This window comes from Zonotrichia leucophrys, chromosome 3 (assembly GCF_028769735.1).
Source record: "Zonotrichia leucophrys gambelii isolate GWCS_2022_RI chromosome 3, RI_Zleu_2.0, whole genome shotgun sequence".
Lineage (NCBI taxonomy): Eukaryota > Metazoa > Chordata > Aves > Passeriformes > Passerellidae > Zonotrichia > Zonotrichia leucophrys.
In genome coordinates, this window is record NC_088172.1 from 94,297,359 (window position 1) to 94,367,919 (window position 70,561).

Below are 70,561 nucleotides of genomic sequence, written 5' to 3' on the forward strand. Positions count from 1 at the left end.
TGCTAGGCCACAGATGAAAACAGAAGTGTCTTGGTTAGCAGGAAGTGCCCTCTGCATCCTCCCTGTGCAGCTTGGAAAGCTCAATTCCCATTCCTACTTTATCCCCAGTGGTATCTGTGTACTATAGGTAGGTTTATCTGCTGTCCCAGCATGAAGGGAGCTGACATGACCTAGTGACAGGCCAGGTCAATTATTCACAATCCAGAGGGTATCATTTAGCACAGATGGGGGATGCCCACGGTGCCTTGTGGGAATGCAAATACAGACACATGCTGTCCACCTCAGGTAAGGATAATCTGCTTTGGTCTGCAAATTTTCCTGTGGACATTGGCAAAGCCACCTGACCACCATCTGAGACAGCTGAGCAGTCCTTTGGTACCAAACTCCACAGCTCTCCTTCTTTTGGAAGTTAGGTGTTCAAATGGCTCTGATTCTAAGGCACTTTGTAAACCCTGAGATAAACAGAGGGAGGTAGGAAGCAGGGAGCTCATTTATTAATCCCCTCCCTGCACTTGCACCTTTCTAGAAGCCGTGAAGAGCGTGCTGGCAGGGTGATGGCTCTGGGCCAGGTCTGGCTGCCTGATGAGGAGGTGGCAGCCAGCTGCAGGATCCCCATCTGCGACCTTCAGGGCCCAGCAAGAGCCTCAAGGCTGCAGCTCCTTCCTGCTATCTCTGCTGACATGACAGGAAAAAAAGTCAGGAGAAGAATAAGGACACTTTTGGTATGCACTGGCCCAGGCAGTTTCAAATGAGCATTGTGCTTTAGGAAAAAATATGGTTTATTATTTAAGTTATTCTGTAAGCAAAGCAACATGGCTTGCCTTTTCCTCACAATGATGGAGGGCATGCAGAACAGCTGAATATGCAACTGCTGTTTAATTCAAGACTTAAGCAGTGTCATTAAACATATTTTCTTGCCGAGAAAAATTACTTCAATAGCAAATTGCATTTGTCTCACTTGTGAAAACACAGCTTATTAAGGGTGTTGCTTCTTCTATTTTGTAGGTGTTAGTCTGGCTATTTAATTAAGGGTCTGACAGTATTTTCATTAAAATATTTTCGTTTTTCAGGATGTGTAAGCCTTAAAAATTAAAGCTTAATGGGTGAGTCTCCTTTTCCCAAGCCAAACAGCACTGTAACGACATAGGTACCTAAAAAATGAAAAACAAAGGAAAATGAAAGGAAAAATAGATTATATTTCTAGGTTCTCAGAAGCCTCAGGGCAACACCGACCGAAGGTGCATAAAGACCTAAGTATATATTCCCCTGCACATATGAAATTAATGAACATTTTTCCAGATTAGTAACTGCTAAATTAGTAGATCTCTGCATTAACATATGAACAGATTGCTGCAAATGTAAGCAATAATTGAGTAGTTGTAGCAGATTGCTGCTGCTTAACTGCAATGCTTAGCTTCAGCTCTCCCCGTTTAGGAGGTAATCACGACTTCAGGGTTTATTAAAGCAAAAACCACACGCGTTTTCAGCCAGCTCTGCTGGGTGCATTCTCACCCCAGGTAAATCCTGGGTGATGCTCCAGGCTGCACCTTGGAGCCCAGACCAGACAGTGGCGGCTTGCCCTGAGTTTTAGGGTCTGCCTTTAGCACGATGTCCCTGTTATGAATAAGAAGCTTGACTAGGCCAATATTCAAGCAGCAATCAATTTATTAATTAATATGGTAAAATATGAGCAATACAGTGCTGGGTACGGTGAGGGAAGTTTTCCCTCCACAACTGCACACTGATAGTTGAGGCTTACAGGTAATTATAGGGGTACGCATAAGCTTTCTCAGCAGCTTCTATTCAAATTGTTTTTACATCACAATTCTATACACTATTGTGATTTAATTTTTCTCAGGATATGTCCCAAAAGGAGTATCCCCAGATGGTGGTGGTCCGGTTTCCAAAAGAAGAAAGACGAATCCCATCTGGTGAAGTTCAGCTCCCCAAATATGGGTCCAGCTTTTAATTGCAAAGACTATAAATCTCATAACAGTGATGTCCAGTCTCCCTTGGTCAAACTATAAATCCTTGAGTTGATGTTCATCTTCCTTTCGCAAGCTGTTTTTCTCTGCTTTATTAAGGTGTGAGATAAGCATATTTCCTTTATATATATTCCTAAGCTATAGTTTCAAGGACACAAGCAATATTCTAAAATTATACTTCAAAAGGTTATCATTGCAGAACTCTTTAAGGATTAACTACAAGCAAAAAGCAACATCCTTAACACTTTAATTCCAATGCTTCTATATCAACTAACGTTAATTGCAAACAAAAGATTGGTTTAAAGGCCTTCTTCCATGCCTTACTTTCCTGTCATTATTAGAATTCACAACTGTCCCATTTCTGGTCTCCACAAATACACACATTGCTTGTATGTACCTAACACGAAACACAGCTTTGTATTTCACATGGCCCAGAGCCGGCGGGGTTTGGGGTGTGTGGGGAACAGAAGCCCTGACGGCCTGCGGGGTTTGGGGTGTGTGTGGGAGGACAGGAGCCGTGAGAGCCGGCGGGTTTTGGGGTGTGTGTGGGGCACAGGAGCCCTGAGGGCCGGCGGGGTTTGGGGTGTGTGGGGCAGAGGAACCCTGAGGGCCGGCGGGGCCGGGGCAGGGCCCGGGCGGGGCCGGCCGCGTCCTCCTGGCAACGGCGCCTTAAAAGCGGGCGGGGGCTGAGGCAGCGGCTGCCGCTGCCATGGCTCACGGCAGCCCCGTGGTGAGTGCCTAGGCTGGGCTCGGTTAGGCTCGGCTCAGTTAGGCTAGGCTAGGCTAGGCTTGCCTTGGCTTGGCTCGGCTCGGCTCAGTTAGGCTAGGCTAGGTTAGGTTAGGTTCGGCTCAGTTAGGCTAGGCTAGGTTAGGTTAGGCTCGGCTCAGCTCAGTTAGGCTAGGCTAGGCTAAGCTAGCGGGATCTGGCCGCTCCTCCTTGCGGGAGACGGGATGAGCATGAACAAGTCGCTTCCCGGCCCCAGCCTGGGTGGGAGCCGCCGCCCGTTTGCTGGCGCGGGCAGCCCAAGGGCGACGTCGAAAGATTTTTCTTTCTTTTTAAACTTTTAAAACCTTTTTATGTTGAAACTGTCCGTTTGTGGGCAAAAGCGTTGTGGCAGGTGTTGGCCCTGGCTAGCTGCGGGATGCGAGGGACACCTGCTGCTGTGGCAGCCCGGCGGTGCCAGAGAGGGCGGCGGAGGCCTCTGTGCCATGGTCTGGCCGCTGCTACCTCTCCCTTCCTGGGACTCCCTCCAAGGACGGGAATCCCAGGAGAGGGAGCCTTGGAGGCTTTGCTGGCATGGGATTTGGATGAGCCCCTCCTGCCACCCCACTGCACACGAGTAGAACCGGAGATGGACAGTTCCCGCTATGGATGGCATGGTTCTGGCGAAGGAATGTAAAGGGATTCAGCTGCAGTACAATAGCGGCTGTGCTGTAACCATTTTTCTCTAATTTGCAAGCATGTGGTGGTTGAATTTTACAGTTGCTGTGTGCCGTTTTTATATAGCACAATAAATATTTGTACTCACTGTAGCTTGGCAATCCTGGGGAGAGGAATAGGCCCGTTGAAAGATTTACATTTAGATTCTCTTCTGGATTAGCAGTGAAGGCAGAGCATTTGACATATGGGCTGATCAGCAGCTTTTAGTGTAGAGATACAAGAGGAAATTTTTTTTCCCCTTCTTCATCTTTCTAGTATCCTGAAAATGTCCTGGGGGACTCCTTGGAGGTTGATAACCCCTGATAAGAAATTGCACATGAGTAAGGTTGTTTTAAAGTAGTTGTGTTAGTTGCATTTTCCAGAAAGTGTAACATGTTACTTCTTAATCTCTTCTTTTCATTGAAAAGAAATTGTCATCTGCACTTTAAAACAACTTCGGATAAGTAAAATATTAATTTGATATTTAAAAAAATATATTATTAATCCAGAATCCTGTAAGGTTTCCTAAAATATCTCCGCTTCATTTTTCACCTTGTGTAGGCTATTCTGGTGGTAATGAGAGTCAAGATTAATAAGCTTTAAATTGATAAAGGCTCATTATCTTACATTTGCATTGGAGTGTAGGAATCTTGAAGCTCATGTGTATGTGCTGTCCAGGTCTTACTGGAGAATTAGGATTTAATCACTGACATCATGGGCAGAAGAAGGAATAAAATGTTCTGTTGGAGTCCTATTGTAATGTAAGATGAATGATCTGTATTGATAAAAGTAGTGTTCAAATTTCCAGTTAGGTTACTGTGCAACATCAGACTTTTTTTTTTTTTTTTTTTTTTTTTTTGTGGAAACAATCTCAGTTACTTTTTGTGAGTTCCTTGCGTCCTGCTTCTGATGGAACTGGCAGGGTTAATTTTTAGTAGTTTGTATTATTGCTTGGCCCTTAGATTAGGAGCAATGATTGCAGTATGATACAAAGGGGTTAGACAAACTTGTTTGAAAATACAGCACAGCAATGGCTTTTGAATGTTTCTAGGATTTTCTTAAGCATTTACCAAATTACTGGTAGCCTAAACAATAATTTGAAGCTCAAATCCAGTACTTTTTTTAGAGTGTTAGATTTAAAAGAATGAGTGGACTTGCTGACCTTTGCATTTGTCATTCAGTTTCTGAAACTGATCTGTTCATGCTGTTCAGTTTGTAACAACAATTTGTGAAGTGAGGTTAGACTTTGTGTTATCTTTTCAGATGATTTAATGCTCATCTTAAGTTGCAAACATTTATTTTTCCCTAATGTAGCCTGAGCTGTACAAGTCCATCATCGAAGATGTAATTGAAGGTGTGCGGGAGCTCTTTGCAGAGGAGGGTGTAGAGGAGCAGGTTCTGAAAGACTTGAAACAGGTTTGTTGGGTCCCCTTGCATTAATAGCAGTTGTGTTTGTGTTGTCTTTTTCTGTCCATTTCTTTGCTCTCCAAAACATGCAAACTTTTGCCCTGGCTTAAGAGTTACAAGCATCCTGCAAGTGGTGTAGGGGCTGCTGGGAGTTGAAATTGGTTAGTTTTTGCTGCCCTATTTGTTGGATACAATCAGTCAATTTACTCTTGGAAAAGCTGGGAATACCTGATTATCTTTTTTGATGCAGTTTGTTTTTAAAGCTGATGTTTGTTGACCTTAATAATCTTTCTGCAGCTTTGGGAAATGAAGGTGACGCAGTCTAGAGCAACAGAAGGCTTCTTCAAACACAGCCACTGCTCTCCACGGTTCAGCCTGCAGCTGCCACACAGCTCTCACAGCCTTTTGCAGACTTCAGCAGGTCAGGTGTTCTTGGACACAGTGCATGCAATTTAAGAATATCTCATTGATTTTTGGAAGACTTGAAATAATCTTGGCTTGTGTATATCCAGCTTGATGTGGAACAGTAATTCTTTGAAAGCAGGATTTGACCAGTAAATGATGAATTGAGCTTTAATAAATGAGTAGGATTCTCTCTACATGCTTTTGATCAGCTGCTCATTTGCAGTGGCAAAACACGCAGAGAGTTTTAGCCTCCTTGTCTGCAGTCCTCCAAGTCTGAAGTGCTTGTAGCACTTCAGTTGCAAATTTACCTGCAGGGTTAAGCTCCTGCTTCCCCTTTTAATGTGTGTCCTGATGTGCAGAGGTTTTATGGCTCGTTTGTGCCATGCAGTTCTGCTGTCAGGTTGGGGCTTAATCTGCTTCTCAATTTGTTAAAATGTAATCCCTTGCTCAAACAGTTGAGAGGGAGCTTTTTAGTTCATCTTTCAGTTAGTTTTTCTAAAAGCAGCATTTCTGTTGCAGAGGAGTACTTGACTTTCACACAGTCTCTGACATCAGGACCTATTCTTGTTAATTAGAGTCCAGCTGAGCACTGTGGTATTGTTGTGGTAGAGTGTGGAACTCAGCTGAGACTTATCCCAAAGTGAGAGGCTGTTAGGACCTTTGCCCATGAAGGACAAACCCCAAATGAGATGATTTAATGAAAATCCATGTTGTACTGTATTTCAAGCTTGGGCAGGCATTCTTTATCAGTGGGGTTCTTCACTTTTTTCTTCTTCCTATCTTGTTTTTGTTTGTTTTTTTGTTTTTTTTTACAGTCTTCCTAGTTGAATGAACCATTTTTGGAGGCAGGTGTTTTATTAGTCCCACGTGACTATAGGGAATATACTTTTGTGTTTGCAGGCTACTGGAGGTTTTATATTTAATGAGCCTTTCCTTCTTACACTTAAGTTTTTAAAGGGCAATACTATGGCCAAGCAGCGTGAGTAAATCTATTTTTTTCTAAAAAGGGGATTTGAATTGCCCCATGGCTAGAGATTTTCAAAGTAGTTAGGGCTACCTAAATTGCTTGCTTCTAAAAGCCCAGGAAAATTTTCCCTTTGCCCTTTTTTCTCCCATGGAATTCAGTATTTGGTGCTGTTGAAAATCTTACCCTACTGTTCCTACTTTTAGCATCATTGGATTTGCTCTGCTGTGAAAAAACTACTTGCATGTTTTCCTCAAGTTGACAAGGCAATACTTGTGCTCACTAATGAGGATGAACTGAAGTTAGATTGCTTTAGTTTCACCCATGTTTGCTGTAAATTATTGAATGATAACTGTATCCAAGAAATTAATGTTTTTTGTAAAGTGACTTTTTAATTTTTTTTACAGCTTCTTATGTCATCCAAGCTGGCAGAGGCTTTCAGCATTTCACAGCAGCAAAACTGGTATGTGGCTGTAGGGATGTTTTACTTCAATTTTGATTATGTTGGACTCCTAACTTTTTAAAATTGTTTTCCAGTTATTAATAGGCTTCAGGAGGGAGAGTTGTAACACTGCTGCTTCTGTTGGAGCAGTGAAAAAGGATGGGCTGTAGCAGCTGGTTCTGCAAGAAGTAAAGGCAGAAATGTTGGAAAGACACAGCTGCCTGTATTTAGCCCATAGGATGAAAGTGTAGTGGAAATGGCACAGCTACATAGACTTTTAAAAGAAAAAATTTATTACTGGTTGTTAAAATAGTGCGTGGCTGGGAAATACTACCACTAGGGAAGCTGGGAGCAGCCTTATCTGTGAGGTGTGGAAATCATCCAGAAGGAAAATGAGTGTTTTTATAGTTGACAAGTTTGGAACTCTGGGCATAGCAAATTTCTTTGGGGAGCAGCCACTGATTGCCAGAGCTTGATGAACTTAGTGAGTGCCTCCTGAGCCTCAAGCTAAGTAGCTTGTCAAGTTGAAATATAATATTGGGATGATGTTTGTGCAGTATGTGCATTTCCTGATTGAAAAGTTGGATTTCCTCAGAAGAGCTAGATTGAAAGGGAGGTGTATATCCAACTCTTTGCTCCCCAGGAGGAAAAGAGAGTATGAAGTGACTTCATAGGCCTAGGCAAAAAACCTGTGCTGTGTGGAGTAATGCATAAACTCTGTCATTGCAGAATACTCTTCATGGGTACTTGAGGGGTTTATGGAAAAAGTTGCTGTAACAAAATGGGAGTGTGATAGCTGGAAAGCAGGAAACACCTGGGGCAAGCTGTTGCTCTGGCAGTGCAGAATACTCTTCATCTGTCTAAATCTCAGCTTTCCAGTGAAGATGCCCTCCCTCCTGTTTCCCATGGATACTCCAGGAGTGGCACTCAGGGCCCTGTCCTGCCTAAGCCCAGATCTTGTGTTGCAGGGCCCCCCACGAGTGGGTGTGACTCTTGCTCTCCCTTCGTGTGTGGCTTACCCTTTGCAGATGCCAGCTGGGGTGATGCTGCAGCCAGCACCAGGTAAGGGTAACAGGGGCATGTCAAACCTGGCAGGGCCCTGGGGGTGTTGAAGGACAGTGCCAGGGACAGTAGATGGAACAGATGAGAAGTTAAAGTGTAAGGTAGAGGCAGTTACCCTCCTCTTTGTACTTTGTTTTTGTAGGGGCTGTGTGGGGAAGTAACTGCAATGATTAGTTGGTGTGTCAGTTTTATAACTCTTAACAAGTGCTTTCCTTTGTTAGCCCAGATACAGGTATCTCCTTCTCCCTGTCTCTCTGGGACAATCTTCTGTGCTTTCAAAAAGCTAAAAGCACTGTGGTGCTTCAGAGACAAAATTGATTTCTTATTCAAATAAAATTCAATTATCCATTAACCTTTTTGATCCTGTTCTTTTGGTGATAACACTGCTTGTACGAAAACTGCTTGAACTGTTTTGGAAAGCTTAGTTCAGTCATTGACTCTTCTCTCAAACAGCCATTCTTTGATGAAAACTGACATCTCTAGTTATCTGTTTCAGGCATAATTCCTGATGTCATGAGACCTGTAGACTGGTACCAGTAACTCTGTCTGTGTGAACATGTGTGTATGGGGAAAAGTAAAATTAAATTTGGAACTTGTCTTCTAAACTTGGCATCTCGATTCTGACCCTGATAGTAATAACTTTAGGCATTCAGTGTTTGGAGTGGTTTTCTTAAGAAAAGATACATAAATTAGGGGTTGGTTGGTGTTTTTAAAAAACTAAAATTAGTTTTAGGTATTAGATATTCTCTCTAAAAAAATTTAAGGTGTTTAGAGAGAATACCTAAATGTCCTTAAAGGCATGAACTTGCCCTGTAGCTATGGACTAGTTTACTGTTTCATCTTATATTCCTTAGTTTCTGAAATGACATGGAAAAGTTAAAACCCAGGGTGTTTATTTATTTATTGATTTATTTAAAATCCAGTATGTAGTTAAATTATTGAACTTACTGACACAGGTACTGCGTAGGCCAGACCCAAAAAGAGGTGTTAAACATGATGGACTGGCTGGAAGCCATGATTCAGAAAGCTTCTGAATGCCTGATTCTCCAGGGCTGGAATTGTGCTTGAGGAAAGTTTTGCTTTGCAAATGTCCTTTGTCTCATAGTTTGTCCTGGTGTTTGCTCTTGTTTTTAGTGGGGGCATGTCAGTGGCCTGGATGAGCCTGTGGTTTCACCTGCTGAAGCAGTTTTGGACTCTTCTCTCTGCAGGGCAGCTTTACAAGGTGAATGTGCCTGTTGTGGTCACACAGGCCTCGGGAGATGGAAGCCTTCTCCACTACCCTGTGCAGCAGATGTTTCATCCCCTTGGGCAAGCTTCAGTTCTGCAGGCCAGCCTGGCCAGTGTCACACAGCTGAGTGCATCTGCTGCCCATGCAGCTGGGGAAACACTGCAGCCCCAGGAGGCTGCTCTCCAACAGGCTGTGCTGTTTAAACCCAGCTATGTGGAAAAACAACACCTGGAGAACTCTGCTCCCTTGGTCCAGCAGCCTTCTGTGAGTCTGCAGGAATATGAAATTAATGCAGTGTTGAATCAGTGCAGTGAATCCACAGAAAAATTCCAGAATGACAGCCTTCACACAGCTGTGTTTACTCCAGAATGCTCTGAAGGACTTTTTATTGATGAATCCTTGGCAAGCAGCTCGAGCAGCGTCCTGCTGGATGTGGAGGGGCAGCTGGACATGGAGCACCCGGAGCTGCTGCAGCAGCAGGTGTCTGATGATATCATTGACCTGATTATTGCAGGGGAAAGTTTGGATGGAAATGCATTTCTGAAGGATCAGGGCAGCATGGCTTCCTCTCACAAGGTAAGGCTTTTGTTTCTCTGCTAATGAAAATACTTCTGGTAGAGGGGGTTGTTTGAACACATTTCTAAGTGACATCTAGCTCCTCTAAATGAGAAGAACAAAAGTTATTTTGATTTTATGATTTAATCTTAAGCTTGTTTAGAATAGCAATAGCTGACTGCTTGTTTTTACATTAGGAATTTGTCAAAACTACTGCTAAAATACGGTGATTGATGAGAATATCAATTTAAAAATACATTCTATCTATGCATTACATTTTTCAGTATTAGACTTATTGATTACTTTTGGGGTTTTTTTTTGTGACTAAGCAGACATGAAAGACTCCTTGAGAACCTTCATATCATTCTGGCATGATCTGCATATGGATACTGGTCAATTGTGAGCAAAGTGCTTTTGCAGGATCAGCTGGGATTAATTTTATCTTGTAATGTGTGAAGAGCATTAAAGATGTATTGAGAATGCATTCAGGATGAAAAGTCACATTTGATAAGTGAAAATCTCCTTGAAGAAAATGTATTTCCTTGGGGAAAAAGTCCTGGATAAACTAGAACTCAGCTAGAGCTGTGTGGGAAACTTGAGTGATTTTAATTAACAAGCCTCTTTCCTGACCTCATCTAATTTTAGTGCCTGAAATGATTTGCAGATGTTTGAAGTTCAGGCTGGCTTGGTGACTTTGAGTTGTAGTGCTCATATGTGATTGAGACAAATTTATTAAATGCAAATTTAATGACAGTAATGCCAAATGTCTGTAAATAGGAAGTGTAATGTTGCTTGTCTGAACTCTGATGGCAGCATGATGAAGGCTGTCTGTAGTGAGAATGGGAGGTCAAAACAAAGTGTTCCTTTCCTGAACTAGAGTGTGTATGTGGATGGGAATTAAGTGCTACAGTAAAGATTTAATGAGAAACTGAAGATGGCTGAAACCTTAAAGCCCTTTTATGCTCCTGTGAATGCTCTGTTTAGGAATTTTGTCACTTTTATGAACAGCAACTTGAAGTACTGAAATATTTACTGTCGCTCCCAGCTTTTTATATCTTATTTAAACAAAGCATTTTGAATGAGTTCAGGGAGAGGGATCAGATCCTCTTGACTTTTATTTCAGAAATGAAAAATGCTATTTTTGGGGGTGGAGGAGTAGGTTCCTTTTTTGGTTTTTTTGGGAAGGTTATTTTTTGCAAAAAATTTTTTTTTCTAAGTGTCCACTTGATTGCTGTTTTTTGAGTACAAGGGTGTCACAAACATCTTTTGTGAAAAATCCTTTCTTTAGGATTTTTCCCTCTTTTACGAAGCTGAAGCCCCAGAAAGAGAATGTAAACAATGGTTATCTGCTGCTGTAGAATGCAACAAGTGCACCTGTGATTGGCCCATGTTCCATGTTTACAATTGAGAGCCAATCAAAGATAAGCTCTCTCTGAAACAGAATCAAGGAGAGCTCCTTTATTAATTCATTCTTTTTTCTATTCTTAGCTTAGCAGCTTCTAAACTTCTCTCTCTATTCCTTTTAGTATAGTCTTAATGTAACTTATATCATAAAATAATAAATCCAACCTTCTAATCATAAAGTCAAGATTCTCATCTCTCCACCCCTGAAAAACCCTTGCAAACCCTGTAACACAAGGGTGTTTAGAGAAAAGGGTAAGAAATTTTTTTCTGCGTTGCTGAGGAATATTTCACCTGGGTTCCATTTAAGTTAGATGCAACGTGATGTTTACAAATGTACTCAGGTTTTACAAGCAGTAGGACCTGAAACTCCCATATTAGTGCCATTATTATGGCTTGTTGATACAAAGCTCTCAGGCTTTGTGCTGAACACGGGGGTGTTGATTCACAAGCTGTCCCTGTTCTCTTTCCCTGCTGTCCCACGGAACCCGCGGAGCAGGCGGAGTCCGATTTACCGCTGGGGAAAGATCTCTGCAGTGACATTGAAGGCATAAGTCAGCTCGATGGCACCGGGGACGTTTCTTCCAAGGAACAAATGCCACATCCCAAAGATAAAGAAGAGAACGAGTTCATTGGCTTTATTGATTCAGAGGATCTGAGAGTTCTGGATGATGAGGAAGACTATGATGAAGAATGTGACAGCTCTTCAAACATAGAGTCCAGCGGCAGTGATGGGGACAATGAAGACCTCCAGATAGACATAGTTGAGGAGGTAATTTACTTTTAAGCCTTTAGAAGCACATAACAGTATTAGATCTCTCAACTGTTGAATTGTTGGACCTAGAACAGTTCCTGGTTAGTTCGATGCAGGGCATGCACAGTGAAGTTACAAACCTCTGGAGATTGGAGGTACTGCAGAGAAATTACTTGAAAGCTCATTACGAGAAGTATGGGAAAATGAAAGAATTATTGGAAAGTCATTTGTTTATTGGATGAATTAAAATGCTTAGCTATCAGAATTAAAGTTGTATTGTAGACCCCTGGCCTCAGTGGAATGGGGCTTTTGACTTAAGTAAGATATTATTTAAAGGATTAGATTTAAATAAGATCAGAATACAAATCTAAGTTTCCTTTCTTTCTGAAGGACCACAGGGAATTAGAGAACAATGTGATACAAGAACTTTGTTCTCTTTTAATCCCCTGTGTTTCTTTTAATGCCCTGTTAAAGCCCTAGGTTTTCCTTTTTCTTTAAAGATATGCAATTTTGTATCCTATGGGTTTGTTCACAAGAGCATCAATTTGTAGCATTTGGACTTTACATAAATACAACTTGATCAGTATTTCAGTTACTGGAATCTGCTTTATCACTTAGCAGTTTTGCTTTTTTGACCAGTGTTTTTGTTTAGGGTGTTTTGGGTTTTGAGAATGCAAATGTGTAAAATGAGGTTTGGTGCTTGTAAATGAGGTTGGTGCAATGTGGACTTCACAGCCTCCAGGTCTTGATTTTTGCAATGGTAACTTTATTGTTCTGAGAATGTTTAATTCCAAGTATGTTCAATGCTATTCTGAAAGAGTGTATAAACCAGAATTTTAATCTCTAGGACCCCTTGAACTCTGGTGATGATGTCAGTGAGCAGGACATTGCAGACTTGTTTGACACCGACAATGTGATCGTTTGTCAGTATGAAAAGGTACAGTAACACACTTTTATCTTTGTTCTTTAATCATCCTAAATAATACCTGCACAAATCCATCTCTGCTCTCCTGTCAGTGCCTTTTGAAGGGACTCTAATGCTGTAATGGAGTGTTTAAATGATGTGTTTAGCTGACAATAGTCTGAAGGCTTTCCTACTGTTTTCTGAAAAGAGGATAATCATAATGGGCTATTAAAGGAAAAGGGAACAACAAGTCTGGCAAAATGATGATTTGTAAAGATGCAAAAGCTTGTTTATTTCCTTAACTTTTAAGTAAGATCAACATCTCCGTGGATGTATGTAGGCATATTCAGCTGTGAATTAAGGCTTTTTATAAAGGATAACAGAAAGAGAGGTGTATGTACTTTCTTTTCTTTTTTTTTCATACTTGTCTTTGTAGTGCTCACTGAGAGATTTTCCTACCAGAATTTTGTTGTGTCTGAGAAACAAAGTAGCTGTTAAGTGCCTTATTGTCCACCTTCGTTTTAATGTTTAAAATTCAACCTTACTTTGAGCTCCTGAAGATCAAATCAAATCCTTTTAGCTATTGTATGGTTTTGGATGCTTACATGTCAGTAATTTAAAAGAGAAAAAAAGGGCATGTTTTAAAGCAGATATGGAAAAATGTGTCTGTAGTTTAAGAGTGTGCCTTGACTTTTTTTAAAACATTATTTCAGAAGTACCTAGAGACAACTTTTTGTGTCTAACTACGCCTGTCTTAATGTCTGTGGTTTAGGAAATGGAGAGGTGCTAAGAAAATTGTCTTCGTAAAACTGTGACAGATTGACCTTTCCTGAGACCAGTTATTTTGGGAAGTTACAGGGATATGTGTAGAAAATGCCTCTGAAATGAAGCTGTTGGTGTCTGTATTGTAGTGAAAGGTACACAAAGTTTTGCAGCCTCAGAACTCAGACATTACAGTTGCCATAGGTAGTGCATACTGTTATCCAGAGCAAGTTTTGTCTGAAATAAGCTGAAAAAGTGCCTGAAAATCTAAAAGAAACTACTAGGAAGGTCAGCACTGGGCATGCCTTACAGGAAATTTAATATCAGATGTTATTAGAAATTGAGAGTTACAGAAGCTGGGAGAAGATGTTGTAGCTTTCCCCTTTGCAATACAGATTTAATGAAATATGTAGGCCCAGAAGAAAGTAGATAAAACCCGCTATGTCTTAAGTTTCCTTGTTACCTTTAAAACAAAGTTGTTGATAAAATTGCTGTCCTGTTTCTTTTCTTTCTGGAATTGAAAACTGATGCTGACAATTCAAGGAATTTTCTAGGGATATTTAAAATTCCTTCTTTTAGTATTAAACAAAACTTTATGGAGTTTGGATCTCTTTGCAGGCATTTAAAAAGAAACAGAATATGCAAATTCTTTCTTACTTTTTTTAAAAATTTAAATAGCAATATTTGCTTTTAAGACAAGTTTTGATGTTTTTTGCCTTTTCCCAACACCTCTGTGCCTGCAACATGACATTTCTATGTGGAAAAGAAAACATTGCATTTTAGTTAAGCTACACTAGTTTGCAAGGTGTACTGTGTTTTGGGATTGCCCTTGTCTCTTGTCCTGCTGGTGTTGAGCTGTCCTAGGTAACACTTTTTAGGGGGAAGTTGTGGGATAGGAGAGTGGGACAGGATGGGATAAGATTCAGGAGGTTTCTCTCTTGGGGGTGCCTGGGAGTTCTTTATAAACAATTGGAGTATAATGCTTCCATTGAATATTCCATTGAATATTTTGGGTCATAAAGATTTTAAAATAAAAACCAGGTGTGTAAAACAGGATGTGCTTAAGTCTTGGGGTTTTTTTAATGACTGGTCTAATTTATATTTGTGATTTCATTCATTTTGGTTATTTTTCATCAGATACATCGAACTAAGAACAAATGGAAGTTCTACTTAAAAGATGGAGTGATGTCCATTGAGGGTAAAGACCATGTTTTTGCAAAAGCCACTGGAGATGCAGAGTGGTGAAACTTCAGTATGTTCTTGAAGGCTGTGACATTATTTCCTTATAAGCCTTGTGTGAAACAACTGGACTTTCTATTGTTGTGCCATAAAAAAACAACAAATCAAAAGAAAAAAAAAACCACCAAAAAACCCCCCAAAAAACCAAAACAAAAAAACCCAAAAAACCCCTCACCAAACCAAAACAAACAAACAAAACCCCCAAAAAAACCAAAACTGAAAAAACCAAACCCCAAACCAACAAATCTGTGATGAAAAAATATGCAAAATCCATGTTGTTAATTTGTGGTGTTAATCTGTTTAATTTGCAAACTAAACCACTGTACTGTTAGCTACTCAGCTGTCTTTGTTGTTCTTTTCTGATTATTTAATTTTTTCCAATGAGGAAGCATCATTGGAATGAATAGCTTTAAAGTTTGAAGTTTTATATCTGTTTGTAATTCAAGAAGGTAAGGAAATACTTAGTAATTTGTAAAGAACTACTTATTAATTATAATCAAATAAGTTTTAGTTCTGTTATTTTTTCCCCAGTTCTTAAAAGCTGAGGTATGAGTTGAAATATAAAATTACACTGTTGTGTTCTCTTTTCAAAGACTTTTGAGTTGAAAAAAAAGGCAATATCTATGCAAGTCTGTAACCTGTGGCTGTTTCAGCTGCATATTTCTCTTGATTTTTTTTAGTTGCTTTGTGTTTTTTGGACTTAGTTTAAAGACATGCACTCTAGATGCAATAAGGGAAAGATCCCGGAGCTCTCAATATATGAGAATTATTATTGTTTGTTCTATACTAGCTATGTCTACTGAGATGCAATGAGGAGTGTGATGCAGCATTAAAATGTGATTTATTTTCACTGTCAATGCAAAGTCATTTAAGTTTGCTACTGTACATCTCCACTTTGTTCTAGGACTACAGACCAGTAAGCTGTGAATGATACAAATTGTGCATAATAATAAAAGTGTCATCTCATATGCTTTTCTAGCACAGAGTTGTTTTTGTGTTCCCTCAGTTTAAACTCTGCTTAGAGAAGTGGGTACAAGCCATTCATGTGGCAGTAGCCCACCCTACCATGAGACCTGCATCCCTCCCAACATCAACTTTTTGTTAGTTCTTCTAGAAATAAAGGTCCAAAAGAAGCTTTGGGCCCTTGTCTTTCAGAGCTGCAGCTTTTCCCTGGCTGGCTCCTGTTCCTTGTAGGGCAAGATGGGCAATTCCATGGTAAAGCTGCAGCCAGGCTGCCTCAGAACTGGATCATCTTGCTGGAAGGGGCAGTGCTACACTAAGGAACACCTCCCCCCTGTCTGCCACTCCCATGTCTACTGGAATGAGGCATTTTGCTTGTCTCTAATCCCTGAGAGGGTGCAGAGGCTGGGAGAAGGGAAGGAAACATCTGAGAGTGGGAGAGAATGAATGAATGAATGGAAGAAACAAAGGGAAAACCCCCAGCCCTTGTTGGAAATGGTGCAAACCCTTGTGCTAATGCCACAAGGCAGGAAGTAGCTCTTCAAAAATTGAGTCTATTGCATGCTTTTTTGGATCCGTCTGCTACTCTCCAGTGTCAAAGACAGGACACTGAACTAGAGCACTTGAACCAAGTGTGACATTCCTTTTGTCTTTTATAGATGCTGCTGCTGGAATGTGAAGAATTGTGTGTCCAGAGGCAGTTAAAATATTGCAGTGTATGATTTCTTTTCCCCCATTCAGATGACTTGTAGCTGCACTGATGCTATGCTTCAGACCCATAAATGCACAAAAAATGCAGCTCTTACCACATGATAGATGCTCTTAGGTTTCAGCACTCTCTCACAGGCTCTGAGGTGCTCATGCTCTGTAAATGTGCACATTATGAACTGTGGGACCATTTCCAATGCCAGAAAAGACTGGGAGCAGAGTTAGTGTGGCACAGGAATCCATGGGACAAGACTGGATGTGCACCATTCACTAAGCACCACAAAGGCTCTCAATGGTGCTTCTGAATTTGACCTGTTTTTCTTGGTCACTATAAAATAAAAACATCTATAACTTAGATGTTAGCTAGTTTTGCAGATAATATTAGTAAAGAATTACAGCTTTGAACAAGACTTTTACAGCTAGATAGACCTGAAGTTAGGAATTTTTATAGTGGAAAAAGAATGTTTCTTATTAAAATGTAAACTCTAGCCTGTGACTTGAACAGTAATCAGTGCTTTTGATCTGAATAGTTTATGAATTAATGTTTTTGATTGCTGCTACTTACAGTTTAGCAAATATATTGATGCAGATGTGACAGGATGAGGTGTGTAATACCAGTTATGGCCTTCAAAGATACTTCAGTAAATGGCTATCTAAAACTTTACACCAGAAAGAAGGTAAAGTAAAAATAATGAGATAGAATAATGAGTAACTTATATGAGAAGATCTGTCATGAATCTAAATATCTTATTAAAGGTATACTTATTTGGTTATTTTTGTGCATAGACAAATTTTAAGTAAATAAATTACATTTGATGTTTTGTCAGTGGTTTATTTTTTTATACAGCAATTTTGTAAATGATGGATTTCACTGCACTTGCAGCAGGTACAAAAAAAATATAAAATTCAGAGACTCTCTTGCTGCTTATCTGTTACTTCTGCAGCTCTGTAGGGCAGGTGCTATGAGTTGTTAATTCTAACTCATCTCCCTTGCCTGTGGTTTCCTGACTGTGTTATGTAGTGGGGAGGGTGTGCTTGTCCTGCTGAAACATGATGCAAGTAAATCAGTTGTTGCCCACTTAAGATATTGTGCTGTCATGTCCTAAATTGTGTGCAGGACTCTTCCATGGGATGTCAGATGAGGAGTCTCAAAAATCAGTTTTGAGGTAGATGACAGAGAAGTTTTAGGCCCAGTAGCTGTTTTTTTACACCAGTACCTTTGGTTGTATTATAGTTAGATGTCCTATCACAGTCCTTTTGGATCATTGGCTAAGATCAGGGGCTGGTGTATGTAAAGAGGTGCATCAAATGGAATTTGTATTGATTGCTAAACCACAGAGTTTTAAGAGTCTCCTCTGTTCTCAATCCTGCTTCATTCCCCACCTGTGGAATTGCTCATGAGCACAGCTGTGCTTGCATCAAGAGCTTTTGCAGTGATTGAAACCATGGCATTATGCTGAAGGTAAGAGTGGGTCAGAGATGTTATTGCTAATTATCACAATTATGAACTAATGATAGACCAGTCACTGGTACAAAGAATTGCTTTCATTAATGTGAAGCAAATGTAGCTGGTGGTGCAGTGTTTTGGCAACAAGAGGAGTGCTTTGGAACCCAGTTGCTGTCACAGACTTGAAAGCAAAGGACTCAGCTGAAAAGGAGAATGTAAAAGGTTTAAAGTGATTGCAGTAGTACTGTTCTCTTATGTATCAGACTCTGCACTTAAATTAGCAGTGCAGTCACAAATCTGGACCAAGCATTTAGCATGATCACTCAGCATCAGAGAATGCATAGTGAAAGAAAAGAGAGATTTTAATGGGAAAACATTGTCACAAAAAGGTAACTCTGCTTCATCACCTGGAATAGAGTGGGATTGCGTGTGCTGAAAAGGATCTGGTGCATTCCTGCATGCCACTGGTGATGTCAGAGAGTGGACAGGAGGAAATCATTCCTGAGACTGTCCCAGGAGGGAAAAGAAGGCAGCACTTCCTTGCCTGTGCAGGAAGCAGCTCTCCTGCTGCTGAGAGGGAGCCTTTACAGTTTACCTGATTTGTGTGTGCACATGTGATGCCCTAAATTGAGTCCTGTGCAGCAGAGGGGGTTTTGCATCTCTTGTGATTTCCAGATCACACATGGCTGTGCATGGGTTAATAATTTAAGTAAACTGCCCACCAGCTCAGCCTGAGATCTAATGTAAACTGCAAAATTGCCTGTGACAAAGGTTCAATAGATAAACTTTCCTCCTTGGTGACATCTTTACAGCCTATTGCTTGAATGCTCTTCTTTAACTGTGTGTAGGTGGCTGTGTAATTGGAAGTTTCTGTTGATGAAATGGAGGCTTCTAGTTTAGTGCCTCTTTCTTTAAACTAACAATGCCAGCACAGCTGATAGGAATGAAAAAAGAAGCCATGAAAGGCAGCAAACAGGCTTTAAATACTCCAGGGAAGCAGATCTGGAGAAAAAGAAGCCAGGCTGCGATCACTGCAGTACCTGTTAGCTTCAAGAACAACTTTACTCCTGGACTCTTCTGGTTCCCCACACAGAAAAGTTTTGCCTAATAGCCACCTTCCACACCTGTCATCACAAAGGAAGAGAAGGGAAAACACCACTTTGAATGTCAGAACAGTTATGTTGCATAAGAATTACTGACTGGCATTTTTATTTATTATGAAATGTTCAAGACACTGTAAAACAATCCCTAGTTGCTAAGATAATCACAACTGGCCTTGCAAAGGGTAACTTGGCACTCTGGGTAAATTTTCCTTGTGAGATGTCTTGTCCCGTGGTGCAGGATAGGGCTTCTCTAAGGCTGACAAGAGCAGGAATGCTTGGGAGGCTTTGGTGGGGGCCGTGGCTGCGCCGCCGTTCTTGCAGTTGGAGTTATAAGCAGAGAAATAGTTCATCCTGTAGAGCTCTGCTCGGCTCTTGCAGCAGCCAAGCTTGCTCATCAGCAGGAAGAAATCCCTCCGAAAGGCTTTGGTGAAAATGGCGTAGAGGAAGGGGTTAGCGCAGGAGTTGACGGGGTAAAATAAAACCAGCAGGATCTTGGAGTTGGTCACCGTGATGAGAGGAACCTTGAAGGCAGCAGATATGGCAAAAAAGGAGATGGGGGCCATGCAGGTGAAATCTGTGAAGATCAGTATTGCCATTCTCTTGGCGACCTTGGTGTCTTTATTGGCGGCCACCAGCTCTGGGTTCTGCACGGCGATGTAAATCTTGATGTAGCAAGCACAAATGACAACGAAGGCGACGACATTGAGCACCAAGATGAGCAGGATGTAGGCTTGGGACAGGCCCGTTTCGATATCCATGGGCAAACAGATGCTGACCTTCATGTAGCTGCTGACCCCGAAGAGAGGCAGCAGGGCTATCCCGATGGAGAAGAGCCATCCCCCGAGCATGATGGGCACGGCGTGGCGCAGGCGCAGCTTGCGGTCCAGCTGCATGGCGTAGGTGATGGTGTGCCAGCGCTCCAGCGTGATCACCGTCAGCGTGTACACCGACAGCTCGCTGGCAAACACCGTGAAGAAGCCGGCCGTGCTGCAGCCGCCGCCCGTCTGCCAGTCGATGGCGTGGTTGTAGTACTGCCCGCTGGTCTGCGCGTCCACCGAGGCGATGAGCAGCAGGTACAGCCCCATGCAGAAGTCGGCGAACGAGAGGTTGCACATGAGGAAGCGAGGGACGGTGAGCTTGTAGTGGCTGGTCAGCAGAACGAGGAGCACAGTGAAATTGCCGGCGATGGCCAGGATGTTGATGAACCAGATCAGCACCCTGAGGAAGCTGTAGCCCAGGATGTCTTCGCAGGGGTTGAAGGCGTCTGGTTCCGGGGTGCACGTGAGGACTTTGGGCTGGCAGAAGTCGTACTCAAAGTCAAAGCCGGCCATTTCGCTGTCGTCGAAAATAGTTGAGTAGCTGTAGGGAGAGCTCTCATAATCTGTTCCAAAGGAGTGCGTCTTCCTCTCTGCTGACCACAGCAATGTGCTGTTGGAGTCATCGCTGTAACCATGAAAAAACCGCCCCCCAAACAGAAGTGAGTTATTTGTTACATGCCACTTGCGTTCTTTTGCAAAAGACAAGAGATAAGAGTTGTTCTAAAACAGTGACTTCCTCCATGTGTTTCTACAGGGTGTTTACAAATAATGAAGCCTTGTAAGGATGCTTTGTGTTTGGGAAGCAGCCTTGGAGAGCAGCAGGGGTCACAGTCCTATCCACAGAAATGCTCTCTTATACAACTTGCTTATTTGTAAGTACTTCACTTTCACTGCTTTGTGGAGGAGCCATGGTTCTCATGCTGCTGGTCAGCTGCAGTCCAAGCTACAGCAATATCTGGGCTGATGGATTTCAGGTTTGATGCACAGAGGTTTCACAGGCAGTTGTAGAAGCCATAATAACATAACCTATGGATTTTAACTGTGCACCTTTGCTCCCCTTAGGAAAGACACTTAGCAAACAAATTCCTGAGACTGTGTATGGCTTGGGAGGTGCTGAGGAATTTGCTGTTTGCAGTATTTTAGGGCAAGGAGTAGAAATGCATGGTTAACTAAATCACACTGATAGCTAGGAATTTATTAAATTTAGGCTGCATGCAATGCCTAATTAAAAATGTTGTCGGTTTTTAAGGACTTCTAAAATCTCTAGGTCAGCAAGAGTGTGGTGATAAGCCTGCCAAAGAAGATATGTGTTAAAAGTAAACACTGTCTTTTCTGGCACTTCCCTGCCATAACAGGTGCCCATTTCCCAACTTCCAAATCATCCTGACTGTGAGTGTTTGGTGGGCAAACACTCAGTCTGCAGTTTGAGACCTGGAAAATATCTCTATTGAGGACAACTCTTGAGAAAACTGGTAGCTTTAGGATAATTTAAATACATGCTTAAGTTTCCACATCTACTGAAGAATGTCCATTAAATGATATTTCTGGAACAGCGTCTTAACTGGCAAATGAAATTGAGCTGCTTTTCAGCTATTCCTGTGGGGCAAATAATGTCCCAAACTTGTTATCCTTACTTCTCTCTGTATATGGAAAACTGCATTTACTTGCCTGGTTCAAACTGGAAAAGCAGGGAATACTTTTGACTCTATTTACTTATAAAAATGATTGCGATTTTCTGAGAGGCTGTGTGAATGTGCTGCTATGTGGAAGCTGGATTTTTATGTTTTTTTTTTTGCTTTTTGTTTTTTTACTAGTAAGAATTCAGGACTTTCAGATGATTTCTGCTGTGGTTCTGCAGCCATTCAGCCCATGAACCATAACCTTATTTTCACTTGCTTATTATAATGCCTGCTCATTGCTGGGAGAATTGCTGGGATTGGGATTTGCCAAAGCAAAAAGCTTCAGGAGCCAATAGGCTGGGCAGACTATTTAATGCGCAGCAGGAGTGCAACAGATGCTAATCCAAAACAAGCAGACAGATAAAACCAAATGGCCAAAACCAAGTGTAGGAGGCCTCACCAACCAGCAAACAAGATAATGTCCAAGGAAGTAATTATCCCAATGAATCAATCACATCTCAGCTGTATTTAGCCATTGGGATTTTGTGACCATAACCTTGTTTCTTCTAGACTTTAGAATGCTTTGACGCCACGTCGGGGCTGCTAAGAAGTCCCAAGGTCTCCCATGTAGCTGCAGAGGGATGAAGAATAGCAAATCTTTAAACTTCTCCCTTAAAACCTGGGTTAGAGCCTGTGCCATCCAGCACAGCCAACACAACAGTTCTGATATTAGCTTTTCTCATTGTCACACTGAGCATTGTCAAGCAAAACTGATGATATGAAAAGACTTGTTTAGACGGAATAAACCACTGGCACGGGGTCATCACACTTCTAGCTCAGGGACTCCATTCTACCATGGAAAACTATTGATATGCAGAGTTTGAGTTATCCTTTCTATAGCCAAAAAAAAAAGTTAACAATAACAGCTCTTCTTTGAATCAGACCAATAACAGCATTTATTTCAGGGAATGGAAAGTCTCCATGTAGGCCACTAACTTCTGTAAATATTTAATCATAATTTTGAAATCCTTTCTGAATTCAGAAGACAAACTGGAATGAGAAATCTTGTGAAATCATGAGGGTTTTTTATTCCCCTTTCATTTTGAAAATCCAAATCTTGGTTTAATGATAGTAAAATTACCACTGTGCAACTTGTAGAGGTGACTGAATTGGCAGGCAAAGACCTGCTTAGTAAAAAACATGTGAACAGGAGAAAGGGGAGGAGGTCTGTATTTGCTATTTCCATCATTTCTATGCAGAGAGGTACTTACAGCATTTCGTTAGTCGGTCTCCTCATGGTGTTTTCACACTCCTTGGAGAAGTTGTCAAAAATGGAAAACAACAAATTCTGTCTGCAAGAAGGATGAGAAGGAAGTTAAGTTTCAGGCTGGATTTTGGCCAAAGCCTTGTCTTCTCTGCAAGTGATCTTCAGAGACACGTAAGGTAAGCCAGCGCTGGCCTCAAGGCAGCACAAATGTTCCTGCAGACATCTGGAAGTGGGAAGGAGAAGCCTTCAAATGCTGTGAAAATAGGCTGTGTCAGGATGTGTAAGGTGTGTAAGGATGGTCTTTCAGCTTGGCTATTGTGTAGGATGTAGTTTTTTTATAGTGGAATAACTTGAACTTGAATTAAGTGGTGTGTTTTGAAATATTGCATTGAAGTGGGCCAGATTCTCCACCAGGATGAATGGAAGCAGTTAGGCTGGCTTTTGGAGAAATGCCTGTTCACAGCTGCTGGGAAACTGGCATGATACAGAACCCCAGAATGGGTCAGGTTGGAAGGGACCATGGTGAGGCATCTGGTCCAACCTCCCTGTGTCACCCTAGAGCACATTCCAGACAGTTCTGGAATATCTCCAGTGAGGGAGACTCCACACCCTCTCCATGCAATCTGTTCCAGTGCTTGGTCACCTGCACTGAAGGAAGTTCTTCCTCCTATTCAGATGGAGCTTCCTGCGCATCAGTTCCTGCCTGTTGCCTCTTGTCCCATTGCCCAGCACCACTGAGCAGAGCCTGGTCCATCCCCTTGACACTCACCCTTCAGATACTGACAGACATTGATGAGGTTCCCTCTCAGCCCTCTCTCCTCGGGGTTGAACAGCCCCAGCTCCCTCAGCCTTTCCTCATAAGAGAGGTTCTCAGACCCTTCATCATCTTTGTAGCCCTCCTCTGGACCTGCTCCAGGAGTTCCACATCTCTCTCATCCTGAGGATCCCAGAACTGGGCACATCACTCCAGATTGGCCTCTCCAGGGCTGAGCAGAGGGTCAGGATCCCCTCCCTGCCCTGCTGGCACTGCAGTTCCTAATGCACCATTGGCCTTCTTGGCCACAAGGACACACTGCTGGCTCAGGGACGGGTCCCTGGGTCCTCTGCAGAGCTGTTTTCCAGCAGCTCAGCCCCAAGCCCATGCCTGGTGCATGGGGTGAACCTTCCCCAGGTGATTATTTTAAAAGCTGTCTGGGATCTGGAGGTAGACTTTGCATGCTTGAAGTAAAACAGTTTGAATAGTACAAGTTGAAAGGTGATACATTTACCAAAATCTCTGGTTTTGAGCCTTTGAAAGTACTCTACCAGTATGAATGGAAATGGCTTTGTCTCACCTCATTGCTGATGCCCCTGGTAGGGGAGCAGTAATTTCTTGATTTGCATGGGATTTCCTCCCCAGCAATTTATTAAGAAAACAGTCACTTAATATAAATATAAGAAAGTGACTTACTAAGGCACGTCTGTTTTTATAGGCCATGCCCATGCTTCAAAGTCAAGCACCCAAAAAAAAATAGAGTATCAGAAATGTAGTTATCTTTATCAGAATAAATACCCTTTTTCTCTGCCAGAGTTGTTCCTACATTTAATACACTCAGAGATGTGATCTGTGACAGAATCAGTTCATTAGCAATGGAAATGCTTAACAGTAGAATCTTTGTTCTGTTCGTGCAGAATCAAGAACTCCTTAGTAAAATGAGGTGGGCAGAGAAAGCACAGATTAACCCCTAATTTTACCCTAAAGAATTGGAATGTACTCCTGCCTTTCCAGGACATCCCTGAAGTGGAGGCAGGGGGATGACACTGATCAGGCCTCCCACAACTGCCTGCTCAGTCATTGCTGGCCTTCATTTGAGATGGATGAGAACAAGGCACCTCCATGGCTCAAACTAAACCCATTTGGAATTGCCTTGGCTGCCTGAAGCCAACTGGGGCTTAGTTTCTTTGAACCATAAATGCTGAAAAATGAGCTCCTGTTATCTTGGGTTAACTGCCCCAAGTTTGTGGATGCAAAGCTCTCCCTGTGCCACAGTTTCCAGCTGTGGGGAGAACAATACTGTCTATTACTTGAAATGGTTGGAACTAAACTGTGTAGTCTCTCTCTGTGGGCTTGGGGCAGGCATTAAATTTTGGTGGGTAATTGAAAGCTTGCCCTTTCTACTGTGTCATCATATCACCTGTATTAATTAAGCTAAGGGCTTCAGGGGTTTAATTTTTTTTTAATTAGGGCAATGTGCTATTGATAAAAGTTTGTTTTCTGTATGCGAGTAGGCTTTTAATTGAGATACCAAGAAAAACGTAAGCTTTAAACAAGCTTAGAATAATGTTTCTGCTGGCAGATCCGGGGCACAGGATGGGATCCATTTCTGCTCTAAAATAAATGGACATAATTTTCCTGGCCTTAGCAGAGATTTGCTGTTTCCTGCAAGGCCTTGCAATGCACCACAGTTTCCCTGTAACAGAAATAAAGATGATCAAAGCATTTGAGCTGAATAAAGCAGAATTGCCATTTTGGAACTTCTGAAGCACTGCAGTACCATAATGTGCTGTTTGGACTTACCTTTCTGTCCTTAGATTTCGAAAAGCGCAGCAGTGGCTGGGATATGTTAGGACAGCTTCCAGAAGACTGCTGAATTTATCCAGTGGTGGCAGCCTCTTTAATGAGTAAGATGAGGTTGCATTTAAGACCTGAATGGCCTCAAGCCCATAACTAGGCAGGGACTCCAGTGCTGTTGAAGAAATATCCCTGCAAAACAAAGAGAGCATTCACTTTTCATCCCTGCAAAAATGCCACCAAAGCATGAACAGTAGACAACAGCAACTGGTTTTTTCATAAAGGTTCAGATCAGCTTCAGCACCTGATGCCCAGCTCAGAGACATGGTCTGTGAACTACAGAGCAGCAGGGTAAGAGCATCCCTGTGGCTCAGCAGCTCCAGCCAGGCAAGGAGCTCCCTTGGTCCTGGGGAAACTGAAACCCACCACTCCAGGGGCTGTGTCCTGACCTTTCCATTGGAAATTCATGCATGGAGTGACAGATGTCTCTTTAAGCCAGAGACACTGAGAGAAGAAGGTGGGCAATAGTGACTCTCCAGCCAGCTGACAGGTAGGCTCTGAAAGGCTGTTCTAGGTGCTTTAATTAATTGGATATTAATTAAAACCTCAAAATGTTGTCATTCTTGCCAACACAAACTTAAGGAGTTTAGCTTACAGTAACTTCAGAGGGGCTGTTAGTGTGAAAAATGTCCATTAGGACATTAAACAAAGGAAAAAAAGGCACAATTCTGAAAGTGATGTCAGTAATGCCATGTTCCATAAAGCACCAATAAAAGGCACAAAAAAGGCATTTGCAGCACAAAGTGCTATTTACAGAAGCACACTGTGTTTTATTGCCAGGGCAGCCCTCCAGTAAGTCCTTGATTAATAAATCATGAGGATGATAATAACGAGTTTTATTCAGCATGAATTTACAGCGTGCAATCAACTGATTCTCTTTTATAAACAAGTTCTAAACCTATATATTGCCAAAACATGTCCATCCTACCAAAGGGCAAGTTAGTTAACAATGTCAGAATATAAGATACAGGATCAGGAGGATCTGACACAAATAAAGCAAAAACCACAATGTCTAATAGGTGGAGATCAATGCCAACACTAGAACTGTTATGTGTTGTGTTAACTCCTTTCACTCTCTAATTTCATTGCATCTCCTTGCCATGTTTCCACTTTGTACACAGACGGTAAGAGATCAAATCTCCCTCCAGACCTGAAGCCTGTGTTTGCTGTGGTGACACAGCCCTGGTGGCACAGAGCAGTTCCCACAGGACACTCAGGTCATGGAGCTGTGGACACTTACAGGACATCTGGCCCTGTTGCCCCTCTCAGGGCATCGTTGTGGATCCGCCTGAGGTTCTTGTTGTCCTTCAGGATCCTGTGGAAACAAAAATGAACTCTCTTTACATCTGTGTTTTAAAAATCTCTTTTTAGGTTTCTTCTTCACACCTTTTTCCATTCTTTCTCCCACCACAGCAGTGGTTGTTGCACTGTCTGGCTGGGGAGTGCTTGTATTTCCCATGTGACCTTTACTTCCTCTGATGCCATCAGATCATTATCATCTACACTTAAATGTGATAAATTCCAAACTCTTCTGACTTAAACCAGTAATAACCAGGCTGGTTCTTTCACTACAGTAGCAAATACACATTTTGCCCAAACCAACACACTAGTCCCCCAGCATGTGAGAGGGATTAAAAACTATTGATGATTCCAGATATAAACTGTAGATTAGTCTGGGCTACTGTTTCAAGTTCTACACTAATTTATGAAATTTTCTTAAGAATTACAAGCTTTTCTCACAAAAGCTGTAGTTTTTTAAGGGATGTTGTTTCAGGAAAAGCAGTGAGAGCTGCAGGATTAACAAATGAGTCACAAAGACACTGAAAGATGCAGTTTTCTCACGGGTATTGGGAAACAGAAGACACAGCCAGTTAAAGTGAAGGAAGAGCCTCTGACTATTTAAATTCTTATTTACTGTGTAAATTACAGAGGATGGATAGCATACTCACAGTTCATTCAGCTTTGTCCCATTGAAGGCATGGCTGTGGATATCTTCAAATCCATTTTTATACAGCTTGCTGGAGATTAAATAAACATAAGGGAAAAAGATTTGGAAAAGGTGAGGTTACATTTTGTACTACAAGTTTCAAACCTCGGTGCTGCATTCATTTTAATGATTAGAGTCTCTACTTATAAAGAATGAAGGTAATATAGCTCTTAAATTAAGAAAGGTGCAGATTAAATTCTCTAAGCTCCTTCCTGCTTAGCTGCTGAAGAGAACTTCTGCTGGGGCACAGATCTTCCACCTGCTGAGGGGCTCAGCTGTGCCTACCTGGGACTGAGATCCAGAAACAAGGCATTAGTCCCGATAAGCTCCTGGCACACAGACAACACCCTGGAGGCAGGAGACCTGGATTTTGTGGAGTCAGCAGCCGCAGGTGGAAGACTGCAAGGCTGAGGGAGGTGTCAGGTGGAAAGCAACTCTAAAGGAGGGAGCTGCTGGATTGCAGATCCTGTATGGATGGACAAATCTGCCAAGGGACAGCTTTGCAGAGAGGCAGGGGTGAGCTGTGCACCATCCAGCAGGCAGCGAGTAATCAGCTTCTCCAAGGTGCTGCTGCCAGGCTTGATTTGTGCTGTGGGAGCCTTGGTGTCCCCTGCACAGCGACACTGGATGCCATCCTGCTTCCTGATTCCTTACCCTGGGGCCAGATACCTAAAGCCTGAGCTCTGCTACACCTCAGCTCTTTTCCTTCAGCAGGAGATGTGACCTATGTGACCTATTTGTGATATTAAGTTCATGTATCCAATAGAAATTCAATACCGTCACGCGTATTTATTACTTTTTCTTTAATGTTAAGCCCTATTAGAAAACTTGGAACTGCTTATGAAGCAAACAATATTTTTGTGGCTTTTCCACTTGCTTTTGGGACAGCACAAACTGGCCCTGTGAAACCAAGTGCTCAAGTGTAGGGAGCACCTGGCTCCACTTGATAGATGGTATCTACCTCAGCACAACGCTGAAATTAGTAATAGCCCTAAAGACCATGACAATATGTGGGATCAATTTCCCAATCCACAAGAAGCATTAACTGCTGGAAAGGCTAAATTAGCTATTTGCAGTGCAAAGTATGACTGCAGGGTGACTTTACACCTCCATAGATTACTTGTGTTCCACCAGACCATGCTGTAGCAGGAGGAATTACTCCCCCTAATTACAGCTAACAACATGGGGTGGAGTTAACACGGAGCTCTACAATTAGGAAGCTGCTGATAAGATAATTCTTTTCTTCTTGTGGTGAGCTCCCAGTCACAAAAGGATGGGAGAAAAATAACTCTTGGCTGTTTCCTGACTCAGACTCCCTCCCATTTAATACACTTTAGGGTTACAGTAAAGACTTTAAGCACCTTTCTCCATCTCTTTTATGTTCATTTTCTTGCACCATTAGCAGAATAATAATTTTTCTGGAGTTATTTTGAGAACTTGCTGGGAGGAAAGAGGCTCATAAGGTGAAATGATGCACTAATCCAAGCAATTGCTCCTCTTTAGCATCGTGTAGGAGTAGCATTCAGTCACATTTATGCCCAGCTCCTCTCTCCTTTCCAGAAGGTATTGGTCAATACAGAAAATCTGGGATAAAATTACTGTCATATCAGCCTGATGAAGAGCCCATCAGCTGCAGTTCTTGCAGCTCCTTTGCAGGTGCAAATACCCCTGGAGTTTTGGGCAGGGTTCCTGTTGGATGTGAGCTGGAGCCTGGCTCCCAAAGCTGGGCCTGTGGCTACCACACCTGCTGCTGCTCTCTATGGCTCACAGGGTCCTTCCTTTGGAAACCCAAAATTTGGCCAAATCCTGCCAAGAGGCTCAGCTTGTGATTTCTTGTCTCCCAGCACTACTTTGTGGAAGTTTTCCTGAAGCCAAGTGAGCTGTGAAATCCATACAGAGTTCCAGAGGACATTACACCTTGGCTTTCTGCTGCTTTCTGCCTTCCTCAGGTGGGGCATCTCATAGCATCAAACCCACCCACCTCAAAGGGGGCTGGAACAAGGAACCCACTGCTGGCTAAAAGGAATCTTGAGTGTGGAGATTTACAGGGATCTTATAGGAAAGTAAGCTGAGGCAAAAGAAATCAGGGTAAGAAGCAGCAGCCATAGTTTGTACCAATTTATTCTGTGTCTTCATCCCTCCTTTTCAGAGGAATCCTGTGCAGCTGGAGCTGAGCTCCCCCAGACTGCTTGGTCCCTGAAAGCACTGTTTCAAGAAACCACATCCCTGAGGTAAGAACAGAGACTTTGGCCTCCAGTGCAGTTTTTGTAGTTTATATCTTGGTGATGGTATTTTTAAAAACAACATTGCATGGAAGATGAAGATTTAGATCTCTGGTCCTATTTCCTTTCCTAAATAAAACTCTGCTCTTCATCTTGAAGAACATACCTATGTTTCTTAGGCATTTAAAATTCAGCACACAATACATATTTATTTTTTATGGGGCTTAATGTCAAGATTTTCATGAAGTCAACCCACTTTCCTCAAGCAGAAGTGTTATCCTCACAGAAGGAGCTGGAGCTAGGATTATTTTACTCACAGAGTCAGTGATTCATTGTTCATCCCTTGGAAAGCATTTTGTGGTATAATTGTCATACGCAAGTTATCACAGAGCTCCCTTTGGAAGGAAAGAAAAAAGGAGTTTTTGTCAGTGTCTCAGGAGCAGGATGGAAAACACAGCTGGGTTAGCATGGGTCTCTACTTACAAAATAAAATGAGCTTCCATTGAGAAGATCTGTGTCAGGTCTGGAAATTGTCTTATTCCAGTGTTACAAATGCTCCTAGAGAAAAGCATAATTCCTATTTATAGAAGGAAATATTACCAGAGTGGATGCAACAAGAAGCTGACTTGGTAGGTGTAAGTTTAACAGTGCTTTAAAAACTGACTGACAAATCTAATTTTTAAAGTAGGCTCCAAAGGTATTTGTAAGACCTGTAAAAATCAAGTTTTCAGAATTCTCAGTGTCCTAGAGGAGCAGCATATGTTCTCACTACATTAAGCATGAGAGAGAGATTTTAGTCACATCTTCTGTTTAGTACTCTGTTAAAATGCAAGCTTTATTCTAGAAATAAGCACTTATCAGAACTACTTTGCAGAATTCTTTTTTGTCCATCACTGCCGTGCCCTTGTACACTGAAAGACCTCACTACTGGCTAACTCGAGGTTAAAGCTGTTGTAAACAATGTATGAACCTCTAGGATGCTGTAATGCATGAAAAACCTTTCTCCTTACACTCCTTAATTTGATTTGTCTACTCCTTTGGAGAAAAGAATAAATAGAGCAAACAGAAAAGGAATAGAACTCTTTCTTACAAGTATTTTAGCCTTGGAAGATTTCTGAACGCTCCGTCCTCAATGTGCAACAGATTTTTTGTGTTCAGGATTAATCTGCAGTGAGGGAAAAAAATTTCAGTATTATAATCAATATAAATTTGGGAGGACCTGAGTTGTGCTTGTAATTTACTTTCTCAGAAAACAGCCTGAAAATGTGCTATTTTTTGAGGGTGCATTTTGAGACACTGTTGGTAAGAAAAACAGCCTGCAATTTTTAGGCAGCCAGCAAAAGATCTCACTGCCTGAATTCTCATGGCTCTCTGAGCTGGTCTGGCTTGCATATCCTGGTCACTGGTGGGAGTTGGCATTTTAAGCTTGGACCTGAGGGTGTGAGTGTGCCTGGTCCTTGCTCCACAATCAGACCCCTTCAAATCATTCCTCACTTCCATTACATTGCTGATGCTCTTCCTAGCCAGGAAAGGCAGTTCCTCAGATAGTTTAGCCTCTTAGGAGCTCCATGGCCTTCCTTAGAGCAGTGGTTGGTAGAAGTAGATCAGCAGAAACTGGGAGAGAAATGTATGAGAAATCCTATTTGCTAGTGGTCACCTAAAAACCAGACAGATCTCCTAATCATGGAGCATTTCCAGCAGCTGAACTATCTGGAAAAGCTCTGTTTGCCCTAAAGGCCAATAACTGAAGGCCAGCTCCTTCCCAGCCCATTACAAAATACAAAGGTTTTAGCATATGAAATGGTAAAAAAAGTTGAAATCCAAGGATGCCATTGAGCTCACTACCCTGATCATCCATTGAATGTGGACTTGAGTGCAGCTTGGGACATCAAGCCCTTGTAATGTGAGTCCTGCACTGCTCTCAAGATTCAAGGAGGTTTTTTTGCCAGCTTCCTATAGCTCTTGAATGGCCTTGCTTAGCTTTTGGGTTTTGGAAGACAGGCATAAGACAAGCTATGCATAAACTGTAGGTGAATGCATGGGGTCAAACCTTTCATTCCTTCCCTAAGCACACCACTGATTCTAGTGGAAGCTGGACTCAGTCAGAGGTTGAGTAATCTGCATCCCTTGCTTGTGTGAGTGACTGGCTTCAGTGATGTTCACATATGAAAGAAAAAAGAGATGAATTTGTCCTTAGTTGCACAATTTTCAGCCACTCACTGGTCATGCTGTGCGAAAAAGGCAGTAATGAGATATTGAATCAGATTTAGAGTTTCCAATTCCACTAAATATTTCAGAGCATTCTCCTACTCGTTGCTCGTTGCTTTTAACTCTCTCTCTCAGATGCCTGTGCTATGAGGTCAAGTTTAAAATCAGTGCATGTTCTGTTTGAGTAATATTTTAGTGCTGCACAGAAGAGCTATGCATACTAAGCAGCTGCATTTAAATAATGTAGGGCTTTGAAAACGGCATCTTCAAAAAGAAAGATTTTTCTCATCTGTTGTCATCTCAAATTATTTCCCCACTTAGAAAACCTGATAGTGGCAGAGCTCCCCTCCTGCCACTGAGCTCACAGAAAGCAGTGGGACTCTGTGCAGGGATGTCTCTAGATCTCCAAGGCCAGGCCTTACAGAGTGCTCACTGTTTTACACAGGACTTTGGAGAGAAATTTTCTCATACACATCTCAGTCAAAGCCAATCAAAGTCACAGAGACAGATCTGGTTCAGGAATACTTCTCTGCAGCCTGTGTACTCCTTGGTGATCCGAAACCGCAGCGTGGATGCCTTTTTTTAACTGGTGCTCACATTTCAGACAAGGAGGGGAGGCTGTCAAAGGCACTCGCTTCTATTCTCTCCAGGGAGTCGCTCTGAGAGATTTCACTACAATGAAAACAGCAGACATAAAGCAACACATTACCAGAAAAGACCCCAGAAATTGGCTTTCCACTTTGGATTTCCTTCCTTTATGCACATTTGTTCAACCCCTCCTGTCAGTCTTGTCTGTGCCTCACCTCAGATATCCTGGCAGGCCCTGCCAGTGGGGTTTGGGAGAGGACCAGCCTTTTTCTGTCTTGGCAAAAGGGAAAGCCAACCCTTAGGAATAAGGGCCACTGTTAAGAGCCAATTTCCATTTCCTCAGTAAATTACAGGTGAGTTAGAGACTGAGGGCCAGAGCAAATGTAAGCAGAGTGAGCCCAAACCTTGTGAGCCTTTTCCTCCCTCCCATTTTTGGTTCTGCTTAGTGAATTTATTTGTGGGGTGAGGACATGGATAACATTCCCAGTGCTTCATGTTATTATCAAGTCAGAGCTATGGTCCTCTCATCCACAGGTGTAGAAACACACAGATATGGATTCAGCACACTTCATGAGCAAAGTTTGGATTTAAATGCCATTTTCATTACATGTGTGCAAACTGAAAGGAAGTGGCTCTTTTCATCCTGACACAGACAAACATGACAGTATTTGGTGGCACTCTGGGATTGTGATGTACAGATGCTCCTGTTCCACATGTGTACTCAAGATTAATCAATACTGACATAGAAAAACAAAACCAATTTATTAGATGCTTGCTAAATGCTCTAATGTTTTATTAATTCTAAAAGGAGCAAAGCAGAAACAAAGTTTCATTGAAAATTTTGCTTTTTAATTTTTCCAATTATTTATTATTAATTAAAATTTTCCAATGACAGCCTAAAGGGAAGATTCTGAAAGCTTCCAAGCAGAGAACTGGTGAACAAGTTGATAAGTTGCTCCTTTTCCAGGTGAGCATAAATGAAGGATGGCAAATGAGTTTTCCAATAAAGAATGTCAGCCTAGAAGCTTCCAGAAGTTATGAATTGATGACCTGCAGAGCTAACAAGCCTGAAAAGATTGTTTAGCATCTTTGAGATGTACATTCATTTTATGATGGTTAGGATCTAATAGGCTATGCAAAACTGAGTCCTGAAAGTAAATTGTGTACATTGATGCATATATAAGGGAAAGTTTTTCAAAATTTCTCAACAGAATTGGCTAGAAGGGCACAGAAAGCAAACCTAAAATTATACACTCTCAATAAAAAAATATTTTCCAAACAACTAGACTGTGTTTACATCATCAGAGTCAGCATTGTCACAGTCCTGAGTGTTAGCTTAATTCAACTGCAATTATGAGAAGACAACTCTATTGGTGATACAAAATCACTTAGACTAGAATAATTTCTGTATTTCATTTGTGGTGGCAAAGGGGGATGCACACTAGAAATCACACAGTTATTGTGTATGTGTGTCTTAAAGAATTATCGAAGATCTTTTTCATCATCATAAATTCAGTGAGAATGTTATTTTTGGTATTGCATCAGTAAATTATAAATAAAAGATGGATGTGGAATAAGTGGCCTGATTCACAGGCTAGGTGGAGTCAGTGCCTGCTCACAGAACTTTTTTGAGGTCTGAAACATGGTTCTTCCATGGGATCCTCCCTGTGAGCCACAGTTTTTCCATTTACATATGTTGGAATGACTTAGGGCATGAGAATAATTTAGCATCTTTCAGAGAGTGATGTGTTGCCAAATAGCTTATTCATAGATTTATAATTATAAAATATGCATTTTTCAAAGCAGCACTAAATCTCAATAAAATGATGAAGTGTTATGCAAACTAACTTCATAAAAATACATTGATTTCCACACAGTAACTTTGGAGAGATTCATTAAAAGCACACAAAAAGATCAATTAAATTCCTGTTATGGAAGGGATGATGTCCAAGAACAAAGCATTCTTGATGGAGACTATGACGTGTACAGTTTGAGAAAGCGCAGCCTCAAATCATGCAGGTAGGAGAAATTTTGTAGATGTAAGTTTGTCTCCAGTGTGAAAATGATTAAGTTCTTATTAAACATTGAGGTGCAAGTGGATGCAAGAATACAGCACCACTGGATTCTGCTTTAATACTGTATTGCTATTGGATCTGTGCAGCAGAGAATAACAAAAAGTGCACCTTGAAAAGAAAGCAGCATCTTCTGTGCTGCTGCTTAAGTTCTGGGGGAGGTCATTCCCCTGCTCTTCACTGCACTGCTGTGTCATCAACTTTGTCCTTTAGAGGCCACTCAATGCAGACAAAATAAAAAATAGAAAATAATGGAGACTCAAGCATGCCATTTCAGCTGGAATAACAGCAGAAATGAGGGCAGGAGGGGTGAGAAGAGCCTTATGGTCTGAATCCTTGATGGAAAACGGGTACAATGCTGAGGGTCAAGAAGCAGCGCAGACCCGGTGAGCAAAATTACAGCACTTGCAAACTGAAAGATCAAAGGAAGGGCTCAATCCTACTGATCCTCTGCCAAGCTTATCTCTCACTGCAAAATGCTGAAGAAATGCCTTATTTGGGTCTTCTGCAAATGCATAATGTGCCATGGCTGTCACTGCAGAGGTGTTTGATGATAGAAATCTATCTCCTCTGCTAATCAAATGCTTCTCTCATCAGTTACTAAGCTGTATCCAGTTCTCTCTGACATGATTAATATTTCATTATTTGATCTCTAAACAGCTGTTAAAAATCACACATTTTCAAAGGATCTTTTGTGTACTGTTTACATGAAAAGGAATGCTATGTTTATCCTTCCCCTGTGGTTTTATTTCATCAATAGAGTGTATTAGCATTTTTACATTATTATGAAAAGGATTATTTAAAAAAGAAATTAAGGAAAAGCCTATGGAAAATATTGACAACTTACATGATGAAGGCATCTTGAAGTCCTTCAAATGCATGTGATGGGATTACTTTTACAGGGAGATGAGTAAATGATCTGAAAAAAAAAAAAAGAGGAGAGGGAAGAAAGGGTTATAAAGCATGGGTTTCTTTGCTTATAATTGTACCATTTTGGAGGGAGAAAACCAATAAAGCATAATGCCACTTTACTTTTCTCACAGTTCTCTGTACCTCTGGTGCCAGATCCATTTGGCATTGATCTCAGTTAAATGGAATTCAAAAGATATTGGGTCAGTTCCTCAACAGCATAAATTTGAGAGTAATCATCAGATCAATAATAATCATAACCTGTTAAGTAAATTTATAGCCTGATGAAAGTAGGCTGCTGCATTCACAGTTAAAGGAAGCTACAGGCTATTTAAAGTTAGATGCTCAGAACAAGTGGCTTTCATATAAAGCTTTCTCTATTAAAACAGTATCTTTATGTTGGCTGCACCATGTTCTCCTCCCAGCAATATCCCTGTAATGTTGCAGTGTGGCATCACGAATGTGGCTGTGCACAAAGTGTAGAAGAACTTCAAATCAGGCTAGTATAAAGGAATTATTTTTTTAAATAAATTGCATCAGTGTGGTTAGTTGATTCTGCATTTTAAATTTAATTTTTCAGTTTCTCTGATTGAGAAATTAACAATGAAGTGGGAGGCAGAAGCACATTTTACCATCCTCCGCATCTGAACCACAGTCTTTTACCAGCCAATTTATCTATCCATGACCACATTCTCCCTGATAACAACCATAGGAAAATATTTAACATATTTCAAAATGTTATCTCTGTGAAAACAGATAATTGCTCCATTTTGCTTTAGAATGACAAATATCAGAGACATTTGTTTCCCATCCTTAAACTCACCCCCTCAAGGCTTTTTGACTGAAATGTTTTCATGCTATTCACATAGCCTGCTTTTTTTTCCCATTGTTATTATAATCTTTTATATGAAAAAATATGTTTATTGTTGGCAATATGTATGTTAAATGTTCATCAAGTTTTATATATATAAATATATTTTACATATAATATATAATATATATAATATATATAATTATATATTTCTATATATTTTGCATAAAATATAAATTTTATATATTTTAAATTATAATTTTAAATATATAATTTTATATATTTTATGTAATTATATATTTTTTATATATATTTAAAAACATGTCATACCTACACATTAGAAAGGCAGACTGTATACATACTGTGTCTAGGGGTTACAAATCTGGATGTACCAAGGAGCCTGGAAGTCACTTCCTAGCTATGTTCCAAAAAGTCTGTATGATTTGGGGCAAATAATTTAGTTCCTTTGGACCTTGTCTCCCTGTCAGTAAACTGGAAATAACAATGCTTCCCTACCTAACAAGGATATATAAGTTTGTGATTTGGTCATACCTTTCTCCAGATTGATGCTGGCATGTTTTGCTCTGTGTGAGGTTTGGCTAAATCAGGAATGAAGCTAAGTCATGCAGCTTGAAGAATGTATTTTTTCTCTGAAGGGCAGAGACAGGTAGAAGTAATCTGCTGTAGGTTTTAACACTCTGAGCCAAAAGGAAAAGAACTTCAGGAAGAAGCAAAAAGAAGAAGCTGAGAAATTCCTGCTCTATAACCCTATAAGTGCACCATCAGCTCAGGAACAAAGGAAATGGAAATGTGACTGAAGGTGCAAAAAATAAAACCAAATCTTGACTTTCAATTACATCAGGCCATGAGCCTACTGCCTCCCTGTGACATGCTGCTGAGCAGGGTGCTGGTTGTAATGGATGTAGAACAAGTGGCAGGTGATGATCCTCAAGGATCATCGTTGGAGTAACAGGTGATGATCCTCAAGGTCCTTTCCAACCCAAACCATTCTATGATTCTGTGAATATTCACTGAACAACCCCAGCTCTCTCAGCCTGTTTCTTCAGGAGAGGTGCTCCAGCCCACTGAGCATTTCTGTGGCCTCCTCTGGATTTGTTCCAGCAGGTCCACATCCTTCTTGTGCTGGAAGCCCTTGAGCTGGGTGCAGCTCTCCAGGTGGGTTCCCACAAGAGCAGAGTAAAGGGGAGAATCCCCTCCCTTTCCCTGCTGCTTTGGATGCAGCCCAAAATACCACAGGCTTTCTGGGCTGCCAGCACACATTGATGGCTCATGTCCAACCTCTCCCCCACCAGCACCCCCAAATCCCTCCCAGGGCTGCTCTCAATCCATTCTCTGTATTTGTGTTTGGGATTGCCCTGGCCCACAGGCAGGGCCTTGCCCTTGGCCTTGCTGAGCTCCCTGAGGTTTGCAGCCTCAAGGCCTCGAGCCTCTCCCACCTCTCAAGGTCCCTCCTCCCCTCCAGCGTGCTGATCCCACCACACGGCTCAGGGACATCCCCAAACCTGCTGAGAATGAGCTCTGTCCCACCCAGCATGCTGCCAGCAAAGGTGTAAATCAGAGCTGGTCCGAGTGTGACCCCTGAGGAGTGTCAATTGTCCTGCTCTCCACTCAGACATTGAGCCATTGACCAGCTCAGAGTGCAATCACTTATCCACCAAGTGTCCCACCCATCAAACCCATCTCTCTCCAACTTCAACACAAGGATGTCATGCAGGCCAGTGTCAAATGCTTTGCACAAGTAGGCTTTTTATCACCACCACTGCTGTAACCCCATCCTAGAAGGCTATCCAATTTGTCAGGCATAAGATTTGCCCTTAATGAAGCCACATTGGCTGTCACCAATCACCTCCTTATCTTCCATGTGCCTTTGCATGGCTTCCAGGAGGATCTGCTCCAGGATCTTGCCAGGCATGAAGGTGAGACTGAGTGGCATGTATTTCTTTGGGTATTCCTTATTTCCCTCTGTAAAAATGGGGGTTATGTTTTCTCTTTTCTTAATTCCATCAGGGTGTCAGCTTTCCTAACCTGATCCTGTCTGCTTAATTTTTCTGTGTTCCTCCCAGGCTACCTGTACCTGCTTCCACCTTCTTCCCTTCTTTTTGTGTTTGAGTTTGTCCAGGAGTTCCTTGTTCATCCATGCAGGCCTCCTGGTGATTTGCCTGACTTCCTCTTTCTTGGGATGTATCACTCCTGAGCTTGGAGTCTGATCTGGAGCTCTGTTGGGCCCCTTTTCCCTCCAGGAAAAGGGCTTTATTCCCTGGGACTCTGCCAAGCAGGTGCCTGAAAGGACCAAAGGCTGCTGCAGTCAGGGGTGATGAGCTTGCTGTGTGCTCTCCTCACTGTCCTAAGATCCTCAAAACCATTTATGGTCCTGAGAGCCAAGGCTGCCCTTGGGCTTCACATTCCCCACCAGCCCCTCCTTGTTGGTGGGAACAAGGCCCACACTGCACCTCTCCTCCTTGGCTCCTCTATCACATGGAGACAGAAGTTACCATCAAAGGATTCCAGGAACCTCTTGGATTGCTTATGTCCTGCTGTGGTTGAAGTGCCCCTTGAGAACCAGGACTTGTGAATGTAAGGCTGTTGCTCTCTGTTTGCAGATGTCTCATCTGCTCTGTCTTCCTGGTGGGGTGGCCTGTTCACATTTCTTTCTGACAGCACTCAGATTGTGAAACTCAGATATGGCCATTCAGCTTTTGGCAAAAAATGTTTTTACAAAGCTTCTATACATCTAACTTGCCCACACTGCTGGCCTGACTTCTGTAGCTCATGAAAGGATGGAGGCATCCATCTTTTATACAAGTTGCCTGCACTGTTTTGAAGACTTCTGTTGAAGGATAAATATTTGCACTTTTAAGAAAATCTGGAAAGTTTCTTTCATATCTAATGCATCATGACTTTTATGCTTGTACTCATTACTGTCATTCAGAGCTGACAATGCTGCAGCTCCACAGAATTGCAGGACTTCTCATCCTTGGAAAAAGACAGAAAGAAGTGGAGCCAGACTTCCTGGCATTCAGCAGCCCTTGGCATTTCTGTCTTATCAAGATTGGTTTTCAAGGTACATAATTCTAGGCAGTGAGGTTTGAAATGGCCAAGCTAAATGTATGTAAGGCTATCCAGGAGCATTTGGAAAGACAGGAACTGCCACCACATGGACTTGAGCTCCAAGAAAAGCTTTTGAGAGCTCTGGATGCCCCAAGAGCTCAGGACCTCTCCAGTCCTGCTGAGGAGTCATCAAAGGCCAAGCCCACTCACACCACTGGAGGAAATTGCTGTGTTACAGAAGTGACCTTTTGCAAAATGTATTTAGTTAAACTGATTAATAATAACAATAATAACATAAAAAGCACAGGCCCAATAGCAAGAGGTGTGAATGAATTTTTGTAGCTGGGTTGGTTGTTATATTTTAATATGTCTATTTTATAGGATTACTTGTATTTTTAATGCCCAAAAGGTGAACACATAAGGTAGACTGCTGTTGGAAAGCATTTAATTCTTTAGCATCCCTAAGCTTGGGAGGATTGGGAATATTGATTGAAACTATGGCTGAAAAAGCACTATTTTCCTAGGATTTGTATCAGCTTCTGGGGGGCAGTGTAAAGGGTTGGCATTGATTTTTAAAGGCCTGCATATTGGGCATTACCTACCTGAAATGTGAACTGTGATATCCCACAAGCGCCCAAAGTAGCATTTTTCACTAGGTGATGATGGGTCATATAATTTCCTATGGAAGACACTTTGTCCCTGAAACTGAATTCTTTTGACAATCCCAAAGAGCCAAATATGACCCCAATGAAGACATGATAGAACTGTCTACTACAGGCTTTTGCCATAAAGTTTTGTATGCGTTATTTTGTAATTTGCTGCCTAATCACATGTCACCCACCCAACTGCAGAAGCTCTGCATGCAGGGGCACACATTCAGATACAGAAAAGTGAACCTCACCAAGAAAAGTTTCTGAAGGGGCAAAAAGATCTGAAGTTATCCAATACCCATTGCTGCACAGTTGGACTTGGGTGCCTTTGCAGCTAGACTTTGCTTAAAACCTCAAAAGCAAATATGAGATTTCAAAAGAAGAAAAATAATGTTTTGTTTCAAAATATAGTGTATTAAAGATTATTTTCCTTCTGAGGACATGTAGCTGCTGTAGCCAAAGGGCATTCAAAGGTGTCTGAATAATGGAGGTTCTATAGTGTTTGTGTAATGTCCAAACTAACAGCAGGAACTTTAGAAAAAATATGGTCAATTCAGGACTGTATAAACCCCATAACTCAGCAGCCTGGCAGAAGCCAAATAATTTTGAAAAAGTTTTTTAGCAATAATGTCACATGGCAAGGATAACTTGGGTAAAGGAAAATGGCTGAAATTTCCCTATGAGGTATAAACTACAGGTGTAGCAAAGTATCAAAAATACATTTGGAAGCACAGATCATTACAGCATCAGATTTTACTCAGATCTAGCTGGAGTTACATAGTGGAGCTTATTTTCTTGACTGACCATGCAATTAAGGACTTTTCTGAGGTCTGGCACTGATGGAACGATGTGGGCAGAATGAACTGTGCTGGAACAACCTAAAGTAGCATTTTCCCCCCAGATTATTAATGCATCTGCAGCACCACACTGCAATTCCCCTGGTACATGGGAATGAGGGGTTATGAAAGGAAAAAATTAATATTCTCTTGCTTTGTCTCATGCACAGAGCTGTGCAGGGGAAGAAGAAAGCTAGGAGGACTGGGAGAGTATGGAAAGAGAGGCAGTCAGCACTAACAAAGCTCCAAAAACTATATGAATAAGAGAGAGGGGAAGATAACAGCTAAATGGATAAGAAGAAACTGGTATGAAAACCAGAGGAAGAGATGAAACAAAAGTAGAAGAGGTTGAATAACAACTAAACAAAAGAATGAGAATACATGTACACCTGTGGGGTTATTGACTACATTCATGTGTACAGCTTTGTAATTGAATGATGAATGCAAGCTTTCTATTAAAAAATAAAGAGAAATGGAATAGTATAGGTTTGGGTTCAATATAAATCAGGTTGGAAGCAGAAGGAGCTGGATATGTCTGTGAAAGACAGGGATTTTTTTAACCTCTAAGTCTAAATATTTTCTCTGTAGGCGTATCAAGCTAAATCTTGATTGAACTCTTTTCTGACTATAAAGTTGGTTTCTACAGCCAGCCTAATAGCGGGACTTTGTGTACAATCATCAGGATTAAATGTTATATTGAAGGTAGAAAGGAAATGGTTTTTTTTCTTCCTATTGTCCATTACCCAGCCCTGTTGCTCTCAGTGAGGCAGAAATGGCAGCAGCCATAAACCCATTATCTGTCCTAACATGATCACTGAGGTTGAGATGTGGTTTTTTCTTGGGGGGACAGATGGAAGAAGGAGAAATAAAAGATGAAACCAAAACAGAGCAAGAATAAAATCAGGTACGTTTAGGGCTCTTGATAACCTCTCTGGGCTTTGATGTGCATCATCCTAATAGACATGTTTAATCCATTGCCTGCTCTGCATGTGCTGTGAATACTGGGGAAGAAATGTGATGGGAGAGTCTCCTGCTCCCATGGGCTCTGCTTTCTCTGACACTAAGGTACCACAGGGAAATAGGGAGGGAACAAATCTAGGACACAGGTTTTTCTACAATCTCTGACTATGGAGGAATGGTTCACATGGCTCTAGATGAGTACAAATTAGGTTTTCTTTCTCCTATCCATTCTTGAGCTAGGGAGAAAGGGAAGAGGAGCTCAGGGTTAGTATCATCCCTAGGGAATTTCAAGAGCGAGTTAAATTTACAAACAAGTCAGATGAGAACGAAAAACACAGACTTTGTTTCCAAAAGGGTCATAATATGAAAACCCCAGCTCAATTCATGCAGAGATAACCAAGTGATCCTGGAAATGGCAACCATCCTATTGGCTGCTCCTCTAATCCCATATTTTGATGCCATGATTGTTTAGATCAGAGGTGTAACTGAGCCCATAAACAACACAACACTTGAATAACTACATATATCAATTATTTGGTCTGCTCTCCTAGACCATGATCTTGGACTATAGTGTGAGAGTGGGGAAAGGGAATGCCCATGATGCCTTGTTTTAATTTAATCCTGATTCCCAGCAAAGCATTAAGCAGAAAGTTATGATGGACCACCCTGCAGAGATCTAAACAGCTGTCAAAACTCACAGCAGCTTTTTTACTAAGAGAGGGGGAAAAGAAAATAGTGAATAACTTGTCAGTGAGCTGAACCTCAAGGAGTTGCAATGATCCCAGTGAAGAGGATTTTGATGCTTCAGGATGGAGGCAAAATTAATCACACAAACTTTGGGAGAAGAGGTTGCAAAAAGTCCAACAGAGTTGTGAAAGAAAAAAGCCAAACCCTAGAACTGACAGAACGCTTAAGTTGACTTCTCAAGACTTTAATCGGGTTTCTTCAAATGTAAGCATGCCATTACAAGGCGTTGGTTTTGGAACAGGAAAGGCAGTTTATGCCTCCGGCCGCAACGAGAGACCACAGAAAAAGCCCTGACACCTGCACCCCGTTCCTCTGTCACTGGGGCTGCCGGACGAGAAAAAGTCCCGCAAGGATGCTCGCCTCCTCCCCAGGGGAAAACTCTGCGTCCGTTTCAAACTTCGAAACTTGGAAAACTTCAGCCCCGCATCCCGCCCGCACTTCCGCGCGGCCAGGGATGCTCCAAGGGCCCAAAGGCACCGCGGTCCCCGCGTCCCGTCCCCCCCAAACCCCGTGGCGGTCCCCGTGGGTGGGAGCATCCCGCGGTACTTACGCGCGGGCGGGCGCGGGCAGCGCTCCGTGCGCGGGCGGCGGGCAGCGCAGCGCTCCGTGCGTGCAGGCGCAGCGCAGCGGGCAGCGCCCGCCCGCCGGCACCGCCAGCACCCGCAGCAGCACCAGCAGCAGCGGTGACAGCAGCTCCAGCCGGGGCACCATGGCCGGCCACGCTCGCCTCTCGCTCGCCTCCGCTCGCCCGCAGCCCCCGGGATGCGCCCCCGCCTCCTCCGCCCGCCTCCGCCCGCCCCGCGGCTGGAGCGCCGCCCGCCCGCCGCCCGCGGGGATGGGGATGCCGCGCTTCGGCCCCGGGGAACAGCCTTCCTTCCGCGGCTGCACCACATGGGAAAGTTGGCTGCTAAGCCTACAGGTGGCTGGCAGAAGCTTTCCGTGGATTTTCAGAAGTTCTGGTCCCCACAGTCTTACCTAGGAGGGACCACAAGCGACGCTGCCCGTTCCTAGGGGAAAACTCAACTCCCCAGTGCCCCCCCTGTGAAAAACGCCAATCACTTGTTTTTTAAAATTTTAAAAGTTTAATAGTAATAAAATGGTTATATAAAAAAATAGTAGTACAATTTGAGTAATAACAATTTGGACAAATTGAATTAGGAAAACATGAGCCAATAAATACAAAGAGTTACGGATGTCCGGGTACCTTTTTCTGGGCAGCACGAGCCCGAAAAAGGACACCCGTTAACAAAGGATTAACCCTTAAAAACAACAGCCTGTTGCATATACACACACCTCATACATGATGCATAAATTCCATTCAAATGCAGGATTCTGTCTGGTCATCGTCAACTTCTTCTTCCGAATTCTAGCAGCTCTTTCAAGGCAGGAAAAAGTTCGTTTCTTCTGATAAGAGGGCAATAAATTCTTTTTCTCTGAAAGATTTAGGTGTCCTGTGGCTGCTATCTCGCTGCGAGTCCTTTATTTTAAAAAAGTATCCTACATAGCATAGTTTCTATTTTAACATTTTTTATAACCTAAAGCTATATTTAACATAGTACTTAGCAGAATTAATTCAGCATTACTTTCTAACGCAACACATATAATATTAATTTTAATATTTGCGAAACGCCAATCATAAAATACATGCATTTTTCACACCTCCCTTCGTAGTGGGAAAGCTGTGAGAAGGTGTGGGCCCTGCAAGCACCCATTTATCCAGCTGTGAACGCCTTTGAGAGTTCTTGCCTGGTGGAAAATGTGCCGCATTTCCCTTAAGGGGGTAAATGATTTTAGTGCGGATACAGAAGCCTCGTTGGAGGGTGGAAGGGGTTGGGATACAAATGTCTGTGTCAAATGCTCTTTACAGCTCCATGCAAGGCCCTGTATCACTGGTGAAGGATTGTGATTTGCCTGCTGGGTGGTTGGAGAGGCATCTCTGAGTGCGCTACTCATTACTTTATGATCAATTATAGCCTTTGTGTGGAAGCAGCAATCGTTCTCAGCACTACTTCACAAAAGTCAATCCATTTTGTACAGGACTGTTTTCCATGTAACTAGCATTATTCTGCTGTTGTTATTATTGTTTATTGCTACAACTGAAGCTTTGAGAATCTAGAAAGAATCTAGTTAGAAGCTAGTTAGAAATCAGGACCTTATTTATGGCAAATGATGGAGCAAGCCACCAAAAAGATAATTGTTCCCCAGAGCAGGCTTTGTAAAATAAGTATAAGGGTATGGGTACAGCATCCTATCCCTCTCTTTGAGAGTATCCAGGAAAAGTCAGCCAAGGAGGAATGACCCAGCACCACAGGGGATTTGCCTGAAAACAGTTCTTCCAACTTTAAAATCATGGAATTAAATAATAAGGCCTTATACATTTCAGGAATAAAATGTGAGACAGGAAGGAGGCGTGAGATGTGTGTGGTTCAGGGCATCCCTGTGTTCTCAGCAGGGACTGAGTTTTGGAGAATAGTTGGTAACTGCCAAGAACTTCCCTGCACTGGCCTCAACACCATGACCTGTGTCCATCTGGGCCAGGAACAGGAACCAAATCTTGCACAGGAGGGTAGAGTGGCAAAGCCCTGCTTTGCTGTCCCTTCCCAGGACCCTACCTTCCACTCAACCTTCTTCCTTCAGTGTCATCTGCTCCACTTGAGCTGATAGTGACATTAGCTTTTATCCTGACCTTGCAATGGTTATAAGGTGGCTCCATCACTTTATTCTGCCATGCTTGGCACACCCTTTTATCCAACACTACAGCAGGGTTATTCTGATGGATGGTCTACCTAATTCCAGCTAGCATGTGCCTTTGTATTGATCTCTCCTCCTCCTTCCCCTACCTCCCCATCATCTTTGAAATCAAAGAAAGTTATGGGGCTGTGAAATCAAGGGATCAACTGAACTGTGCCAGCTGCAATTGTGGGATAACATTGTGCCCTTGTGTTAGGACCTGCAATTGCCTTGAGATTTGTCTGTGTGGCACTGCTGACTCTTTCCTGATGCTCAGCTGCCAGTGTTGAGGAGATGCAAGTTTCTGGCTTCCTGCAGCTTGGTTTCCTATGGCAGGAATAATCAGTAAGGAAAAATCTGGTTATACTCTTGCATTATTTACATGTGCCCACATACATTGATTTGGGGAGGAGACTGTCAGAGGGCCAGCAAGAAAGTCCCAACTCCAGAATTCTTCTGCCAAGTCACTGGGTCCCAAGGAGGAGCTTGGTTACTGACTGATTGCATGTGCACTTGATGTGAGGAAGCAAACTCCCTTCTGCTGGACAGTTTGCCTGTCCACAGAATACCCAAACCCCAACAAAATGAAAAGGAATTTGTTTGACAAGCCATCCTGGAAGAGCATGAGGCAGCAGCATGGCTGAGTGACACTGCTGTCACTCTTTCCCTGGCAGGTGTCATTCATTGCCCCCATTATCCTCAACATTTGATGGTTTGCAGGATTTCCCTGATGCTCAGCTGCCTTTGAGGATATTTTTAACGAGGATGTTAGAACAGTGTGTCGTGTTTGAGGACATGACTGCTTTTCTCAGCAGAGTCCCTGCCAGGAGAGGTGGCACTGCTCTGCCTGGGAGACAAGGCACTGTGAGTGGCCTCTGTGACCTTCAGGGCTTGAGATTGGCTTGTGATGCTGAATTCTAGGGACAGACTGGCCTCACTGAGAGAGAACATTTTGGGCAAGGTGGTTTTGTGTGCTGCAGCCGTAGGAGAGCTGGTTAGCTCAAGCTGGTTTGGGTATAGGCTGTGCTCTCATCTTTGGCAGCAATGCCAACATAGCCCAGGCTGCAGGGGAGTTTCTCTGTCCTTATCTTCTTCTCTTCTGCCTTCTGTATTTTGACCTCCAAGTAAAGTACCAGTGGCTGTGAGGTGGTTTGTAACTTAAGGCTCACTGAGGTCTGGGTTTGTGCTGATATCAAGACATATCAGATCTCTGAGCCTCCTCCTGCCTCTTCAGCAAGTTTGGCAGAGCACCACAATTAGCTGCATAATTATAAATCTTGTATTTATAATATATTTGTTGTTATGCTCATGTGTGTTAGAGTATATAGCTTGTGATCAAATGCAAAAGCCATTTAATAATCTGAAACAAACATACTTAATTGCATTCAACCCACTTTTACCCCCCTGAAAGTGCCCCCTGAAACTGAAAAATATTACCCATATATATCAAAATATTTTGATGCAAATTTTTTTCCACATACCTAAATTAGAACTGTAAGCAAAAAACTTTATTTCTGATGGAAAGACATGATCATTAATCATGCTGTGTGCACATCTGTTGCTGAGTTAATATCTATTCAAGATGCAACAGTAATTATCTGTAGTATAGGCATTTATTCATGTAGAGGTGTTTAGATGTTTAACCTAAACTGACAGATTCAGCAGTAACGGCAGTTTACGCATGAACGAGCCTTCTACAGCTCTGTAACTGCTACAAAACTACTACAAAGAGCTCCACACCTACATTCTTACATGGCTATATAACCATAATGAATGGCAATATATGTATTTCATAGTTCAAAGAACCATCTTTATTCTGGTAGTACTTCAGTGGGAGCTTGAGTTCGATGGGCTGAGGATTCACTGAAGTTACAGGAAATTAAAGATATGCCTGATGTTATTCTTCTGCTCAAGTGCTGGCAGAGGCAGGGATTGCTTTAAGCATGTTGGAGTGCTCTCCTGAATCCTTGCCCCAAGGCCACAGTGCAGAAGTGTACGTGAGCCCTTCTGCACAGAGGAACTGCAGGATTGATAACAGCTGCCAGAGCTGCAGCTGTAGGTTGGAGGTTTGCTCTGCACAGGCAAAAAATGCAAACAGGACAAACCCCCCAGTCCTCACTCCTTTGGATCTGCCACTGACCTGAGATGTGGGGTTGATGGAGTTAGCACTGGCAGATCTGGCTTGGAGGAGCTGGTGCGAGGTTTCTCACTCAGGGCTGCAACCTGTCAGCCCGCTTTGTCCAGGAGCAACCCAGAACTTGCAGTCATTGTAGACCCACTTTAGGCCAGTTATTCTAATTTACTGTCTTTCCTTCTCTTTCCCCATTTATTAACCTTAACATGCCTTTTTGCAGCTCCTCAGAGAAGTGGTGCCAGTGGAATATTCCTGTGTAGATAAAATTGCTTCTGAGATACAGAACACAGCTAATTACAGTGCTCCGATTAGCTGAATGCCCTTAGCAGAGTCCAAGGGGGGAAATCATAGTGCAGCATCTGCTGTAACATATGCTTTTCTAGTTTCCAGAAGACAACAGTGAGCATGTAGGCTGCCATGGACTGTGCTTTCTGCCTGAAAAGCAGAGCAGCCTGCAGATGCTCCAGTATTTTTTCTACCCGGCCTCTGTTACAGACGTCTGATGCTGCGTATGTCTGTCAGCAGGAATTATGGTGGGTTTTTTTTGGCTTTAGTCTCCCACATGCAGACAGACTCATGAAGATGCAATGCTGGTTCAGATCCCATCGTTCCTGAGTGCACACTTCATTCTAAGGGCAGGTGTCACACCAGGAGCAGCAGAGAGGTGACAGGCAGCATGGCACATTGCAAGAGCTTGTGCTCACTGCTTTCTGTGCGAGGCTTTTTTCTTTCATGGTGGTACTGGAAAGATGAAGTGTTTTTCTGTGTATTGTTTAATGAACTAAACCTAAAGTGGCTCATTATTTTCTATCCTATAGATTAACTTGGCCAGAATAGTTGATATAGCCCTTCTAATATACTGCTCAATGTGCTAGGCTGTGTTAATTACTGTTGAATTCGAGCTGACAATGATTGAGCCAGCTTAGTCAAGTACTGCTTCCCATTTAACACAAACCTCCAGCTCCTTTCCATTACCTGAATTTTTTATCACATTTTTAGCATTTCACTATCTTTTGCTTTAACCAGGCTCAGAACTACAAAAACAAACACATCTTTGTAAAGATGCTGTGAAAAATATGTCACTACAGTCACAAAACAGCAAGTAGTAAGTAACTTTGGACCACATCCATCCTTCTGAGCACTGATTAATAGGAGAGTTTGTTTACAGAAAGTGGGTCTCTATTATTTAGCCAATTACTTAATGATCGACTCTTTCTTCCCAGTTTGTCTGGCAGCATTGAGCTATGATTTGTGGCAATTCCTGACCAAAAAGATGCTAAATTTTTGGAAAGAGCTTTGGCCAGGGTATTAAAATCAGTGATTTACCTCCAGTAAAGGCTGGTGGAAGGATGCTGAGAAAGATGCCAGTGGCTGGTCTGTCAGCAGTTGGAAAATAATCTGAATCTGGTCAGATCTCTATAGAATTGTTACTATGCCCCAGGACTTCACTGTGTGTGCTTTTAGGGCAATGCCAGAGCTGTTGGTTCTTCATGAACATGATGACAGGATCAGTGCTCGTGTCTCTGTGATTTAGAGGACTGTGACCATTCTGTGGGTGTCCTGCATCCTGCTGTGGAGGCTGTGAGTGCTCTGGGGAGTTATCCCTGGACTCTCAGCAGTGGCACCAGCTCTGCAGGGGAGGCTAAATGAGCAGACTCAGGGGAGTGGGAGTTTTCCCACTTGGGCCCTGGTATTAATTCTCTGACTGACCCAGTTAAATCTGTTTTATCTGTAACTGTGTATGAGCTACACTTACAGGTGTTGAGGCCAGTGGGGCTCCTCGTCTGCACCAAAATCTGAGTGCCTGAAAGGGGCACTGAATAGAAAAGAGAGGCTGTGAATTCACACAGGTAGTTACACAGCAAAGCCTGAGGGCTGGGTAAGCTTTGAAGTAGGATGAGTTGTAAGCTTTATTCACTGGATGACAAACCCCCATGTCTTTGATCCAGTAATCCGTGTGTCAGGTGGATGATAAATCCAATAATTAAGTACTGTGTAGTCTTCCAGTTCCTCTTCCTAAGACTTTCTTTCATGTATTTTTTTTTTTTTTGTCTGTTATCTCAATATGTCAAAAGAGGGTGGAGAGGGTGGTGCAACCTTTTGCAAAGAGGTCTGGGCCATTCACAATGAGGTCTGATGAGCCTGATTCCTCTGTCACTTTTAGCACATATTATGCACTGATTTAAAGGCTATTTTAAAATAAATTAAAGCCACCGTGAGAAATGAAGGGAGCCCAGCTCTTCTGGGTTGTGTTTGATGCTTACCTTGTTGAATTCAGGAAGAATGCATTATTAAAGACATAAAAGCTGTCTCTGTATCAGGAGCTTAAAAACACTCCAAGGGAAACAAAATCTGTTGTGCTTAGCTGCTTCAATTTAAAAGCCAAATTCTGCTCATGTTTGCAATGGCATACATTTGAATTTGATTGAACTCTGGATTAACATTGCTGCAAATGAGACCAAAATGTGACTTCCAAAGTTCATGAGGTAAGAAGGAGTTTTGCACCCAACCTTGTTAATCTTACATATGTAAGCTCTGTGCTGTGGGATGCCACCTTGGACAAAAATACCTGTGGCACATTTGATCTCTTTTTAATGGTCTTAGTCAGAATGGGTATTTTTAATTCTATCAGCAGATGTGGCCAGATTGGTAAAATTCCACTAGGTTACACTTTACCATTCCCATGATATTTGTATACTGAGTGAAAAAAATAATGGCATGCTGCCTAGATCCTGAGATTTTGGTTCAAGTTTTTCATGGACTTTCAGGTTCAAAAGGGCTGCAATTACATTGAGTTTCAATTGCTACATAAGGCAGGCCAGCTTGTGAGATTCTGACAGTACAGAGATGGATAGGGGACAGTCTAAAATGACTGCAGTGATTTCCATAATTAAATATTGGTTTAATAGTCAATACAAGTTCATTAGATAAAAATGATAGCTCACAAACTGTTAATAAAATCAGAAATGCCTGTACTATATTGAAATGGTTTGGAAAGCAGTTAATATTCCTGTTTTTCCTGGGAGTTCATTAAAGCAGAAATTCTCGAGCTAGACAAAGATATGTAGACTTAGAATGGAGAATGATCCAAATCTTGGTGTTAGTTTCAAAAAGCAGTTGTGTTATCCATCTTCAGCTTTTTCACTTTCTCACCTCTTGCACTGACATCCAAGAGGGTTACATTATTTCAAGGTCAATATTTCCAAGGGTGATCCTCTCCAAGGGAGCAGGACCTTGTGTAATTGGCCATCAGTCAGAAAATGCATTAATAATGATAAAACATGGAATGATTTCTGCTTGCCCTTATATAAGTTACAAAGCATACAGTTCTTTTCCCCCCAACTCAATGTCAAATTAATGGAGTCTGTCAGCTGTTTAAGTAATGGGCTAGAGCAGATATTATGTTTTTTGAGGAGATGTGTGTGTGTGTTGCATTGTCAGGCCAGAATCCAGAAAGATTAATGCTTTCAACCATCTTGACAATCAGATTATCTCCCTGAATATACAGTGCCCAGTAGCCCTAAGGAAAGACTATTTTGTAAAACCTTTTAATGATTACTGGCAGAAATTCAAGAAAAAGGCATTTGGATTTACACCAACATGAAGTGAGATTGGAATCAAGATCTAAATGATAGGCACTTGTGGTTAGCCTCATATGCCCCTTTTTGTTAATTTATTTCTTTTTCTCTTCAGCAATGTTTCACTGGTGTGGATAAGGAGTCAGTGCAATGCTTGGGAACAGCCCCAGGAGATGATGACCCCAGCTCTTTCATTTCCTACCTGGGCTTAGCTGGGTTGTGATTTTGTAGAGGTCTATAGTATCACCTGAGGTTGAAAACCTGGGGCTGACACCAAAATTCTCTGCCTACCTATTGCCTATCCAACCACTGCAGCAGCAGCACCCACCTCCATGGTGTGGTCTGTAAGCTTCTTGTAAAGCTCATGGAAGGAGTGAGACCCCTCCTAAAAAGTGATCCCAAGCCATGCAAACTGTAGAAAGAGCCATCCAGGGTAAACCAGGGAGCTCTGGGCAGAGGCATGGGCATGGAGCCCAGCTCAGCCTGGAGCTGGGCTCCTGGAGGAAAACACCTGCATCCATTCAGGATGCAGAGCTGCAAAGCACCACACCTGTCATTTGGGAGGAGGAAATCCTTGCAAACACATCCTTGGCTTTTAAAGAGCTTCCACAAAGGGAAGAAATGCTGCTGCCTGTAAAGGGAAGGGAGTCTGGGTTTGGTGCCTTTCCTGCTCAACGGCAGCTTGGATTTGTGCCTCCCACCTTCCAGCAGTTCTTGTTGGGGCTTGAGCACCTGCAAGCTGCTGCCTGGAGTAAAGGAAGGTAAGAGATGGTTTCTGTTATATTTTACAGTTTGCTATAATTTTAGCTTGCTTTTCTCTTTTTTCCTCTACAATTTCTGATTCAGATTAGCTGAGAGATCTTTGGTGCTGTGGCTTTGTTGTGCTCCTCTGTTATTGCTAATGTCCTTCTGAGATGTGTGCTCTACCAGCTACCTCTGGAACACTTCTCCACTTGTTTTCTCCTCAGGACACACTCTGGCTCTCCCACTTAGCTTAGCCTAGTGTGAATGAAAGGAAGTGTTTTGTCAGGCTCACCAGGGTCAGTCTTTTTTGAATACCAGACAAACGAGACTAAAATGGAATCCTCAGATGGTGGCTCCCATCACCAGAGCCCAATGACGTGGGGAAGGGCCACAGTTGACATCTTAGTGCAGTGCTTCTGATCACTTACCTGTTTGGATTTGGAGTAATTATCTACGTCTATATGTCCATTTGGGATGTCCCACTGCCCTTCTTGAGCTCTGTTGCCCCATGTATAACCCCTCAGCTGTGTGTTCCCTGATGTGCTTCAGATACCATCCCTTGGCCTCCTCTGAGCTTCCTGCTTCCCCCAGAGGCACTAGGGCCAGCCAGCCTTGGCACACTTCAGCTCTCTCCAGTGCCACCACTCCTGCCCTGGCCCTGGCAGCCTGATGTTCCCAGAGGAGCAGGTCCTTGAGGCCTGTGGAGCTCTCCCTGTATGTTCACTCCCTGGCTAGCAGGCACTGCTACACTGACACACATAGGGCACTTGATTTTTCCTCCCTATTTCCAGCTCCCCCACAGCATCCTTTCCTACTTATTTCAGTTTGCTCTGTTCACACTCTCCTGCATCCCCACACCAGCCCAAGAAGCCCAAGGTGTGGCCAGCTCTGGGTTTGGTGCTGCCCTGTTGTGCCTCTTGCTGGCTCCCCCGAGCACAGATGAAGCTTGGGTGTGAAGGGGAGCTGGAAAAAGCTCTGCCTTAGGCAGCCAGCTGTTGCTGCATGCCCAGATCAAACAGCAAGCACCCTTTGGCTAAACTCTCCTGGCTCCACCTCGTTCCTTTTGGCTCAGAGTAAGTGTGGGATTGTGTGCATGGCTGCCAGAGGAGAGCGTTTTCCAGATAAAATGAAGCAGAAGAATATGGGTGGGATGAATATCAGAAAGATGTTTCATGGATCTGCCCCTACTTTCCTTTTTCTCTTTTTTCTCAGTGTGCTATGTGCCTTTCCCTAGGGCAGGCCAGCCCCAGGATCCTGATCTTTCTTTGCTGCACTCCTTGGTGTAGCTGCTGAGAATGGGGCCAGGTTGTATCAGTGGGGGATGCCAGTTGCTTTAAGCCTCCACTTCAGCTGCTTTGGGGTCAAATAAATGGGAACAGGGTGCACTTCTTGTGAGCTCATCTATAATTGCTGCAGCTCCATGGAGGAAATTTGTTAAGCACATCTCTTGGTTGTGAAAAATGTTGAGGTCAAGATAGTCCCTTTTCACACCTTTCCTCATTACTTTTTGATGTGTGTCTTGTTTAGATGAGCAGCTCAGAAACTTAAAAAAGATAAGCAAATATTCTCTTTTTAAAAAAAGAGTCTTTTTGTTTTGACCTTTATTACATAAATATTTAATTGGTTACCAAATCCTAAAATATGGAGGGAGCTTCAATGCTCTTTGTGTGTCCATGAAACCTTTGTACAAATTTGTATTCTGCTAAGGGGGGTAAGAGGGTCAGAATGGAAAATAAAGCAAACATTTTAATTTGTGATAAATAAAAACTAAAGCAGATGAGGGATTTTTAATTATATTATTTTTTAATATGTGAGTATGTGTGGAGAGTGAACTAGTAACAGCAAAGAGTTATTTGCTTTTTTTTATTAGTCTCTGATGTCAGGATGCCTTTCAGTTATTGAAATTGCATGGGTATGAGCAATCTCATTAAAAGCAAATTGAGCAAATTCATAGGATTGAAGTTAGTTATCTGCATCAATCCCACTGAGTTTAAGGGGATAAATGGTGAAGGTACCCATAGATCCTCTTGTCCTGAAAAGGTCTTCTGAAGGGGTAAATACTTGCTGAAGCTGCCATGGGAGGCAGGTGTACATCCCATTCTCCATCTCTGTAGATGAAGCAGTGAAACCCAACTTTTCTAACCCAGTCCATTTATCTAAGTTCAATTACTCCAAGTTCATGCAGATGTGACAGGTTGGAAATTATCCCAGGGTGTAGTTGTACATCAGTCTTTAGATGTGACTTTACTTCTATATAATAACTGATGCGATTTAGGTGTGCAAAAGAAAACTGAATTATGGGTGGCCCAGGAAGCTGCCTTTTTGGGCAGACAGATTTTTTGGGAGTGCACTGGTTTAATGAACCAGCTTGGTGCCAACCCAGATCTAACCAGATTGTCCTTGTGCCAAAGTCGAGGCAGATGGCTTGTGAGAAATGGCTTGCAGAATGGAAAAGAACAGCAGGAAGTTTTCACTGGTTTGGAAAGGCTCGGTCTTGATTCAGAAACTGTGTTCCAGAAGAAAAGCACAAGCTGTTTGGGAAACAAAGATGAGTCTGAGGCTCTCCTGTCCCCTCTGCCCCTGGCTTGGGATGTCATGGGAGAGCTGCACCAGCACAGGGGGTTCAAATGTGGCGTTATTTGACTTGTCCCACATACCAAAATTGCAAAGGGAAGATCCCTCTGCCACCTCTCGTATCAGGCAGACCCAACCTGATCCATTTCCCTGGGGACCCTTTCATGGAAGGGCTCTGTTAGTGTGGGTCACTGCAGAGGGCAGGGTGGCCAGGTCTGTGGGATGTCTGGAGTGTGGAACTCCTTGTGCATCCAGTCATGGTCTGACTGAGGGATAAGAGGCACAGCTTATTGTCTCTGAAATCAAAGCACTTGGTATCAGGCCAAGATGTATCTGAAATGGAAAAATCTTTTGAAATCCCATAACACTTATAGTCCATCCAAATGAAAATTAGCTCAAAGTTCAATCCTTAATTACCCCTGCTCTTTCTTTGCGCATTAACACTAAAGCTGTACACAAATGTCCTTACTCAGTGTGGCTTGAGGCCTGCCTTTAGTTATGTTTAACATTGCAAAGAGTGAGAAATGCACAGGGCAGAAACATGGAGATGTGATGTCAAATGCAAATAACTACCAAGAGCTTGCACCATTCCCTGTCACCTGCTGCCATTCAAATCAGCACTCACAAGACTGAGTAGGGATTCCATTTCCATAGCTGGAACATCCAGGTGTTTCTGAAAACAGGACTTCCCAGTGTGGAGCTACTATTTCCACAATGCTGTTGGGATAAATCCAACATCATAAATACCTAAGTAGATGGGAAAACAACAGCAAAGTTTTACATTGTGCTTTTATATCTAGCACTTTCTAGTCCTTCAAGCATTCCTCTTCACAGGCCAGCGTCTCTGAATGTTAAGAGCTGAGACATCTGGCAGGCAACCCTCTCATCAATGGCACATGGGGAGTTCAAGTTATATTATAGTCCTTGGCCCTTCATTATTTTTCAGGGGTAAATAGTGATTTCTGTGTGAACTTTGGGTTCTCAGCTCTGCTCCTGCAGGCTCAGATGTGATGCAACAAGGAGCACATCCCCTCCTGGGTCTGCTGCAGCCCTTTCAAGACTCCAGAGTAGCCCATTGATTCATCTGGCTCTCATATCCTCAACTTCCCTGATTGTTTGTTATATTAAGAACTTGTGTTCCTAATGTTAGATTAGATACCTCTAATATCTACATTAGATATCTCTAATAATTTCCTTAAATCCCGACTTAAAGACATCTGATATTTGTGTTTCTGCACAGGAGAAGCATCCACTGATGCAAAGGAAACTTGCCCAAATGAATTTAAATGGCCAACCAACTCTGTTTGTCTCCAGTGCTAGTTGCTCACAAGCTCTCCCGTGTCTGTACATCTGCATTTTCTGTAGGGATTCATTCTGCACCTCAGCATCCTCAGTGAATTTTCTTCATGCCTTCCACTGAAATACTTTGGAGTTAAGGCAGAAGTGAGATCACTCCTGTATGCTGTGAGGTCATGTTACTTCTCTTGCAGTAAAAAAAACCCAACACAATGATCTTGAGAAAACATTTATGATATATATAAGTTTAAATGCATCTAAATCCATTCTATTTTCTGCTATGAGGAAGTGGGGATTTTTTGGTCTCCTTGACTTGATTTTTTTCCATTTGTTTTCAGAACTTGTCATAATACAAAAGTTGCAAATTAAGGCACAAGTTTTACAGTTTTGTATTTTCAGATATTTTTTTTTATGCATAGAGACCCCACAGTGTAATGTGCCTTAATTAATGGAAAGCAAGAATGGATTGCATAAACTCCCAGTGAATATTGTCTTAGCAAATTAAATCTGATTTAATGCTTTAAGCTGAAGACATATTTGCATAGCTAATGAAACTGATTAACTTGGAATTAATTTGCAATGTTTAGTCATAAGGCTTAAAACTAAAGTGATGTTAGTAATGTGTTGATTATTATTAGTACTCAAGATAATCAGGCTTGCTGGATGATTAAATGTAAATACATAGTAAAAAAATTGGTTCAGGTTAATAAACAATTTCAAATAGGAAAATGCCCCATGATGATAAAGTGAAATGAAGGAGTGTTAATTGTACAAGCAGAAGTTAAGACAGCTCTTGTCTGCTGGAAGTGGGTGAAAAGCTGCTTCTTTTTAGCTTCCCTGTGATTTGATAATGATTTCTTTGTGGTCTGTGTTACACTTGTGCCCGGGAACACTCAGTGTGGGCCACGGACCTGGCGTACCCGAGTGCTGTACAAACAGATCCTGGGGAGTGCAGGGAGGTGTGGGCAGGAGCTGATGGCTGGAGGAGATGCTTTGTGTGCACGGACACCAGGGACCTTGGCTTGCCAGAAGCTTCGTTGCAGCTGTGATTTTTTTTTTCCCCCCTTAGTTCTGCCAGTTTTGTAGGAAATTTTAGCAAGGAGGACAATGTAGAGGCTTTCAGGGATGTATAGGAAAATCCCCCTTAAGATAAGGTGTCTATTGGACAAAGCATGGAAGGGCATTCTTAAAAATGAAGTGGTGGTTGTGCTAAGAGGTGGCACTGCTGACTTGTAAGGATGCAGAGGTTACTGGTCCCTTTGCATAAAGTTGGCTATTTAAATACGAGTTTTCTCTGTGCTTTGAATTTTCCTAGTGTGAGTCAGATCAGAGGTGACTAGACAATTTCTTCACTTGGTTACACTAATGTAAATACCAGTTAAATGGATGTACAAATTTGTTTTCATACAGCTGTGAGCAGAATTTGACCCAGAGAATCATCCTTTGACCCCACATTACCACACTCTTATGCTTTGTCTATGAATTAGGTGGAAGAAGTAGAAATCAAATCAACTTTTGCTCAGCAAGAAGAAGAGCTGCTCTTCTGTTTGAGTTCTCTCAGATTCTCTCTCAGGATGGAGTGCCCACAGAGCTTATAAAGATCAAAGACAACATTGAGGGATGGCAAATATCCTCTTCTGGGTCTGATAAATTTGCCAGTTTGGGCCGGTTGACTGTTGTGGCCAATGCTGGAGTCACTGTGAAGGATCATGTGAACTTTCACACTCCTCAGTGTGAAGGATCACGTGAACTTTTTTCACCCACTTCACTGGGAAGTCTGTAGTAAGCTTTACCTAAATTTAAAGTCCAAAGTAAAACTAATGGTCTTATGACCATTTTAGTTTTGAAGGTGCTGTGAGAACTTGCAGCAGAAGGGCAACAACAAGCACATGATGATGCACACATGGTGGTTGTTGGCAGCAGAGAAGCAGATGGAAAGTGCAAAATGACCTGTTCCATGTCCCATTGCATCTCCTCATCATGTCTCTTTTCACTTCCATGGCTGGGTCTCATCCCTCTGTGACTCTCTCCTTCCCAGTGTCTGAAGATGTGTGTGGTATGAATTTTTTGTTTTCTTTTCTATTTTGCTCTCCTTCCTTCATACCACTAGATTTTGGTTCAGATCATTTTGACTCATCAAGATGAAGTTTTGCAATGCCTGTGGCTTCTAATCCTATCTCTGTTATGGCTGGTGGAGTCTTGATAGCCACAAGAAAAAAAGCTAAATTTAACTAAGCTGAGAAACCCTTCCTGCACAGTATCACAGTGTGCTGCCACTCATTCTGATATCTCAGGGGGCCTTCCCAACAGGATATCATCCCTAATTCCACAAAATTCTCCAGGATCCCCAGCTGTCAGTAGTTAAACAGCATAAGCATGAGTTTTCTAGGCTGAACAGTAATGTTGTGCAGATCTGTCATCTCTGTAACAGGGCTTTGGTTACATTGACATCATACAGATCCACTCCTTGCTCCTAAATCACCTTTTAGAGATGACAGCTCTGTCCTCCTGGGTGATGTGAGTGCATTCATGGGATGTTTTGGGAACTGATGCTTGTGTTTGCTGTGGAATTTTATGTAAGTGAAGAGTGACTCAGAGGTGAATAAGGACAGGGAGATGTGTCCTGGTGTGAGGGCAGGTGACCCAGATTGTGTGGGCACATTGTGTGGCTCTGCCAGAAGCTTCTGCATGGTCATCTTGGAGTCTGTCAGCTGAATCCTTCTTCTCCACCAAATAATGGTGACACTCCTCCTTTGTGCCATTAACTTCAGGGCTTTCATGTCATGATTTTAAAGAAGCTGCCACGATCACACCCTGGCCTCTGGCTGGATGTTCTAGGTCCTGCTGTAATGCAATAATATGGATTTCATTCACAGGTCCCACCAGCTTCTCTGTGTCCAGGGAGCCCTGGAGGGGTACCATGTGTGGTAATCTTGTTCCATGGAAAGGTTTCAGGTTTGTAATATTGTCCAAATGCTTCTGCAATATAACCCATGTGTGCACACTTGTATGTAGCTCACAAGGTGTGCCCAGATTTTCTCGTTACAGCAAAATTTGAAAGGAATTGTAGTGAAAACCACTTAATTCAGGGCAGAATCAGACCCATTGTGAGGTTCAGGATGTTGTCATATTCAGGATAGTTCTGTACACTGATAATGTTATTAGGAAAAATTGCCTGAATTGCCTCCTTTACTGCATAAAATATCTAACCTTGCACTGTGTATAATGCATGAGAACAATGTTTATAACACAACTTTTCTGCTTATAATGTAATAGTGTTCTTGGTCAGCATCCCTTGATGTTTTACAACCAAATTGTAAGTCCATTTAAATGATTTAGTGCGCCACAGCCTGGTTAGTAAGCACAGGTAAACAAGTTCTCTGGGAAGATTTAAACTGTAAGGACAGTCACTATAAAGTCTATCAGAAATTCATTGCACTTCACAGATGGAACAGATAAAAAAAAGGCCTTAACTGCAGACAGCAGGGAAAGAAAATCCTAAATTATCAAGATGCAATGAAATCCTCTTGCAGGGTGCAAATTGTTGGAAAACAATTTTTATCGATTATTTAAAAGAGAAGATGAAAACTGGTGGTGAGCTATTTTATAAATTTCCAGATGACCTGTCCCCAGTGGGTGGTTGTGTTTGGGTGGACAGTGAAGGGGAACTTCTTGTAATGACTTTTTGTGCTGCCAAAACCTGCCACCCGTCTACAGACCGAGAAGTGTCTGTTTTGATGGTCCCAAGCAGTTAAAAATCACATGTAGCTTTCATGCAAACCTGTCCACCATGAAAAAGAGTAAATGTCAGGATTTTTAATTTTGCTTCCTATTGTTTGGCTTGTAAGGGTTGCTTTTTTCCTGCTCTCCCAATTTCTGTCTGTGACCTTGGGCATCAGATGCTTATTTTGTAGATGATGAGGTGAAAAACAGATCAGCTATTGAAAGATTTGCCATTTAGTCAATCAATATGACAACACTAAATCGAAAAGGAGCAACAACAACAACAACCACACTTGCTTGCTGTGAGCATGGACTAGAAAATTTAGAGCCAGTGATAGTTTTCAGAGCTGTGAGGTGCCAGCAAAGTACAGAAAAGCAGGACAGAGCCAGCAGAGAGGCTCAGAGCTGGAGGGAAGGAGCATCTGTGAAATGGCTGTCAAAGCCACAAGTCTGAAATTTTTGCAAGTCTGTAGAGCTACAGTTAGTAAAGCTTTGCCAGTTAATGCTGGATCAAGATCTTGGTTTTCCTCCTTAAATAGGAGTAACTTTGCTTAATGAGGAGCTCTCCTTACAGACTGGCTAAACTGCAGCAGTGAACTTAATCTTGGTGTAAATTTATTGTGGTGGCCCAGAGTGACTTGCTGGAGTCAATGAAGTTGGTGTCTGAAATCAGGGCTGTGGCTGTTCCAGAGCTCTTGGCTTCATCCTCCAGTTTTGTTGCAAGCCAGATTTTGAGGGATGGGGAAATGGAATAACATGCTTAACATAATAAGGTTTAGAGGAAAAAAAAAGGAAAATATTTCTGTCCTTTAATCCTGAAGAATTTCTGGTTTTACTATTTTGCTCTGAAGAATTTTACTAATAAAGAATTAAATTACCCCAATACCATTGTCCTTGCAGGAAATTTTAATAGTCAGCCAAGTTGTACTATGGTTAAAGGGTAAAGTTTACTTTGTTAAATTTGAGATCCTCCAACATCAATCTTGCTCTGGGAATATGGCAACTGACTTGCCACCTACTATCAGTTATCGAAGTCCTGTGTACAAGCAGATATCAAATCCTTTTTTTTGTAAAGAGACTTTCTCTTACTTAAAAACTGCTTATGCATGGAGGAAATGAGAGGCTGAAATATTTTTTTGGCTTCATGACCTCCATCCCTTGCCTGAAAAGAAAGCAAACCCTCTCTCTATCTAACTTTCATCTTTCTTCTGCAACACCCAGACAATAGATGGGCATGTTTTGTTGAGTTCTGGGCAGATTTTACCCACTGTGAAAAATGTGCACATATATATATATAATATGTATGTATATATATATAATATGTATATATATATAATATGTATATATAGTATATATTTATATATGCATATATATTGTATATGTAATATATATAATGTATATATAAAATTATATATATATATAATGCTCAAAAAGATCATGCAAACAACTCTGCTGGTTGCAAGAGGTGTTAAAAGGTATCTGAATTCTGACTGTTGGTGGGCTGGGTATTGACTCTGCAAATAAACAGAAGTCTCTTCCCAAACTCTTCCTGTCAGTCATTTGTAGTGCACCATTGCCTCTGCTGCAGGAGTGGACATCCTGTGCTCATGCCATGCAGGAATATTTAGGCTGAATTCCTCCTGAAGCTGCAGTTTGCAGTAAAGTTGTTTTGGGATGGCAAATGCAGTCAGATCTTTGACTCTGTAAAGAGATCTGAGAGTTTAGGTCTGTGTTTGTATGGTACTTGCAAAAAAAAAAGAACAAAAGGCCTTGAGCACAAGGAAGGTAACAGTGACTAATAATTAAATATGAAAATCTATAGAAATTTGTAATTTTCAGTTAAAACAAGTTGCATTTTCATTTCAAATGTGTGTTATTGATGATGAAATGGATTTATGCCCTCACTAAAGGTCCATACCCCAATCCTTAACCCCCTGCTAACACCCACTCCCTGAAATCCATCAAAGCAGTGCATCTCTCTGGAGTCTGCAGTCATGCATTTGCTTGGCTGTGCTTGCTTCCAAGGGACTGTGCTGCAGGGACAGTGGGAGAGCTCTGCCTTTGCTGCTGCAGACAAACACAATTTGTGCAGGGCACGAAAATTAACTGGCTAAGCAAGCTGGGACTGTATTTCTTTCCCTGCTGAAAGGAGGGATATAAAATTCCATGCTTGTATTTGTAGGCTTTGTAGATGTGGAGGTTCTGTTTGATAAAATTTGATAAAGATAAGGCAGTAGTAGGCAGGTGATATGGTTGGATCTTATTTCTACAAAGCTGTTGATTCTCTTAATGCAGTAGAGGTTATGTTGCCATGCCATGATCATTTGTCTTTGGTGGTCCAGATCTTTGTCACTGTGGAGTTTAGATAGAGAAGGTGATGATTTCTGCAGTGACTGGCCCTTTAGACAGGAATGTAAATAGTTGATAAAAACATTCCTCACCTGCTGAGCCTGTGCTGGATTCCCAGGGGCCCAGGGTCCTGTCCAAGGACCACAGCCTGAAACCAAACCCTCTCTCCCTGCACTTGGCAGGCTGGAGGATGGCACGGCTGTTTGCTGCCTCGCTGGTGCTTTTGTAAAGACACAGACAATGTCTGTTTCCAAGAAATTTTCTTCCTTACTTTTACCATTCCCCTCCCCTCCACGCCCCTTTCCTTCCAGGGTAGCATACAAGGAGTTTCACTTTGCCAAAAAGGTCTCACACGTGCACGCTTGTTTTGTCCTTTTTGGTCAGCCGAAGCATGCAAAGGCATTTTTGGCTCCCCACTTCTACAGAAAACATGTAGAACTGACTGCTGTAGGAATTGCCTAAAGTCAGATTTAAGGAAAAGAATAAATCCTGAATGTTTGATGCCCATAATGTGCTGGAATTGGATTGGGAGAGCAGCAGTTCGTATTTCAATCTGTGAAGTGATGTGCTTTGGTGTCAAATCTAGGTGAGTGGAATTCATGTATTAAATCAGGTTTATGCTTATGTTGTGCTGGTGTCCCTTTGAGGATAACCAGAGCACAGCTCTTGCTCAGTAATAAAGGTGTAGCAGGAAAATCTGGTCCCTTACAAGTGGTATTCATTTTGCTTTTGAACATTTTACCATTTCCACTGCTTAGGTTTGGATAGCAGATGAAAGAGTTCAGCAAACCTTATTTCTCACTGGTGTCTTTTCTAAGTTAGCACAGCATTTCAGTTTGATTTACTGCAAATTTTTTTTCTCCCATGGAAAGATTATAAACTAGAGAGCATACTGACTGGAAGAAAATGGCTGCTAATCTTCTGAAACTAATGTTTAATCAGTGATGGAAAGAAAATAAGTAACTAAAAAGCTTCATCCAGCTAATTAAATAAAGCTGGTTATTCTGCTGGAAACAGTTAATGAACCTCAAGTAATAAAATTATTTTCAGAATATTAAAGAAGGAAAAAAGTGATTACTTATTTAAGACTAAATAATTACAATGTATTCTTCACTATAAGAGGTTAGAGATGCCAAAGACTAAATAACCACTGTGCTTCTGATTCTCCATAAAAGGGTGTTTCTCAGGAATTATTACATCTTATGTTGAGCTTGCACTGAATTTTCTTCTCTTAAGATAATCTCCAATGATCTCTAAGGGAATTTGCCTCCCTTGGTGCCTGTTATTATTCTCCTTTTTAGGGACTGGCTGGATTTGATTGCCTTTAAAATGAGCTGAGGCTGTGTTAACTGTGCAGAAGGGATGGGGTGCAATGGCTCTGACCACAGCAGGAGCAGCTCTGAGTGAGCCCTGGGTCCTGTTCTGCTGCTCAAACACTGCTGGGACAGCCCAGTTTGGCCTCAAATCCTCCCTCAGCTGCAGCTCAGCTTGTCTCTGAAAAGCTGCACATCCCTCCTGTTCCCAGATCACAGATAAGGGGGAATTTCTCTTAGAAAGGCAGTCTGTAGCCGAATTACCCTGCAAGTGCTGCGAGCTTCCATTTTGGGACCAGAGTCTCCTTAATGCTGGGTGCTTTGCAAAAAATCCTGCCTGGCTCTGTCCTAATAATCACTGTAATTTTTTTCCTTTTACCACCTGAGAGCTGGCACGTGAGGTGCTTAAAGAAACCAAACTCCAGAGCCCCCGAGCTGGGAGGGGGAAGCTCATGCAAAGCTGCCATCCCAGGCAGCTCCAGACAAATGATTTATTTATGAGGCACATCCCTGAGGATGGGGCAGTGCAGAACAGCCTGTCGTGGGGAGAATCCCTGTAGGAAAGCATTCTGCTGCCATGCTGACAGTGGGTGCTGCACCCTTCTGTGTCCTCCTGGCTGGGGTCAGAGCCTCCTCTGTTCCCTGGGGCAGGCAGGTGAAGCCCAGACCCTGTTCCCACGAGTGATGGGTTTGTTTGGCTTGGAAAGGGTCTGTGCTGAGGTGGGAAGGTTCTCTGCTGGTCCAGCTCTCCCCTGCTCATCTCTGCAGGGCTCAGGCTCAGTTTGGGGGTGGAGAAGGCCAGAAAGCTGTGTGCATTGGGAGGGAATGGGACTGGCTTTCCACCTGCCTCCCGAAGCCTGTCTCACTACCCCTTCCCCGTGCAGGGACATCAGATTAAACCCACAAAAGGCAGAACAAGTCCTCTGCTTCTCACTCCTTTCACTTGCCCGAATTACATTCAGTGCCCACACCACACACCCTCACTGCCTGTTCCATCCCCTTTGCCAGAAGCACCCACCCAAAATGTGGATCCAGCTCAAATGATCATGGAAATAAACATCTCAGCCATTTAAAATTATATCTTACACTTGAGAGAGACATGCTGAGGACATAGAGAAACAATAGATTTAATTAGGCTTTTAAAATGTGACACATCTATTATATGTTCTGTTACAGCTTTAAAAAAGTCTCAGTTTCTGTGTAATAAATCTTGCTGGAGTACTACCATTTAATTAAATGGGAGTCAGCACTGGGAGCAATTAAGATGAGTTTATGCACTTTCAGGGAAACCCTATAGCAAGATGTGCAAAATAGCATACAATAAAATGAAAAATTAAGCCCTTAGTGGGTTTGAGCTGCTGCATATAAGAAATTTGATAAAAAGCATTTTAAGAAAGTAGGCAATTTTACAGTGTGGCAAGGAGTCTGTTCTGCCTCAAAGGTACCAGCCCATGTCCCTTGGATTTTTGCCATTGGCAAAAGACTCCAGATGGACGTAGGCATCAATACTAATAAGTGAAATTCATCCCTGAGAAAAAAGAAGTTTCTTTGAAGCCCTGAATAGGAGTGGATATCATCTAGCAGAAAATATTCATCAACAGGTGAAAAACTATCTCTGTTCTGAATAGTTTCTGAGCTGCTTCAGACAAGAGTTTCTCTGCTTATGGGATTTACTGAAGGCAAACTTAATTTTTAGGCTATCATTTGTACAGAAACATATGTAAGCAAATAGTGATGCTATCTTAACTAGAACATGATATATACATTTTATTGCATATTAAAATCCATTTCTACATTGCATTCAGCCCTGGGTTTTTAGTGTTTCTCCCTCTCTGCCTCAGTATAAACAAGCAGCCTTGAAATGAACATCAAAACTAAATGGCATTGAATATAATGAAGCAACATTGAGTCTAATGAAGCAGAATTGCTATGTAAACAGGGATGCTTTTATCTCATTGGAATTTTTATGTCCTTGCATGTCTCTCAGCTACATTTTTGTAACCTGATTCTTAGGAAATGTCTGATATCTCTTCATGATTGTTAGCAGAGACCAAGGCAGCAGTGTAATGTGTGGCTCAGCTGAGTGGTGTGAAAGTCCACATCGAGTTTGCTGCTTTAGGGGCAAAATGGTCATCACCCTCATCCTCATCTTGTTGTTACAGGGGGCTGGCTGTAAAACTTGGTAACCTCCAAGTGTGAAGAGGTCTGCTGAGAGGAATGAGTTGCAGACACTCAGGGATTGGGTGAAAGTGCCACTTGGAAGCTCCCTGCCTGTGAGCATTCCAGCCCTTTCCTTGTCTGTTAATGCCTTTGTGGTGGCACAGGCAGTAATAAACACAAGCAATAACACCAAACCTCATAAATGTTTTCTCTGGGCTGAGAACCATGCCTCCCACTGTCTTGCTGTAGCATAAGCCTCAGCAGGACACAAGCTGACCTTCCTGTGGCAGGGAAGAGTGAAACACCCAGGCACCTGCTCTTTGTCACCTTGGGCTGTTGCAGGAGCTCTGAGAAAGTCTGTGGTGGAAATTAAAATAGTAGTAAAATCCTCCCTCACATTTCCTTTTTATTCCCACCTTCTTTGATTCTGCACTTGGAAGTCATGCTCTTTAATAAATATTGGCTTGCACCTGAACATCTCCCCCTTCCTCACAGATATGAGCTTTTTGCCTTTTTGGACAGCAGCTCAAAATTCAGCATGTCAAGTTAATGTGCTGCAGCTCCTCATAGAAGAGCTGGGTTGAGCGCAGAAGCAGGTGAATAAATGCTGCTTTTTGGCAGTGTTGGACATGGAAGAATTTGTCATAATACACGGATATATGATGCCCTTTCAGATTCTCCACTTGAACTTAAAAAAATATGATTGCAAAGTAAATTAATGGAATCTTGTCTGCAATGTAGTTACTGGAAAAGAGAGAAGGAAGCCACTGAGATATCTATTGCTGTAAACTGTCCTGTTCTGTAATAGCTACTTCATCTGAAATACCATCAACACTGCCAGGACTTGCAGCTGTTCTTAAACCTCTTGCTTCTCAAAGTTTGTGTACGGTTTTTATGGCTTTTATTTGTTTGTTTGCTTGCTTGCTTTTTCCCTGAAAATTTCTGTTTCACTAAAAATTTTTTCCTGATCTTTGACCTGTTGCATTTCTCTGTGTGCTGCCTTTTAGTGGGCACAGTGCACAGAAGAGCTGTGGCATAAGGTTTTCCATATCTGTGCATTTATATAGGCTGAGAACTTGGGTCTTAAAATGTATTCCTTTCCACGGGTTGTTAAGTCTGTAGTCAGAAATTTAGGAGAATGGCTAGCTGGCCCAGCTTCCAAATATTGAAAAACCTCAAAGTAATGTAGCACATAACTGAAATCACATAAAGTTTGGATATGGGGAATGAAGCTTCTGGCACCTCATTTTCATTATGAAGATGGCAACAAGAATGGAAAATGTCACAAGAATAATTCACATGTGTTTGGTCTTTAGTGCTATAATTATCTAGACCTTCTTGCTTTGGGTTCCCCTTTTCCTACATAGCTTTTGGGAAAAGGTGGGTTTGGCTTTTAATGGCGTAATAAATACAAGTAATAGCTTGTGATTTGTTTAATATTTTGAACTGAAAGGTCAAGGGTAGGAAGATTAAAAAGTCACTGGGGGAAATGCTCTCAGTAAAAGCCATCTCTTGCTGGAAGTAATACAGCTTCTTAAGTAAGCATAAAATCAGTTTAAGGCAGCTCCAAGCCCAAATTAAAGCAGAAAGGAGAATAATGTTAGTGTATAGATACTACCTGCTATAGAGGGGTAAGTGAAATGAAACACCAGACAGGGAAATCATCCTTAGTACCCCCATAGGTTCTCTGCAGCACTGATTATAACATTTTTGTAGCATTTTTGAGCATGTGCAGCTGTCTGAAAGTCTGGGAATCCAAAGTAATGACTGAAGTGTTCTTGAGTCTCTCCTCTGCTTGCAAAGCCTCAGATGAGACTGAGCCATGGAGCATTTTATAAAAAGCTACCTGCTGCCAAACAACTGTCTTAAATTCCAGCATCTGCCCACATCCCAGCTCCTCTCACAAGCCTGAGCACCCCCCTTCCCTTCTCTTTTGAATGTGACAGAGATGGAGGAGAAATGAAAGGACTCTTTTGCCAAGACTTTTTTCCCTGCTCAGTAGGTGCTCTGTTATGGAGGCTCTGCCTTGCCCCACTTCTCTCCTCAGCAGTGCTGCAGTGAGTGATGCAGTAAAGCAGCTCTGATGATTCAAGGCTGCTTCTGCAAGTGCTATTTGTGCACTGTGAGAAATGGAGACCTGAGACAGATGGGTCTTTTTCTTCTCTCAAGGATACTCTGGAGGGTTTGCACATTTTCCTGGGGCCCCGGGCAAGTGCATTGCTTGCTTTTCTCCAAAATAGGCTCTTTCCATCACAGAAAATGGGATTGTGCCTGCAAAGATCTTGAAATATGCTATTAATTTTGCATATTTGTTCTGAGTGACAGTGTGGGAGCCTTTTCTCTAGAATAAATTTTCATTACAGAAAACAGGCTGAGCAGACACATCATGGGGGTGTCTAGTTGTGTATTTGGTAGGTAGAAGGCAGGCTTTTTATCATTTTGGTGAAAAGAGGTGAGGGAATAGGATCTGGGGCATTGTTAAGAGCTCATTGTGCATTTGAGGATATCTGCTGTTTTATTAATATTATAATATAAGCACCTTTTGTGGCTCTGGTGAATGTGGAAGCACAACCCAGCTGTAGGAGGCTGAGAGCTCAGGTAAGAGCTGCCTTCACCACTGCCACAGGTCTGCTGGGGCCACACACACAACAGCTTGGTGTTGAAGGTGTGATTAATACCAGTGTAGTATTTTCTCTCAGCACTGGAGGTGGAAATGTACCTGTAATTATCATCCCCCAAGTTAAAAATGTTACCACAACAGTGCCAGGTCATCCTGACCTTCCGTGGTGCAAAGAGAAAACACCATTTAGTACTTCTTTTACAGTTTTTTGAGAGCACCTATTTTTCCCTGGGATGTTCTGAGCTGTTAAAGCCAGCCCTCCCACAGGGTAGGATCGTGCTCTTCTTATTTAGTTGCAGAAAACGTTTACCATATACAACAGCAAATCACACAATCAATCTTCATGTTAATCATTCTCTGCTGGAAGCTATTTACTACAAAAACTTCTGAAATTTTCTTACTAGTTGGAGAGCTGACTGTCACAGCCAAAAGAGTGATTCATTTATGCTTTATTTTTTTTTAATAAAACCAAAATTGAATGCTTTGAAATAGGCTTGAGTATTTCAGATTGGATGGGTAAAGGCTGAACAAAGAGACATTCAGAAATTGTCTTCTTCAGTAGGGCTTCTCCTTTAATCCTCCCAGATCTAATTCTGGCTGGTCACTTGCTTCAGCCTTTATTTGCTCCCATGTTGCCATTTAAATGACAGGCCTCTGGTGATTTGAATTCAGCCTGTGGCTGTGCCTGGATGTGCAGCTCCCTTTGTGCCAGAGCAAAGTCCCTGGGGAAGGTTTGGATGTTGTACTGCCCATGAGCACTGGGGCAAGTTTTGCCCCTCATGCACAGCTGCAGAGCTGCCAGCTGGAAATTCAAAAGTTCTGCTGAGCCTCCAAAACCTGCTGTTTCTGGTTTTATTTTGTATGAAACACACTGTTGTATTCTCTTCTGTATTGATGAATTCAGCTCTGAGAAGCAAATACTTAGATTCCTGCTCCTGATTCATAGAATCCCAGAATGGTTTGGGTTGGAAAGGACCTTAAATATCATCTAATTCCAAGCCCTCTGCCATGGGCAGGGAAACCTTCCACTAAACCAAGTGGTCTAGTGCTCAAAGCCTCATCCAGCCTGACTTTATATAGCTCCAGGGGCATCCACAGCTTCTCTGGGCAACCTGTTCCAATGCCTCACCACCCTCACAGCCAAGAATTGTGGCACATACTCTTCTTCTAGAATATTTCTCCTCCTGATGAAAGTAGAGAGCTTTGGTCTGGTTACAAAATGTCTGGTGCTTGTTTCTGATGTTCCGCTACTTCCCCAGAACACTGCAGTTTGCAGATGGGGGAAAAAATTATATACTGCAAAATCTCTGCTAGGATCCAGCCTGGTTAATTGTGCTGCAGATCTGCAAAGCCAATTGCTACCAAAAAGAAAAATCATCACACTCTGCAATTTACCTATTCACCTGCATGATATAACAGGGCAGAAAAGACACCAATGGAGTTGGATAAACCAGCTTGTAGAAACCCTGCTATGTGTGCAGAAAGCCTCAGGGGCCAAGTGATGTTTTGTGCTCTTTTTGCATCCCTCCATGTACATGAGAGCTCAGGCCTCTTGCTGCGCTCTGTGGCCATTCTGGCTGTGCTTACCTGTAGAAAGGACAGAGAGACTTGTGCCAGTTTGGCTTTGAGGGAGTTGGAAGGAAGTGTCAGTGATTCACAAAGGTAAAAAAAAAAGAAAAGAAAAAGAGAAATGGCAGGCATGTAAAGCTATTGGATGTCTGTGGTAGGTCCCTTCAGAAGGGAAATGTATGGATGTAACAGAACTGAACAGGGATTTGAGTTTTTCTGGAAGGGAAACAGAGAAATTTGCTTTTAAATATGTCTCTGGTACAGAGCTGTAGCATTCCTCACCCTCTGCTGCACTGTATATTTGATTTGCTTTCCAAAATCAAACAGCTTAAGGTTTGAGTCACCCTCCATTAAGCTGAACAAAATGAAAATGCCAACACTTTTGGAACATGTTGGCGTGGGCCTTAAATTGGAAAACAAACACAGCATCGAGCTGCCCTTCCCAATGTGAATGGAGAGAAAGAAACTATTTAGTGAAGTGTGGAATTTGGAGGACTGTGTCTTCTGCATTGCTCTCTGTGCTGGGGAAAAGCACTGGACAACAGAAAACTTCAGTCTGTTGAATGAGATTTGCTTCTCTACTTGTTTCTGATGTTTCTGCTCTTGCCTGCTTCTTTTTTACCTTGTTTGCTACTCAAAAGCTGAATCACAGGAGGAGGTCTGATAGCTTAAAGCAGAATTATCTGGGGCACCAGTGAGAACAGCTCATCCCCCAGTGTGGGGGTGTGGGTTTCAGCCTCTCACCATCTGAGCGCAGCTTTTCTGGTAGGAGATGGAAGGAAGGTGGGAGAAGGTTTGTCCTAAAGTGTTAGAGAGTGCAGCACAGAGCAGAGGGTATTTTGGCAGGTATACACCTGCAGGCTCACCATTAGCCATGATTGGATTCCCTCCTCCTCCTCCTCACCACCTTTGCAGATGGCCACAGCAGAATGTGCAGGCAGTGGGAGCTCTGCCCATCCAAAGGCACCTGGGAGGATAAGGCTACAGGAAAATGATATTAAATTGTGAATATGGCCAGGAAAGCACCAGAGGCTACAGGTGAGCCCCGAGCTATGTGGGGGAAGAGTGAGTGGGATGTCAGCAGAGGCCTGCAGTGCTGGGTTTTCCAAGGGGCATGAGGTGGCTCACATAACCCTTAGGGCAAACCAGGCTCAGTTTCAGCAGGGCTGTGATTCCCAGCTTAATGGATTTAGGAGCCATGGTGATTGCCTCTGAAAGTAGCTCTCAGTTCTCTCCTGTTCCAACAAGAGTGCAGGCAGTGCCTGAGCTGCAGTGTGGTCACACTCAGTGCCCCTCTCTGAGTGACCCAGTGTGACCAGAGCCCCTCGAGGCTGTGACACGACCACGTTGTCTTTGAATGGTGGCATAAGGCAGGAGCTTCTGTCGGCCTCAAGGGGATATAATGGGACAAGGGAGCCCTCCATGGGCTCAGACAGACCTCTTCTCAGGTGAGGTGGGCAAGCAGCTTGTACATTTGTCTTTTTTCTTGTGTCCCACCTTTCTGTATGCAGCATAAAGAGGAAAAGTGGTGGAAAGTCACTGCAGCCTGATGGAGTCATGGACACGGGAGTAGATCTCTGCTCTGATTAATGACTTCTATCACTTAAAAAAGGGCATTTTAATGTTTTAACTACCCATTTCATAATGATCA

At 42.4% G+C, this 70,561-nt stretch overlaps 2 protein-coding genes and 1 long non-coding RNA gene across 4 annotated transcripts in view; 2 read left to right on the forward strand and 1 right to left on the reverse strand.

Annotated features, from left to right (window-relative positions):
* Window positions 1-2,688: 2,688 nt before the first annotated feature.
* Window positions 2,689-15,494, forward strand: GTF2A1L (general transcription factor IIA subunit 1 like). 2 transcript variants are annotated; one of them, XM_064709362.1, is made up of 9 exons: window positions 2,689-2,715; window positions 4,720-4,821; window positions 5,110-5,233; window positions 6,589-6,644; window positions 7,592-7,685; window positions 8,894-9,489; window positions 11,369-11,641; window positions 12,471-12,560; window positions 14,427-15,494. In XM_064709362.1, exons 1-9 carry the CDS (start codon window positions 2,695-2,697, stop codon window positions 14,532-14,534), a joined length of 1,464 nt encoding a protein of 487 aa, XP_064565432.1. In that variant the 5' UTR covers window positions 2,689-2,694; the 3' UTR covers window positions 14,535-15,494. The 2 variants fall into 2 exon arrangements, with proteins under 2 accessions (XP_064565432.1, XP_064565433.1); XM_064709363.1 differs by lacking the exons at window positions 2,689-2,715; window positions 4,720-4,821; window positions 5,110-5,233 and adding an exon at window positions 6,091-6,196.
* Window positions 15,495-18,850: 3,356 nt separating this feature from the next.
* On the reverse strand, window positions 18,851-42,656 carry LHCGR (luteinizing hormone/choriogonadotropin receptor). Its single transcript, XM_064707197.1, has 11 exons — window positions 42,424-42,656; window positions 34,986-35,057; window positions 32,076-32,150; window positions 30,361-30,435; window positions 29,754-29,828; window positions 29,588-29,665; window positions 27,011-27,079; window positions 26,302-26,376; window positions 25,008-25,193; window positions 22,455-22,535; window positions 18,851-20,189 (listed from the first exon to the last, which is right to left on the reverse strand). The coding sequence occupies exons 1-11, from the start codon at window positions 42,654-42,656 to the stop codon at window positions 18,908-18,910; spliced, it is 2,301 nt and encodes a 766-aa protein (XP_064563267.1). The 3' UTR covers window positions 18,851-18,907.
* Window positions 42,657-51,182: 8,526 nt separating this feature from the next.
* The window catches only part of LOC135445020 (uncharacterized), a 21,617-nt gene continuing 2,238 nt past the window's right edge, over window positions 51,183-70,561 (forward strand). Inside the window, exons 1-2 of the long non-coding RNA XR_010439426.1 lie at window positions 51,183-51,323; window positions 58,053-58,131. This is a non-coding gene — a long non-coding RNA (uncharacterized LOC135445020). The remainder of the gene's footprint in view (window positions 51,324-58,052; window positions 58,132-70,561) is intronic.

What these genes read in the sequence shown, in the direction of transcription:
- GTF2A1L (XM_064709362.1), top strand. Translation starts at nt 2,695, where the DNA reads ATGGCTCACGGCAGCCCCGTG. An exon ending in TTCTGAAAGACTTGAAACAG is followed by an intron (nt 4,822 to 5,109) that starts GTTTGTTGGGTC and finishes ATCTTTCTGCAG; the next exon opens with CTTTGGGAAATGAAGGTGAC. An exon ending in TCGTTTGTCAGTATGAAAAG is followed by an intron (nt 12,561 to 14,426) that starts GTACAGTAACAC and finishes ATTTTTCATCAG; the next exon opens with ATACATCGAACTAAGAACAA.
- LHCGR (XM_064707197.1), bottom strand. Translation starts at nt 42,656, where the DNA reads ATGCTCCCACCCACGGGGACCGCCACGGGGTTTGGGGGGGACGGGACG. An exon ending in ATGGAAGCTCATTTTATTTT is followed by an intron (nt 29,666 to 29,753) that starts GTAAGTAGAGAC and finishes TTCCTTCCAAAG; the next exon opens with GGAGCTCTGTGATAACTTGC. An exon ending in GCAACAGGGCCAGATGTCCT is followed by an intron (nt 25,194 to 26,301) that starts GTAAGTGTCCAC and finishes TTTGTTTTGCAG; the next exon opens with GGATATTTCTTCAACAGCAC.